The sequence below is a fragment of the Suncus etruscus genome, chromosome 13, assembly GCF_024139225.1.
Source record: "Suncus etruscus isolate mSunEtr1 chromosome 13, mSunEtr1.pri.cur, whole genome shotgun sequence".
Classification (NCBI taxonomy): Eukaryota; Metazoa; Chordata; class Mammalia; order Eulipotyphla; family Soricidae; genus Suncus; species Suncus etruscus.
In genome coordinates this window covers 43047909-43102279 of record NC_064860.1, presented here as the reverse complement: position 1 = coordinate 43102279, position 54371 = coordinate 43047909, and the positions used below count along the sequence as shown (strand labels likewise).

Genomic DNA, 54371 nt, shown 5'->3' with positions numbered 1-54371 from the left:
CCCTTATGTTTTGGTGGGCCTATGCAAACAAATGCCACTTTAATACCGTTTTTTACTATGTTCCCTTGACTCCAATCCTTAAGAAAAACAACCCACTAAAACTTTTGAGGTTAACTTAAACTAGTAAGCATGTGCATGGAACTAGATAGATGTACTTTGCCCTCAATGTTTAAGGAGTTACATAAGTCTAATGTCTTTAGATTATATTGTGTGCTGCTAAGAAATAGTATGTACTACAACTGGGGATTTGAGGGACAAAGTAATTGTATTGTACATGGGTTCAGTTTTGTTTTTCTTAATGTTCTTTGGCTGAAAGTTCAAGGCTGGGATATCATCGATGGGATTACCGAGAATTCTGTTTATGGGTGATTGGGCCTCCACTGTAACTTTACCCTGTCCTCTTTCTTTGCATCTTTGTTGTCATAATTAATAAAAAAAAAAAAAGAAAAGAAAGCCCTGGGGGCTGACTGGATCAAACCCAGGCCAGCTGTACACAAGGCAAGTGTCCTGCAGTTGTACTATCTCTGTGGCTCAATGTAAAAAAAATAATTTTTTGTGTGTTTTGGGGCCACACCTTGCCACACTTAGGGCTTACTCCAGGCTCTGCATTCAAGGATCATCCTGGCAGTGCTCAGGTGACCATATGGGATGCTGAAGCTCAAACCCAAGTCAACTGCTTGCAAAAACAAGTGCCCTGCTGTACTATCACTTCTGCCCCCAATAATATTTTTAAATGAGGCTTTACCTACCTTTGGGGCATAGAATCTCGCACATTGCTGGGTTCATAATCCCTTTCTTTTCTTTCTTTTTCACGCTTGTGGTTATTATTTGGTGATTTTTTTTTTTTTGGTTGCTGGCTGCTTTTTCTTATGGTAGTTACTGTTTTGTTGTTGTTTACTGTTGTTTGTTAGGGGGGTTGTTATATTTTTTGTCTTCTTCCAGCAGAACCACACAACTTGAATCATCTTGTTCTGCCTCATGAATTGAGGGGGAAAATAAAAATGAATGGTATCAGGACCAAACAGCCATATAAACATTGAGTGGAAATAAAAAATGATCAGACTTAAGCACCAAACCTAAAGTCAACAGCAACAGAATCGATACCCTATTTACAACAGGCTACACACAGAGTGAACAATTACACTAGCACTCCGGGGGGCAAAAGAGGGAGATATGGGACACATATGGGAAAAGGGGGTGGAGGGAGGACAGCCCTGGTAGTGGGAATGACCCTGAATCATTGTCATTATGTACCTTAAATATCACAGTGTTATTCACTTTTGGTCACAATAAAAACTATTAAAAAAAAGATGCCCAGCCCCCCAACCTCAAGGCACACATATACACATGCAGACCTGCATGCACATACACACATGTGTGCGGGTAGATACATATGTGCATCCATATAGACATGCATGCATATGAATGTGCAAGTAGAGTACACACCATGTATATAAGTATGTAACATGCACGTGTACATCATGTGTGTCATGTGACACCCATGTGCATGTGTGAATGTGTGCAGATACAGATGTACATCCATAGAGACACATGTATGCACACGTGCATCATAAAATGTGTGCGTGTGCGCATGTGCACCGTCACAGACATGCGCCTGTATGAATGAAAATACATACACATATGCACATAATGTACAGGGGCCAGAGCGATAGGACAGAAGGGAGGACGTTTGCCTTGCAAGCGGCTGACCTGGATTCCATTGCCAGCGTCCCATCTGGTCCCCCAAGCCTGCCAGGAGTGATTCCAGAGCGCAGAGCCAGGTGTGAGCCCTCTGGGTGTGGCCGAAAAACAAAACCGACCAACAAAAAAGGCATACACGCTCACGTGTATGGGGGAAGCTCGACAGGGGAGCGTGCCAGTCCTGCGACCTTGAGTTTGAACCTCGGTGCAGAGTGTCCCGGGGACACGGCGGAACAAGTCTCCCTGCACGCTGTCCACCCGGGTGTGGGATCTCCTCACAGGCGGCAAGCACCACGATCACGTCCATGCCACAGTCCGCCGGGTGTGCAAGCGCAGTTCTGGGGCAAGAGGCAGTGTGGGGCTTGGGGCAAGGTAAGGGGAAGAAGGCGTGACCTGGCTTCCTCTGCCTACCCCCACTTCCTGGGCTCCAGGCCGCCCCTTTCTCGGCATCCCCACGCCCACTCCCTGATGGGCCCCTCTCCCTGGGCGGGTTCCGGAGAGAGTCACCACATCACCACAGTCCTTTTTTTCTTTTTTGGTTTTGGGGCACACCCGGTGGCTCTCAGGGGTTACTCCTGGCTCTGCGCTCAGAAATCGCTCCTGGCAGGCTCAGGGGACCTTATGGGATGCCGGGGATCGAAACCGGGTCCGTCCTGGCAAATTCCTCCCCGCTGTGCTATCGCTCCAGCCCGTAAAGTCACAATCTTTTAGGAGCCTAAGAAATAGCAGAGGGGGGGGGGGGGGGGCGGAGAGATAGCATGGAGGTAAGGCATTTACCTTTCATGCAGAAGGTCATCGGTTCGAATCCCGGCGTCCCATATGGGGGGGCGGAGAGATAGCATGGAGGTAAGGCATTTACCTTTCATGCAGAAGGTCATCGGTTCGAATCCCGGCGTCCCATATGGTCCCCCGTGCATGCCAGGAGCAATTTCTGAGCACGGAGCCAGGAAAAACCCCTGAGCATTGCCGGGTGTGACCCAAAAAACCACAAAAGAAAAAAAAAAAAGAAAAAGAAAAAAGAAATAGCAGAGGGGGGTGCTTACCTCTCCTGCAGTCCATCTGGATTCACTCCCCTGCACCCTGTCTGCTCCTCCTGAGCACAGAGCTTAGGGAGGAGGCCCTGAGCACCAATGCGTGTGCGCGCCCCCCCCCCAAAAAAAAAAGCAAACCGAGGAAAGTCTCCTGCTTTCTAGCACAGCATGCTCCATGTCTGCAGGGCAGCTCCTCCTTGGAGGAGCAGTGCCTCCCTCCTTGGCTACCCCACCACCACCACACCACTTGATCAAGGAGGCAGCCATGTCTTGGCTCTCAGGCTGCATGCACCCTTGGGAAGATCTCCTGTCTTATCAGCAATCAATATTTGTTTCTGGGAAGTAAGTGGTGGTGCTGTTGGAGTTGTGGGGGTCGCCATCCCTTGGGGACCACATTAGTTTCACTCCTGGAGATCCCTCTACCCCGCTGCTGTCTCAGCTCCTGCAAAATCCCCTGGCTTTTCCCGTTGTCCTGTGCGTCCTGAGCAGACTGTCAGGGGCTAAGAAAGTAAACTTTGCCTTTGTGCGGTTAAGCGCCTTGACCACAGAAGCAGTCTTAGGCTTCCTCGGTTCAGGGTTCAGAGGACTTAACCGCGGGGAGAAAAGTGTCTTCACACATCAACCACACGGCAGAAAGTGGTAGGTGAGCCCAGGTAGCGACTGTCACCGAGACTAGAGCCCGGAGCGATGGTACAATGGAGAGATCGCTTGTCCTGCGCACAGCGCTTAAGTACCTGGGTTTGATCCCTGGCATCCCCTGGTCCCCCCTGAGCCTGCCAGGAGTAACTCCTGAGCATCACTGGGTGTGGTCCCAAAAGGAAAAGGAAAAAGGTGGTGGAGGACAGGTCACACGCAGGGGACAGATCATATGCCAGGTCACATGCAAGTGGCCGACTGGAGGAGGTGAGTGTGTAACAGCACCTACTTGCAGAAAACCGACTTCCTTTCAGGTTGGTTCTCCAGTCTCTTGGGCACTGGGACCTGGGCCAATGCACAGCCAGGACAATCTCAGTCTCATTTACATAAGTGATCTCGGGCCATTAACCCTTCCTTTATTTCCTAATCTGGGTTTTCCCCCCACTTTCCGTGGCACGATCAAATCCTGCCCTGGGCTGCATCACAAAGTTCAGGGGTTCAGGGATGCTAGAGCTTCCCCAGACCCTTCCTGTCACAAGAGCTCCCTGCCCTAAATAAAACATTTAGCCAGTTCACAGTGGCCTAGGTGTCCTCTCAGAGACGCCCTACACCACTGAAGAAAATCACTCCCCTCATTGTTGTTGATGTTGTTGTTGTTGTTGTTGTTTTAGGGTCATACCTGGAGATGCTCAGGCCTTCCCCTGGCTCTATACTCAGGGATCGATGCTGGCAGTGCTTGGGGATCCAGGAACTATATGAGATGCCCAGGATCAAACCCAGGTTGGCCACATGCAAGGCAAGCGTCCTCCTCGCTGTACTTTCGCTCCAGCCCTCCCCTCTTCTTCTTGACCCCAAAAGGGCAGATCTGAAGTCTAGACACTCCTGGCAAGGAGTATCCAATGATCAGGATCCTTTTCCAAGGATTTCCAGGCTTTTCTCTTACATGAGGGTGAGCTGGACCCCAGGGTCTGTAGGTCTTATCTCTTGCCTGAGTGGGTGGGGACAGGTCACAGACTGAGTGAATTTTTGTTTGTTTGGGGGTCACAATCGCCATGCTCGGGGTTGCTCCTGACTCTGCACTCAGGAATAACTCCTGACAGTGATCAGGGATCTCTGGGATGCAGGAAATCCAGCCTGGGTCAGCCTCATACAAAGCAAGCTCCCTGCCTGCTATGCTCTCTCTCCAGACCCAGAAGAGGCTGAATGTTATTCAGGGGCTTTGATTTGTCTGTATTTTGGGGTGGGGTGTTTGTTTTTGATTCATAGCTGGCATGAATTACTCCCAATTCTGTGTTTTCAGTTCTCTCTTGGGGATGTTGAAGAGACCATATGCAGTAGGAGATATGGAGCCCCAGAGCAGCCACATCCAAAACAAGCCCTGTAACCTGCTGTACTATCTCTCTGGTGCCAATATTTTGAGTCTGGGGGAGTTTTTTTGTTTGTTTTTGAGGAAGGACATCCAGCTGTGCTCAGGGCTTGCTCCTGACTGCTTTGAGAGCACTCTGAGACCATTTATAGTATCAGGGATCAAGTCTCAGGGAGCAAACTGGGTCAGTCACATGCAATGCAAGTGCACTACCCACTGTACTATTTCTATAGCCCTCACCAACCTGCTTATAAAGGGACAGTCACCTTCTCAGAACAAAGCAGGAGCAGATAGTTGGTAAAGAAAACCTAAGTTATCTGGAATAAACAAGCCCAGTTGACCTCACCAGACCAAAGATGCCACTCAAGGACCGTTGAGATGGTTCAAAGGGTTGAGCACTGACCTTGCATATGGGAGGCCTTTGATCAACCCCCTGTGCCTCCTAGTACCTGGAGTACCCCAGGAGCAACAAGTTAGATATTGGGGATCTAGGCCCCCAACCCACATCCAAAATAAGTCAACCAAGCAAGAAAACACTTGGGGCCAGAGTGGTAGTATAGTGTGGAGGGCACTTGCCTTGCACACAGCTAATGTGGGTTTGATCCCCAGCATCCCATATGGTTCCCTGAGCCTGCCAGGAATAATTTCTTTTTTTCTTGGGGGGGTGTATCATAGGCACTCAGAAATCATTCCTGGTGGTGCTCCTAGTGAATTCTGCTTCTAACTATGGTCCTCCCTTCACTGGATTTTTGCAAAGACTCATAGGGTTTGAGTCTGTGGTTTTCAGTTTACACAGAAGGTCTTAGACTAGAGCTTCAGTCTCCCCCATAAGAAAAGGTCTAGCAATGTCCTTTTTTGCAGGGGAGCCACTCTCCAAGAAATATTCAGAGGGTTGAGGCTGGAACAATAGTACAGCAGAGAAGACACTTGCTTTGCTCAAGAGAACTTGAGTTTGATCCTCAACATCCTATCTGGTGCTCTAAGCACTTCCAGGAGTGATTTCTGGGTGCAGAGCCAATATGAAGCTCACCACAAAGAGTGGTGAGTGCAGTTAGAGAAATAACTTCACTAACAACTATGACAATGTTAATGAGTGAGAGAAGTAGAATGCCTGTCTTGAACACAGGCAGCGAATGGAGGAGGAAGGAGATGGGGGCATTGGTTGTGGCAATGTTGCAATGGGGAAGAGGGGGTGTTCTTTTTATAACTGAAACCCAACTACAAACATGTTTGTAATCATGGTGCTTAACTTAGGATATTATTTAAGAAAAAAAAAAAAGAGTAAGCCCTGAACACTGCTGGATGTAACATAAAAACATACAAGAAAGAGAGAGGGGGAAGGAAGAAGGAAGGAAGGAAGGAAGGAAGGAAGGAAGGAAGGAAGGAAGGAAGGAAGGAAGGAAGGAAGGAAGGAAGGAAGGAAGGTAGGTAGGAAGGAAGGAAGGTAGGAGGGAAGGAAGGAAGGAAGGAAGGAAGGAAGGAAGGAAGGAAGGAAGGAAGGAAGGAAGGAAGGAAGGAAGGAAGGAAGGAAGGTAGGAGGGAAGGTAGGAAGGAAGGAAGGAGGAAGGAAGGAAGGAAGGAAGGAAGGAAGGAAGGAAGGAAGGAAGGAAGGAAGGAAGGTAGGAGGGAAGGTAGGAAGGAAGGAAGGAGGAAGGAAGGAAGGAAGGAAGAAAGGAAGGAAGGAAGGAAGGAAGGAAGAAAAAGAAAGAGAAAGAAAGAAAGAAAGAAAGAAAGAAAGAAAGAAAGAAAGAAAGAAAGAAAGAAAGAAAGAAAGAAAGAAAGAAAGAAAGAAAGAAAGAAAGAAAGAAAGAAAGAAAGAAAGAAAGAAAGAAGAGAGGTAGGGAGGGAAGGAGGGAGAGAGGGAGGGAAGGAAGAAGGAAGGAGAGAAGGAAAGGAAGAAGGAAGGAAGAAGGGGAAGGAAGGAGAGAAGGGAAGAAAGGAAAGAAGGAAGGGAGGGAGGGAGGAAAGAAGGGAGGACGGAAGGGAGGAAAGGAGGGAGGGAGGAAGGAGAGAAGGAATGGAGGGAGGGAGGAAGGGAGGAAGGATGGAGAGAAGGGAGGGAGGGAGGAAGGAGAGAAGGAAGGAGGGAAGGGAGGGAGGGAAGGAGAGAAGGGAGGGAAGAAGGAGAGAAGGGAGGGAAGAAGGAGAGAAGGGAGGGAGGTAGAAAGGAGAGAAGGGAGGGAGGGAGGAAGGAGAGAAGAAAGGGAGGAAGGGAGGGAGAGAAGGAGGAAAGAAGGAGAGAAGGGAGGGAGGGAGGAAGGAGAGAAGGGAGGGAGGGAGGAAGGAGAGAAGGGAGGGAGGGAGAGAGGATAGATGAAGAAAGGAAGGAAGGTAGGATAGAGGGATGCAGGTAATTCCAGATGATGTTCCAGCGGAGTGAGGTGATGAGTCTGCTGGGGTCACCCAGATGATGATGAAAGTGAGGGGGTCCGGAGAGATAGCACAGCGGTGTTTGCCTTGCAAGCAGCAGATCCAGGACCAAAGGTGGTTGGTTCGAATCCCGGTGTCCCATATGGTCCCCCGTGCCTGCCAGGAGCTATTTCTGAGCAGACAGCCAGGAGTAACCCCTGAGCAACGCCAGGTGTGCCCCCCCCCAAAAAAAAAAGAAAAAAAAAAGAAAGTGAGAGGCATGGGGTTTCCGGCATTGATGCAGCCCAGTCCTTTATACTGTCTCCCAGAAAATCAGTGTCTTCTCTCCACTGGAGGTAGCTCTGCGTCCCAGTCACACAGTTGAGGGAATGAAGGGGAGAGTCACTGACAGGTAAGAAACAACTTCTTACCCGGAAACAAGCTGCAGAGCAGAAACATTTCACAAAGTTGGGGTTTTGGAAAGGCGACACTGTGAAAGGGGAGTCGTTTAACCGTTTAACCTGGGCAGTGGGTGTGGGCTGACACCTGCCACCAGACTATTTATAATTCAGGGGGCCACGCAATGATTTCTCACGAAATGGAATGATGGACTGCGGCCAAGCTGCGTGTTGACTCAGCGCCGTTGAGAAAAGCCCTGGCAATGATCTGAGCTTGGGGATCAGAAGTTGCAGGGCGGAGAATAGACCTGGTTTAGATGTTTCCCCTGGCCCTGCTCCTGGTTCTGTGATTCCTAGTTTCCAAATTCCAGCTACACCCATCTAAAGTGTCATATAAGCACCTGTCAGGTCCATCTTTCTTCCTTCTTCTCCTCTCCCCTCCCCTGTCTTCTCTCCTCTCCTCTCCTCTCCTATCCTCTCATCTCCCTCCCCTTCTTTCTCCTCTCCTCTCTCCGTGCCCTCATCTCCGACATCACTACTGGCAGTGTTCAAGGGATCCTTCATTGCCCACAATCAAACCTAGGTCTCCTTCATTCAAAGCAACCTTTGAGCCATCTTCTGGATCCATGTTCTCTTTTTCTTATCTTGAACTTTAGCCCTGAGCAGAGCACTCAGTCCATGTAGACTGGCACTGCTGAAATGGGGGAAGGTGTGGAAAGAAAGGAAAGGAGAGGCTCTGCCTTTCTCCCACCACCCATGGGGACTGCAGTGGGTGAGAGGGGTCTGTGAGGAGAACAGGAGCCTGGGAGGATGTGGGAGTGTGTGCAGCTAACACAGCGCCCTTCTCACTGGATTGACAGCAGCGTCTAGGGCAGCCTGGGTTCAGACTCCAGAGTCCCATAGAGCTTGATAAACCAGACAAAGGCAGCCTGGGGTGGGGAGTGCAAGGTGTAGGAACGGTGGTGGGGTTACACCCAGGCTACTCAGCAACTACTCCATTCTCTATACATGGGGATCACTCTTGTCGGTGCCCAGATACCAGTCAGTGCTTGGGAACTATAGCATGTGCAAACCAAGTACTGTCTCGTAGGCCCCAGACAAGAGAGTTTTGGGTTTATTAACATGGTCAAAGAGTGGAACAGGAGCTCTAGTACCATGAGGAGGACGTTTGCCTTGCATGCGGCTGACCCAGCTTCAATCCCTAGTATTCCATATGGTTCCTTGAACACCACCAGGAGTGATTGCTGAGCACAGAGCCAGAAGTAACCCCTGAGCACTACTGGGTGTAGAAGCGGGGGTGGAGTCCATCAGTGGTGCCTGGTTCTGCCCTCAGGGACTACTCCTGATGGGCATTTGAGGACCTTATGTGGTGCCCCAGTTTATACCCTGATCAAACTCATGCAAGGCAAATACCTTACTCACTATCTCCCCAGCTCAGGAATTTTTTTTTTATAATGACTTTATTTAAGCACCTTGGTTACAAAATTGTTCGTGATTGTGTTTCAGTCATAGAATGTCCACCATCCTTCACCAGGGCACATTTCCCGACACCAATGTACCCAGTTTCCCTACCACCCACCCTCCCCACATACTTCTGGAGCAAGCATTTTACTTCTCTCTCTTTCTTTCTCTCGCTCTCTGTCTCATTTTTAAAAATAATTTTTAGCCACACCTGACAATGCTCAGGAGTTCATTACTCCTGGTTCTGCACTCAGGAATTACTCCTGGTAGTGCTTGGGGACCGTTGTGGAATGCTGGGAATCGAATCTGGGTAGGGCACATTCAAGGCAAGCACCTTGCCTGCTCTATATGGCTTCTCGGGAAAATTTGTTTTTGTTTTTGGTTTGTTTTTTTGGGCCACACCCGGTGATGCTCAGGGGTTACTCCTGGCTATGTGCTTAGAAATCGCTCCTGGCTTGGGGGGACCATATGGGACAACGGGGATAGAACCTCGGTTGGTCCTAGGCTAGTGCTTGCAAGGCCTTACCTCTAGCGCCACCGCTCCGGCCCTGGGAAATTCTTTTTTTAAAGATTCTATGTTTCTGCCTCTAATTTCAGTTCCCTGTTTTAGCAAAACTGCTCTCTGCAGACGAGAAAATTTTTTTTTTTTTTTTTTTTGTTTTTGATTTTTGGGCCACACCCGGCAGTGTTCAGGAGTTACTCCTGGCTATCTGCTCCGAAATAGCCCCTGGCAGGCACGGGGGACCATATGGAAGGCCGGGATTCAGACCATCCACCGTAGGTCCTGGATCAGCTGCTTGCAAGGCAAACACTGCTGTACTATCTCTCCAGCCCCAGATGAGATTTTTTATTTTTTGGTGTTTTTTTTTGGGGGGGGGGCCCACACCCGGCAGTGCTCAGGGGTTACTCCTGGCTGTCTGCTCTGAAATAGCTCCTGGCAGGCACGGGGGACCATATGGGACACCGGGATTCGAACCAACCACCTTAGGTCCTGGATCGGCTGCTTGCAAGGCAAACACCGCTGTGCTATCTCTCCGGGCCCAGACGAGAAGATTTTTTTTTTTTTTTTTTTTTGGTTTTTGGGCCACACCCGTTTGACGCTCAGGGGTTACTCCTGGCTATGTGCTCAGAAATCGCCCCTGGCTTGGGGGGACCATATGGGACGCCAGGGATCGAACCGCAGTCCGTTCCTTGGCTAGCGCTTGTAAGGCAGACACCTTACCTCTAGTGCCACCTTCCCGGCCCCGAGAAGATTTTTAAAGACAAACTTCTCTCTGGTTTCTTGTCAAAAGGGCTCCTTTTCTTTTTCCTCGTAGAGAATGACTAAATTACAGAAGCCTAAGAATGTGGTAACATCTAAATTTAGATGGTGGATCAGTGTCAGAACAATCAATCATGAAGCACAAACTCTCAGTAAATGTGGAGGAGTCTAAAGAGCTCTGCTCTGGGGCCAGAACGATGGGACAACAGAAAGGAGGACAGTATGGGGCCGGAAAGATAGCATGGAGGTTTGCCTTGCATGCGGAAGGACGATGGTTCGAATCCCGGCATCCCATATAGTCCTAGGACGAACTGCGGTTCAATTCCCCAGCATCCATATGGTCCGCCAAGCCAGGAGCAATTTCTAAGCGCATAATCAGGAGTAACCGATGAGCATCACCAGGTGTGGCCCAAAAAGCGAAAAGAAAATAATAAATTACTTCTGGCAAACTCTGGGGACCATTAGGGATGCCAGGGATCAAACCCAGATCCATTCTGGGTCAGCAAGACAAACAACCTACCACTGTGCTATCACTCCAACCCCTCCCTAACCTCTTCATTTGTAATAAAGAAAAAGTGTTGGCTAGAGAAGCAAAAGAGAAAGAGATATGGAGAAACAGGGAGGGGGGAGCAGCAAAAGAGACAGACAGAGCTCCTGAAAGACATGAGTTAGGCAAACATGGCACAGAGACTCATGGCAGAGAAAAGCCTTGAGGGAATAAAGCAAGCTGACTCCAGTGAAACTTTGACTGCTTGTGAATTATTTCTCCACTACTACTACCCTTCTTCATCAGACCCGTCTGCCTGAGGGGTTAGAAACACAGTGCCAGGTGTGGCCTCAACCAACATGTGGACAATATATATTGTATTTTAAATCAACAAGTGTTAATAAAATAAAAGTACATGTGATTATTAGGTAGAGACATATCAAATCAGCTACAACTCTGGCTTTGTTCTGTCTTATTTTTGTTTGGGGGACCACACTCAGCAGTGCTAGGATGACTTTTGGCTCTGTGCTTAGGGATCATGCTTCTAGGACTAGGGACACCATATGGGGCACCCGAGAATGAAACTGGGGAGAGACACATGCAAGAAAAAGTACCTTGGGCCCGGAGAGATAGCACAGCGGTGTTTGCCTTGCAAGCAGCCAATCCAAGACCAAAGGTGGTTGGTTCGAATCCCAGTGTCCCATATGGTCCCCCGTGCCTGCCAGGGGCTATTTCTGAGCAGACAGCCAGGAGTAATCCCTGAGCATCGCCGGGTGTGGCCCAAAAACCAAAAAAAAAAAAAAAAAATACCTTAACCCCACTGCTTATAAGATGCTTTGGATTGGACCAGGGTGAGCTGCATGCCAGGCAAGAGCTCAGGATCCCCATGTGCATTGTTCCAGCCCCTCTATTTTCTTTCTGACCCTACAATTTTCTCTGAAATGAGACAGAAACGCTGAAACAGTCCTTTGTCTGGAACAGAGGCAGTCTGGAAGCAAAACACACGTCTGCTGTGATTTCTCACTCAGATACCCACACCACTGAACAGAGGTGTTGCCTTTTTTTTTTGTTTGTGGCTGGGAACCCGAGCTCAGTCAGGACAACGAACAACTACGACGACTGCAGAAGCGCAGACTTATTTCCTGGAAGCAAATATTGATTTGAGGCAGAGGTTTTATCTGATACTTGGTGCCAGCCATTGTTTTCCACTGAGAGAGCATCATGTTACAAAAGAATATGAGTGTTGAAGAGTCCGAGAATGTGCTCAGCTGCCTTCCAGACTAGGAAACCCACAAAACCTAGATGCCCCAGTAGAATTCGGTAACTTCTCATGCAGTGGTGTATCCAAATGTATAACACAGTGACTGCTGGCTTGTCCTGGAAGCCTCAACTCTGCCAGGAAGCTTTGTGGGGAGAATGGGGGAGAAGGAATGTATACCTGGAAAGGATTGTTTGCAGAGAGAAAAGGACTTACTAAGAAACCTACTATTCCCCACAATCCCTTCTCTTTCACAGTACTCCTAATCCCTTGGGCTAATTTCCTGAGCAAAGTGCACTAGAAGGAGCAGTTGCAAGTCAGCCCCTGAAGAGGTTGACTGATGGAGGGATGGAGGATGAGGTCTTTCCCCTCCTGCCACCCTGTTCAGCCAGCGGTTCTGAGGTGAAGCGGGGGTGGGGGGGGGGGGTAAACAGCTCGCAGACAGTCAGGCTTGTGGAAATATTAGCTTTATTCGGTGGACAAGACTGAAATCCAAAACCTCAGCCAAAAAGCCTCTCGCCTTCCACAGACCCTTGTTTTTATCCCCCAGAATCAGGTACCACCAATGGTGGGATCAGAGACCACCCAATGGTGGAAGCAGAATCAGGTACCACCCTAGGGTGGGGGCAGAATGCCAGGTCACACCCTAGGGTAGGGCACAATCACTGATCAGGGTAGGGTCAGTAACATAATAATCCCATAAAATGTTTACATACACAACAGGAGCAATTTTTTTCTCCAAGATTTAGTCTTTGTACCTGGCTCCTGACTCAGTGCTCCTGAAACCCTTGCAAGTTCCTGGGTGAAATTTCTCAAATGTCTTTGGTTCTATCATGGGTTCATGGATGGGTTCTGGATGGGTTCATGGAGCAGAGCTATTCACCTGAAAGACTGGGCCGTGATCAGAAACTTGGCTTTTGGGGCGTTTGGGGGCCATAACTGGCAGTGCTTGGGGGATGAACCCCAGCAAGTCACTCTGGGCTCATTCAGAGAGATGTTCCAAAAACCACATGTTTTGGGGGGTTGTCGTGCATGCAACCAACCTGATTTTGATCCCCCTACAGAACAGGGTTTGGGGTTCACAGATTGCCAAACAGCCCACCCATCTTCCACAAGGCTCTGTGCTTAGTTTCCTCCTGTACCTCACCCTGTGCACCTCTTCTTATCTGGGAATTTCTTACAGCCCCTAATCAATGTGCTAAGGAAGGTCTGTGTATCACTGTGCAAATAATCACACCCAGGCAGGGGAGCCTTTCCCTCCCCCACAATGTCCCATGTGTAAACCAAAGGGATGGTCTGAGAAGTGCCAAATTTTGTTTTGTTTCGTATTTTTTTGTTTTTGTTTTGGGGCCACACTGGGCAGTGCTCAGGGGTTACTCCTGGCTCAGAAATTACTCCTGGCAAGCTGGGGTTGGGGGTGGCATATAGGTTGTGGGTATCTAACTCAGGTCTGCTACATATAAGGAAAATGCCCTACCAACTGTTCTATCACACTGGCCCTGATAATCTACAATAAGAAGCACCATGTGGGGTTGTGGGCTGGGGCCCAGCATTTCTCTTGGGCTATAGTCCACTCTGGGATACCGAGTGTTTTGCTGGCTGGGTGGAGCGATAGCACAACAAATAGGGTATTTGCCTTGCATGCAACTACCTGGGTTCAATCCCCCAGCCTGCCAGGAGTGATTCCTAATCAAAGAGCCAGTAGTGACCCTGAGCACTACAGGGTATGACCCAAAAACAATTTTTAAAATAACCAAAAATAAATAAATAAAAATAAATATGACATTGGCAGCAATATAGATGGACTTTAGAGCTTTATGCTGAGGTGAAGTCAGAGAAAAGGGCCAGAGCAATAGTACAGCGGGTACGGGGCTTGCTTTGCATGCAAGTTCCATCCCGGCACCACATATGGTCCTCTGAGCTCTGCACAACCAGGAGTAAGCTCTGAGCACTGCCAGGTAGGGGACCCCCCAAAACAACTCTGAGAAAAATAAGTGCCATGTAATCACAGATGTTGTCATGAGATCTTAAACAATAGGAGCCAGAGAGATATATCAGTAGTGGGGAGGGTGGTTATCTTGTAGAAGGTCAACCCAGGTTCAAGTCCCAGCATTTCATTCTTGTGCACCACCAGTAGTGATCCCTGGGTGCAGAGCCAGGAGTAAGCACGGAGTTCCATTGGGTGTGGCCAAAAAATAAAATAAACAATAAAACCCCATAAAAATAATAAAATGGAAAGGGAGTGGCTGGAAAGGTCAAAGGACAATACCTAGTGTGTTTTGAGCCCCAAGCTCTGTTCCCTGAGCACCACTAGGAATAGGGTGCCTAGCAAGGCAATCTGGGTGGGTTGGCTGCTCTGCACCCCAACACTGAACAAGAACTCCTGCTCAAGTTGGTCGGGTGTCAAGGTGCATGCTGTCATAGTGTCTGCCCACAAGTGCATTATTTCTTTACTCCATGGAGTTTCTTCCTTCTCTGTTTCCTCTCTGATGTTTCCGAAATGAAATTATTTTACTTCTTGGCAGGCTGTATCAATAACCAAGTGTATCAATAACCAAATTAAAATACATGTTTAGGGGATGGTACAGCAGGGAGGGTATTTGCCCTGTGTGCAGCTAGCTGACCCAGGTCCATTTTTGCCTATATGGTCTCTCAGAGCACTGCCAGAATTGATTCTTGAACATAGAACATAGAATATAGATTCCTGAACATAGAACCTGAGCACTGATGGGTGTGGGTCAATAAAAAATATTTAAATTAAAATGCATGTTTAGGGGCCAAATAGCATGGAGGTAAAGCATTTGTCTTGCATGCAGAAGGATGGTGGTTCGAATCCCAGCATCCCATATGGTCGGTCCCCTGAGCCTGCCAGGAGCGATTTCTGAACATAGAGCCAGGAGTAACCTCTGAGTGCTGCTGAGTGTGACCCAAAAACCAAATAAATAAATGAAATAAAATAAAATAAAATAAAATGCATGTTTATGGGGGGAAAAGCTAAAATGACTGTTTTGAAAGTAAGGGGAAATCACAAGCAAGTAAAGACAATATGCAAGACAGAGAGTTAGAAAAGCAAGTGTTGGGGGCCAGAGAGATAGTATGGAGGTAAGGCGTTTGCCTTTCATGCAGGAGGTCATCGGTTCGAATCCCGGCGCCCCATATGGTCCTCTGTGCCTGCCAGGAGCAATTTCTGAGCCTGGAGCCAGAAATAACCCCTGAGCACTGCCGGGTGTGACCCAAAAACCACAAAAAAAAAAAAAAAAAAAAAGAAAAGCAAGTGTTGGGATGATGCAGCCATAAAAGTGTGTACCTTGCATGGTGGAAGCCCTGGTTGATCCCTGAAATATGCACATGAATACACACATCAAGTTTTTTTTTAATTATTTTTTTATTATTTTAATTATGACAACAAAGATGCAAAGAAAGAGGACCGGGTAAAGTTACAGTGGAAGCCCAATCACCCATAAACAGAATTCTCGGTAGTCCCATCGATGATATCCCAGCCTTGAACTTTCAGCCAAAGAACACTAATAGAAACAAAACTGAACACCTGTACAATACAATTACTTTGTCCCTCAAATCCCCAGTTGTAGTACATACTATTTCTTAGCAGCACACAATATAATCTAAAGACATTAGACCTATGTAACTCCCTAAACATTGAGGGCAACGTACATTTCTCTAGTTCCATGCACATGCTAACTAGTTTAAGTTAACATCAAAAGTTTTAGTGGCTTGTTTTTCTTAAGAATTGGAATCAAGGGAACATAGTAAAAAATGGTATTAAAGTGGCGTTTGTTTGCATAGGCCCACCAAAACATAAGGGACATGGAAAGACAAATTATGGTCTAAATACAAGGAGACCTTACCCCTGAAGTTTCCTGGCACAGGACTGACTGCAGGCTCCAGGCAAATTAGTTTGTTCAATTCAAGTCATCGTCTGTAGTGGCAAAACACCTCCATTCCTCACATAGTCTCTGTTGTTGGTATCATGCTTCTGTATTAAAGATCCTGGAGTCTGCATCTCCCATATTGCAGTCAGGAAGGTGCAGAGCATCCTCTCGTTTCACCTCACACTTAAGGGGGACTAGAGAGAACCATGTCCTGTAGAGCAGGTCATTGTTGCTGTCAAGTCTTCTCAGTGTAAACAGAAGTCTCTTTTTAAGAGGTCGATGTCAGACCCTTGGCAGTGTCCTTCCTGGCAGAGGACTGCTTCCAGCTGTTGCTGTAAAAGACCTTGGATGTTTCGTAGTTAGCTTGCCTGGTTCTGGCGTGGATGGAGGATGCCCATTCTTCTGAGGCCTGTGCCAGTTCATTATATCAATGTTCAGGGTGTAAGGTACATTGTACTGAGATTTATTAGATAAGAACTTATCTGTATGTATGATGTTTTCCCATTTTAATGTGTCTATACAAACAAGAATCAATGCCATGGGGCGTTATTGGTGCATCTGGAGGCAATAGGAACAAGACCAGCAATTTCCATGACATAGTTCAATCATAGGCATCAAACTGGGGGACAGTTCCACCAACAATCCTTACTGAACAGCTTACAAAGAAAAGACAAGATGAAAAGTGAATAGAAACATCATGGTAGAAGAATATATAGAGAGTTACATCAGCTAAAGAAAATACCATTAAAATATTCAAAAGATATATGTGTTCAATTAATGTCCTTCTAAATAGTTCTGGGATTTGTTACATATACTGTCATATACTGTTTGTCTTAGGTGAGAGATTAGAACTATGTGTTACTGAAGTTAAGAAGGGTAAATCTGGGGTACTGATGGTTGGAAGGAGAAAGTGTTCGCGCGGGGGCACTAGCCCCCGCACGGTTTGCAAAATGTAGACTGGTATGAAATTACCAGTGACAGACTGAGTATAGCTAAGCAGCTATCTGCCTCCCACCAAATCAAACTCCACCCCCTAAGCCCCACCCTTGGCCAGTGTCCCAGCCCGGCCTGGGAGTGGGGAAAACCCCGGGTGCCCCATCAGCTCCTCCCAGGAACCCACCTGGAGATCCGGAGGAATGGGGGAGAGGGGGGTCGGGTGACCCAGATCCGAGCCCCCTACCCTAGGCTAGACCACGTGGCCGCTGGCACATGGGGGGGCCTGCCAGCTGCCTGTCCATGCCGGCTAAAAAATCCTGCTCTGGGAAGGGAGGGAGACCCTCCCAAGCCCGGAGCTCAGGGACCTGCTCCCCACCCTAGGCCAGGGACCCGGCCCGGCCCCCAAGTTTTTATTTGGTTTTGGGCCACACCTGGTGGCATTCAAGGGTTACCCTGGACTCTGCATCCAGAAATCACTCTGGCAGGCTCATGGGACTATATAGGATACCAGGGATCGAACCCAGGTCCATCTGGGTTGGCTACATGTAAGGGAAAGCCCTACCTTCTGTGCTATCATTCCAGCTCCCACGCCAATATTTTCAACTACTTGCATATGCAACAAAATTCACTTAGGGGATGGGCTGGAGTGAAAGCACAGTGGGCAAGGTTATTGCCTTGCAGGTGGCCTCGGGTTCAATCCCTGGTACTCCATATGGTCCCACAAACCGGCCAGGTTTAATTCCTGAGCTGCCAGGTGTGGCCCAGTCCTCCCTCCCCAAATAAAGAGATGCCAACAAGCTTGGCTTCAGACCCAGAGGAAAGGAACTGGCATGAATTTGGGATTGAGTCTGTGAATCAATCGGTCTTTCTAAGGTGAAGGTGCTTTGGAGTTTGGGAGACTCACAGGGGGTGACAGTCTGAACAAAGTGGGCATGCTCCTTTTTCAGTACTCAGCAAGGGGGGAGGATAATTGGCACAAACCGAGTAGCACATGAAGAGGAAGAACATTTACCCTGTACCATCTTGTACCATTTCTCTACCCAAGGGCAGAAAGAAAACCCCAGTTGAAGGCTTGAGCAGAAAAGAGTTGTGAGGGGTGGTTTCTTCTAGGGAGAACACTCTATCCCTGGGGTTTTACTGACACCCCACCACCCCCACCACCCCTGCCCTAGAAACTATAGAAAGGAAACCACAGGGTCATAGTGTGAGTAAAGACAGATACACATCTGAGCTTCTCCCGTGATTTCCTTACCTTGATTATAGAAGATATGCAGAGTGAGAGGGAGGCCAGTGGTTAATGTGTTCCCCTCGCACACAGCTGACCCAGGTTCCATCCCCAGGACCACACAGAAGCCCCCAAGGGGCTAGAGTGATACTATATATATGTATATATATATATAGTGTGTGTGTGTGTGTGTGTGTGTGTGTGTGTGCTTGCTTGCTTTGCACGTGGCCAACCCTAGTTCAATCTCCGGCTTCCCATATAGTCCCCTGAGCACTACTAAGAGTGATTCCTAAGTAGAGAGCTAGGAATAATGCCCGAGCACCCCCAGATGTGGCCCAAAATCAACCAACCAAACAAAATCACATAGGGTTCCCTGAGCAATGCCAATGGTGACCCCTGAGCACCAAGGTGTAAGCCCATAGAGCTGTGGTGTGCGTGTGCATGTGTGCATGTGTGTGTGTGTGTGTGTGTGTATGTGTGTTTTAAGGTACAAGAAAGAACTACTAACAAAATAAATAAGAGTCCAGGACCCCCACATCCCTACTACCTATCCTTAATGTTTTGTATACGTTCTTCGTTTTTAATGCATCACTTTTGCAAAAAAAGAAAAAAATTCTAGTTTACATCTTCCTAACCTTACTGAGCCTATACACATGTCTTTATGCCTTTGAATTTTTCTGGTGAGGGATATTGCTTTAAGAGGCCCCGAATTGGATCCACATCCACCACAAGACCACCCACACCCACACCCATCCCCGTTGCCCAGCACAACCTGGTCGCCTTGGAGACCCCCAAAACTGAGAAGTTTGTGACAATGCAGTACCCCTTGTTGGAAGCACCAATTGGGGAGCCCCCCGCCACCACCCCCAAATCTCACACCAAATACGATTTTAATGACCACGAGATCCTTCACCCATCAGCGACTGAAGCCAACTTCGAGAGCTCTGGGGAAAGAAAGGAAAGCAAGAAATTAAGGAAAAACTCCTTAGTTAAGATGTGCACTCCTGGGTGGCCAATCCGTGTCTCCTGCCAGCCAGCCCAGCAGTGTCCTGGATAACACCCCCGCACCCATGTTAATCCAGCCCACTCACCGGTTGTCACTCTCGCCTCTCTGGGGAGATCAGTTAAAATTCTTCTCCGAGGTCGTGGAAATGACTCACTGATTGTACCCTCCATCCGGCTAGGGTCGCCAGCCAGCAGCTTCCGAAAACTCCCGCTTAGGGCAACCTGGGCCCCACGCCCCGCCCCTCCGCATAGCCCCGCCCCGGGCTCATAAGCCCCGCCCGTCTTCCCACTAAGTCCCGCCTCCTCGTCGCTAATCTCCTCCCGTTCGTTCTTAGGCTCCTCTCTTTCAGCTCTAGACCCCGCCCGGTAGCCACGTAGCTCCGCCCCTTTATCATAGCCCCGCCCCGCCTCGCTGTCAATTCAGGAAGTTCCTTCCTCAGACATGTTCCCAGCCCAGGCCTGGGCCCAGCTTTGGCCTGAGGTTTGGGACTTTCCCACCGCATTCTCTGTGCTCACCAACCCCCAAACCCCCCTCTCCCCGCTTCTGCCCGCACTGAACCCCTTATAACCCGATTCGGGGAGTGGGCTGGAAAAATCACTGCTTGTCTTCTTGCAGAAGGCTGACCCAAAGGGTCAGGACCTGCCAGAAGTTAATTCTTTTTTTTTTTTTCCTACCCCATTGTGGGGTTTATTTTGGTTTGGAGGTTGGCCAATATTTTTCTGTTAGAGCTCAGTAATGGCAATGATATGATGAAACTATTTTCATGTTACTGCATTAGTGGAGCATCAACTGGTCCAAACATTTTGGAAAATATTTTATGATGTATATGAAAATGATTTAGATGTTTATGTTCTGTGAACCTGCAAGTTCACTGCTGGAGTTCACGGGGTCTAGCAGACAAGATTCTGACAAATATTAGTCTTATTTACTAGAAAATCCAGGGGCCGGGCCCGGAGAGATAGCACAGCGGCGTTTGCCTTGCAAGCAGCCGATCCAGGACCAAAGGTGGTTGGTTCGAATCCCGGTGTCCCATATGGTCCCCTGTGCCTGCCAGGAGCTATTTCTGAGCAGACAGCCAGGAGTAACCCCTGAGCAACGCCAGGTGTGACCCCCCCCCCCGAAAAAAAAGAAAGAAAATCCAGGGGCCCATGACAACCCCTTGGTGGGGGGGTGGAAAAGAGAGAGAGCAGGAGTGAATTTTGAGCTCAGAGCCTTGAGTTAACCCTAAGCACCACCACCGGGTGTGGCTCCACCCCCCAAAAAAGAAAAAATAAACAGAACACCCCCAAAAAGCCTAATTATTAAAAACAAAAAAGTGACCTCTGAGCACAGAGCAAGGAGTCTGCTGAGTCTGGTATCCCACCAAAAATGTCAACAAAAACTGTGTGCTAAATATATTTATAAACAGCTCCACTAGATCCATATGTATCTAGTGTCGATATATCTTTCTAAGTCACCCTTTCATTTCTAAGTACCCTTTCATTCAACAACAACAAAAAAAAGCTTAATTATAAAAGCCCAAGTGTCGGGCCCGGAGAGATAGCACAGCGGTATTTGCCTTGCAAGCAGCCAATCCAGGAAGGACCAAAGGTGGTTGGTTCGAATCCCGGTGTTCCCCTATGGTCCCCCGTGCCTGCCAGGAGCTATTTCTGAGCAGACAGCCAGGAGTCACCCCTGAGCACCGCCGGGTGTGGCCCCAAAACCAAAAAAAAAAAAAAAAAGCCCAGTGTCCCCCAGAGGCCTTTCTGAGCCCCAGCAGACAGGGAGTGATCCCTGCAACGTGGCTGGAGCTGGAGATAAGAGGCATGCAAGCACCAGCCCGACCTTGGGCCTTGGCCTCCGCGGGGGCCTTCCCTCCCAAAAAAGGGCCCCACCACCGGTCGGTCCCCCAACCGGAAGTCGGGGAGTAGCCCCCCGCCCCGGCCCAGGCACTCAGGGCCACCGTTCTTGCGAGAGCTGCGGGGGCTGAGAGAAGGCCAGCCAGCCGAGCTTCTAAGGAAAGTCCCAGCGAGGCGCGGCTGCAGCTAGCAACGCGGCGGGCGTGGCGTGAGGGGCGTGGTCACGTAATGTGGGCGTGGTCACGGGGGGGTCCGGCTGCCTATAAAAGCCGCTGCGGGTCCTCCCGCGGGAAGAGGCGGGCCACGGCCGCCTCGCCCGCGGCTCCGTGAGCGGCGCCGCATTCCCGGGAGCCCCGGGCCATGCCGCTATGGCGACTGCTACTGCTGCTGTTGCTCCGCGGCCTGGCGGCGGCAGCGCCCCCTACAGGTAAACAGCGGCCGCGCACCTTCCCCTGCCCCATCCCACCTGGCGCCGTGCCCGAGCGAGCCCGGGTGCGGGGCTGCGGGGCGTCCCGATCGCGTGTGGTGGGAGGTGGGTGGGGGTGTCCCGGGAGCCCCGGAGAGCGTGGAAGGCCGCACGGGGACGGGAGCGCGGGGGACGGTCTGCGGGCGTGCTTGCGTGCGTGCAGATCGCTTGCTGGGCGAGGCGAGGCGGGTGCGGTGCGGGGTGGAAGCTCGAAGTCCAGGCTTGGTGGCCCGGGGAACTCCGGGGTGATTTGATTAGAAAGGGGGGGCATGTTGACGTCCACGCGGCAGGGGGGAGGTTCTGGCTTCTGATCCCACCTCTGAACCGCTTCTCCCTGGACCCTCGGCCTCCTTCTTCCTTTCCTCTCTTCTCTCTCTCTTTCTCTCTTTGGGGGGGGGTGCAGTGGGCTGCCCACCTGGCAGTATTCAGGGCTTACTCCAGGCTCTGTGTTCAGGTTCACTCCTGGTGGGGCTCTGGGTGGGCGTATGGTACGCAGGGGTTGCTCCCCCCTCCTCCGTAAACTCTTGAGGTCTCAGTTATCTTGGTATCCCAAAAGTTATCTCAGTTATCTTAGGTACCCCTCAAAGCTTGCTGTGTGATACCTGAAGAATCAACTCGTTCTTTATGGCACACCAAAGCGCTACTTTTTTTCCCTCAAAAAAAAAATTTTTTTTTTTTTTTTTGGTTTTTGGGCCACACCCGGAGGTGCTCAGGGGTCACTCCTGGCAGGCACGGGGGACCATATGGGACACCGGGATTTGAACCAACCACCTTAGGTCCTGGGTCGGCTGCTTGCAAGGCAAACGCCGCTGTGCTGTCTCTCTGGGCCCCCCAAATTTTCTTTTAGTGAAAGTCTTTTTGGTTTGGTTTGGTTTGGTCTGGTTTTGGGGCCACACCTGGTGGCGCTCAGGGATTACTCAGAAATAACTCCTGGCAAGCTCAGGGGACCATATAGGATGCTGGGGATCCAACTTGAGTCTGTCCTGGGTAGACCGTGTGCTAGGCTTACCTTACCTTTGGGCTATTGCTCTGGCCCCTAATAAAGTTGTGTGTGTGTGTGTGTGTGTGTGTGTGTGTGTGTGTGTGTGTGTGTGCGCGCGCGCGCGTGTATACACACTTATTAGTTGTACCAAGCAAATCTGTCAAGGGGCAGACTTCAGGGAGGTTAGGAAACTGGTGACAGTGGTGGAGGGAATGTCACACTGGTGGTGAGATTGGAGGTGGGACATTGAATGGCCAGAAATAACTGTATTATAAGCAATTCTGTAAGTCACGGTGTTTACAATAAAAATATGTAATTTATAAAAAGAAAAAATAATATTGGCAAGGCTGGAGAGATAGTACATCAGGTAAGGCATTTGCCTTGAGTGCGATTGACCAGTGTTCAATCCCCAACAATTCGTCTGGTCCCCTGAGCACAACTCCGAGAGGTTTTTGAGTGCAGAGAGCTGGGAGTCAGCCCGAAGCTCAGTCAGCTGAGGCCAACACACCACCCTTAAGAATTGGGGCCGGAGAGATAGCATGGAGGTAAGGTGTTTTCCTTTCCTGCAGAAGGTCGATGGTTCGAATCCCGGCATCCCATATGGTCCCCTGTGCCTGCCTGGGGGGATTTCTGAGCTTAGAGCCAGGAATAACCCCTGAGCACTGCCAGGTGTGACCCAAAAACCAAAAAAAAAAAAAAAAGTTTCTTAAAAGTTATATTGCTGGGCGGGAAGGTGGCGCTAGAGGTAAAGTGTCTGCCTTGCAAGCGCTAGCGAAGGACGGACCGCAGTTCGATTCCCCCCGAGTCCCATATGGTCCCCCCATGCCAGGGGTGATTTCTGAGCGCATAGCCAGGAGTAACCCCTGAGCATCAAACGGGTGTGACCCAAAAACCAAAAACCAAAAAAAAAGAAAATAAAATAAAGAGTTATATTGGCTGTGGCCTTTTCAAAGGCTACCATTACTAATTTGAGGAAGTAATTTGCCATTATTAATTTTCCTTCCACTTTTATTTTATGGATGGTTTTGTTTGTTTACTGTTTGTTTGGTTTGGTTTCTGGGCCAGGCCCAGCAGCACTCAGGGATTACTCTTAGCTTTGCTCTCAAAAATTACTCCTGGCAGGCTTAAGGGCCATATGGGATGCTAGGGATCAAACTCAGGTCAGCTGTATCAAAGGCAAATGTTCTGTCTGCTGTGCTATATAGCTCTGGCCCCTGTGGAGGTTTATTTTTTTAATCATAAATGAATGTTGGATCTGTCAAAAGTTTATTCTGATTTTACTGATATGTACATATGAGGTTTTTGTTTTTGTTATTTTTGTTTTTCAGCCACACCTTCGATGCTCAGTGGTTACTCTTGGTTCTGCACTCAGAAATCGTTCACTTTTGGGGAATCATATGGGATACCAGGAATGGAACTTGGTCTGTCCCAGCCAGATGCAAGGCAAATGCCCAACCGCTGTTCTGTTACTCCAGCCCCTGTTTATATGAGTTTTATCTTTACTTTTACTCATGTGGTTTAGACAAAAAAAAAAAAAAAAGTTTAAGAAAAGAGTAGTCTCTGATTACCTTGAAAAATAGTTGCTTTTAAAATAACAACTAGATAGACAAATGATCGTAAAGGAATATCAAAATTTCTTTAAAAGCACAGCAAATTTGAGAACGACTAGTCTGGACTCCCTCTCCCCAGTCCAGTCCAGGAGTCCAGAGAATTCCTCAGAGAATTTACCTAAATAAAAGGCACCCCTTAGCCAACAACAATTTCAGGTAAAAATTTCTGAGTGTAGAGCCAGGAGTAACCATTGAGCGCTGCCGGGTGTGACCCAAAACCCCCCAAAATAAATAAATAAATAAAATCAAGACCTTTCATTGTTGTTAGCTCTGCAAGAGATTAAACCCAGGGGCCTGTGCCCCACCCCTGACCCACATCCTCAACCTATCCCAGGATGTCTTTAAGAGAAACTCTTCTTGAGCCAGAGTGGTAGTGCAAGAGGTAGGGCTTTTGCCTTGTATGTGTTGACCGACCTAAGGTGGACCGCAGTTAGATCCCAGGCATCCCATATGGTCCCTCAAGCCAGGAGCGATTTGGGAGTGCATACCCAGGAGTAACCCCTGAGTATCACCAGGTGTGGCCCAAAAACAAAACAAAAAAAGAGAGAGAAGCTCTTCTTGAATCCAAACTCCAAGTGCAACTATGAACACTGAGTCTGTAGTCTGTCTGGGCCAGAATGGAACTCTTCTTATAGCTTTAAAGAGCCCTTCAATAATCATGCAATTGCCTTGATGGCCCGAAGGGGCAGGAATGTAAACTTGGTGACTGTTGGGAGGGTACTAGCCTTGCACAGCCAATTTGGGTTTAATCCCTGGCATCCCATATAAACCCCTCACTTACTCCACCTTCAGCCCCGCTAAAAGTGACTTCTGAGCACAGTCAGGTGTGGCCCCAAAACAAAAAAAACACTAAAAGAAGGTAAGATTCGGGGCCACCGAGGTGGCGCTAGAGGTAAGGTGTCTGCCTTGCAAGCGCTAGCCAAGGAAGGACCTTGGTTCGATCCCCTGGCGTCCCATATGGTTCCCCCCAAGCCAGGGGCAATTTCTGAATGCTTAGCCAGGAGTAATCCCTGAGCATCAAGTGGGTGTGGCCCGAAAAACCAAAAAAAAAAAATAAAATTCATTATTCTCTACCATTTAAACTTGTTAAAACATGGAAGTCTGGGGCCCGGAGAGATAGCACAGCAGTGTTTGCCTTGCAAGCAGCCGATCCAGGACGAAAGGTGGTTGGTTCGAATCCCGGTGTCCCATATGGTCCCCCGTGCCTGCCAGGAGCTATTTCTGAGCAGACAGCCAGGAGTAACCCCTGAGCATCGCCGGGTGTGACCCAAACACCAAAAAAAAAAAGGAAGTCTGGGGAGAGACCAGTTTTATCGCAGTTCTGTAAGTGTTAGTCCTTGGTTTCAGATGGAAAACCAGTCAACACAGTTGTCCTGTGAGTCAGAGGAAGACCAGGGGTGAAGAAGTTAGGTTTCTTTGTTTCTGTCTGGCCAAGCTTCAATTTTTGCGTTATGTTGCATTCAGACTTGTGCTACAAAGTTGCATGTACTCTTATAATATCCAAAGCTCTATGGGCTTAGAGACCCCTGAGAAAGGATTCCAGAAAACAAAAAGGTGGTATATGAATGACATGAAGAAGCAGCTGTTGGTTCCGTTTGGGGTTCTTTTGTTTAGCTTTTTTTTTTTTGGTAGAGTTACTCTGGCAATACTGGGGACAGGGAGGAGTCTTGCTGCTGGGGATCACATGCCTAGCCTCAGGCAAAGCATGTAAATCTACCACTTCTGCTGCATCCCTGATGCTAAAATAAAACACTTAATCTTGACAACCAAAAGACCTTCAGGGACATTATTATGATGAGAACCATTGATACACACACACACCCACACACACACATTTGACAACCTGCATTGAGCAGAAGTTTAAAAAAAAGTTTCTGGGGCCAGAGAGATAGCATGGAGGTAAGGCGTTTGACTTTTATGCAGAAGGACGGTGGTTCCATTCCGGCATCCCATATGGTCCACTGTGCCTGCCAGTGGTGATTTCTGAGCATAGAGTTAGGAGCAACCCCTGAGCTGCCAGGTGTGACCCAAAAACCAAAAAAAAAAAAAAAAGGTTTCTAGGTCTGGGGTCTAAGTGCTGGTACATCAGGGCAGGCATTTCTAGGATGAATCCGCAGCATCCGATATGGTTCGCCAAGAACCTTCAGGAATGGGGTTGGCTCGATAGTGCAGCAGTAGGGCTTTTGCCTTGCAAGCAGCCGACATAGGACCAACGGTGGTTCAAATCCCTGTATCCCATATGGTCCCCTTGCCTGCCAGGAGCAATTTCTGAGCAGAGAGCCAGAAATTGAAATTGAGCACCACTAGATGTGGCCCAAAAACCAAAAACCAAAAAAAAAAAAAAAAAAAAAAGCCTCCAAGAGTAATTCCTGAGTGCAGAACCAGGAGTAAACCCAGAGCATCACTGGTTGTGGCCCAAAAACCAGGTAGAAATAGTTGCCCCAAGTTTTGATCTATACCCAGTAAATATTGAAGTCCAGCATGGGGTGTTCAGGAGAGAACATGCCTTGTATGTACTTGTATGTGAAGTTTTGGTTCCATGTAAACTGATTCCCAGCACCACACACGAACACACATGCACACACACCTTAAAGCAAGACCTGAGAGTTATTACAACAGTTAATGTGGATTTCTGGATACATCTGACCCAGGTTGGTCTTTGAACCATTGGGTCCTACCCAAACCTTGTTGGATACAGCCTTGGGGGACCCTGACTCTGCTTGGGTGGACTAGGGACCCCCTGACAAGGTGGGACCCCAAGCAGCATCCAATCCTCAGACCCTTGCACTAAACCAACAGCCCCATGGCCAAGAGTCACACCCCTGGAGGCCCACAGATGTCCCAAGCACCACCTGAGAAGCCTTCCCCAATTAATAACATAAAGGGGAAAAAACAGGGAAGCTTGTCTTGTCATTTCTAGACTTGGCCACATGGTCCAGCACCAACCTAATGTGTTCATAGTGTGATCAAGGGCCAGGGATCTGGCTCTGCGGGCAGAGCATTTGCCTCGGGTGCCTGATGTCTCGGGTTCTATCATCCTGCCCATCCTCCACCAGGAGTAGCCTCAAGATAAGAGTAATGAAAACAAAAATCAAACTCTTAGGTACATAACTAACTGATTCAGCTAACACTTTCAACACAACTGATGAGTAAATGTACAGGGAAGAGTTTGAGGTCCCCTGACCCAGGCTGCCCAGCAGGTCTGGGTGCTTCTCCCCATTTCTGGAACACTCTTCAGATACTGTAAGTGATGATGAGTCAGGGCTCAGGAATGTGGTCTGGGAAAGTGTTTCCGGGTGCAATCCCACAAGTTAATGAATAGCGGCCCCAGAGATGATGGAGAAGCATGGAGCAGAATGGTGTGCACCCTTCTATGGGTTGTGAGGTCTTTTTTTTGTTTGTTTTGTTTTTCTTTTTTTGTTTGTTTGTTTGTTTTTGAGTCACACCGGCAGTGCTCAGAGGTTATTCCCGGCTCTATGCTCAGAAATTATCCCCTGGCAGGCACGGGGGACCCTATGGGATGCCGGGATTCAAACCACCGTCCTTCTGCATGAAAGGCAAATGCCTTACCTTCATGCTATCTCTCCGGCCCCTGATTGTAAAGTCTTATCTTGTAGCACTTGGATGTCATCAAAGCCCTAAGTCTCCCACTGGGATTGTCTCTTAATTCTCTGTTGTAATAAATCTCCAGCAACCCAAATGTTCCCTTGTGGTCTGGCAGTGGGGGTGGGCGGGAGATGTGAGGGTCATGGTGGAAGGGCTGAAGGAAGAAGTGGGTGTCTCTGGCTGAGATCCTAGTGTTGGTCTGGTGTCATCTGGTCTCTTGGATTCAGATTGTCCCCTTGAACTCTGTCCAGGTCCTTCAGAGACTTGCAGTGACTTGACTTTGCTCCAGATTCCAGATCAATCCCGCATGAATTCCCTGGGTGTGGAGCTAGCCAGAGGACACAGACATTTGGTGGCAATCGGGTTTTTGTTTTTTCCTTTTTTCTTTTTTGATTTCGGGCACCTTCAGTGCTCAGGGGTTACTCCTGACTGCACTCATGAATCACTCCTGGCAGGCTTGGGGGGACTGTATGAGATGGTAGGGATGGAACCCAGGTTGCAAGGTGAGCACCCTCCTCACTGTACTGTCTCGGTTCCTTTGCCCACTGACTGTCAGTGGAGGAATCCCTGGGATGCTTGTGGAAAGTGCAGGTTTCTGTGCAGAACCCGGGAATCTGCATTTAACCCAGACCTTGGTGATGGTGAGGCTGAGCAGAGGGTGAGGGAGGACCCTCAAAAAACCATAGTACAAGGCTGGGGGAGGTGACCCCAGGGCTGAGCACAGGCTTTGCGTGCAAAGGAGGCTGGGCACCCTTCCCAGCAACCTCATGGTCCCACAGGGAGTGACCCACAAGCAGTTTGTAGCGTAACACTGAAAGCCACCTGGTGTTCCCCCTCCCTCCTCTGCCCCTGAAAAATAAACAGCAATTCTGAAGAATTCTGGGATGGAGCTCCATCTGGTGGGGAGGGGTGTGTGTGTGTGTGTGTGTGTGTGTGTGTGTGTGTGTGTGTGTGTGTGTGTGTGTGTGTGTGTAAATGTGGATGTAGGAGTGCATATGTGAGTGACTGAAGAGGTGATTGTGAGTGTGGATAAATGGGTTTGGGTGTCTATGAATGTGTTTGTGGTATTAATATGTATGCATGTTTGCATGCATGAACGTGTGCGAATGGGTGTGTCGATATGAATGGGTATGAGTGTCTTAATGTGTATGTCTGAATGTGTCTGTTCCTTCACTAACTTCCGGTGCTAAGTCTGAGCCCAGCTCCTGTCACATGGCCATTTTCACCTGTACTACAGTGCGTGGGGTATGCTCTTCATTAGGGTGCCATTCCATGGCCTCCCTCTGAGGTCTGTTCCCGAGAGTGTGTTGGGGGTTGCTCCCTGACCCCCCAGCTCTCACACTCACTGAAGCTGGAGCGTCCAAGTCCTGCCAGAATAGGGTGCCCAGGTTAGCCCCTGGAACCCACATGGCGGGGACAGCCCTACACCCATGTCTATGGTGCCAGGCCCAGGGAAGGGGTCTTGTGGGGGGGGGGCAAACAGATGTTGCCCTGCACTTTGCGGGGCTTCCTGTGGCCTGTGGCGTGAAATCCACGAAGTACTTGATCTGTGTGCACTAACCCTCTGTCTCCTCGTCCCCCTTCTTCTTCTTCTCCTCGTTACTTCTCAAGACTCTCCAGCCCAGCTGCCAGCACCCCAGAACCTGAAGATTCTCCTGTACAACACAGAGCAGGTTCTGAGCTGGGACCCCGTCTCGCCTCTCAATGATGCCAAGCCGGTGACCTACCAGGTGCAATTCAAATAGTAAGCAAGTGAACCCTAAACTCTTTTCTGCTGTCAACAAACAGTCCTCAGGAAGAATAGTGGAAAGGTTCTGGGCTCTGGGCACTGTGAAATTCTCCATCAGACCTTGATTGCTCCACCAACCTCTCTCACCCCCACTCATGCCCCCCTCAAACACAAGGCCTCTGAATTTGGCTCAAGTTTGTCCTTGGCCGGTTTCAGGAAGCTCTTTCTATCCCTCTAAGGCCTGGGGTGACTTTTCACTTTCTGCTTCTCTGTTTTGAGACACTGTCTTTGGGGGTGGCCAATGAAATAGTACAGAGAAAAGACGCCTGCCTTGCACTTGGCCTGACCCCAGTTTGATCCTTGGCTACCTATAGGCGACTCCCAGAGCCCCACTAGGACTGATCCTTGAGCATTATCAGGTGGGATCCCAAAGCAGGACAGAACAAGAGCAATGAAGCGTGTTTATGTATTGGTCAATGTCAGAGGGTGGCGGTGCAGCTTGGAATGCAGGAACCCCAGGTTTAATCCACAGTGCCATGGGGTTCCCCGAGCAATATCAAGTATGCATTCCCCTCCAGAAAAATAGGGGGTGGTAATGAGACAGGATTATTTACTCTTAGGAGCTAAATTGGACCTAATTGAAAACTTTCAATGGCTCGTGAACACCTCTGTTTCTAAGGGAATTTTCCATTGTTGTGTTGCTCTAATTGTTGGCTCCCCAAACCCTCATGTTCCCCCATCCCCCTTTTTTAAGCTTCTCCCTTGCCACCCCTTGATATTTCGAACAAAGGAAGAGGGAATTGAAAATTCAAGCCGCCTCTCTCCAGATGTTGCTTGCTGTTGGTTTAGTCTTTTAAACCAGTGTTTTGAATAGTGAGTGAGTGATTGGCCTCATGATTTCATGTCATACTATAAACAGTCTGTGAAGGGCCAGAGTGATAGCAGGGATAGCACAGTGGGTAGGGCATTTACCTTGCATGCAGCCAATGTGGGTTTGATCCTTGGCATCCCTCAAGCCTGCCAAGAGTGATTTCTGAGTTCGGAGTCAGGTGAAATTCCCGAGTGCTGCCAGATATGGCCCCCAAACAAAAAATAAATTAAATTAAAGAAGTAGCCTATGAGGAGAAGGCCCTGCTCAGGGCATCCCTGTCAGATGGGAACTGGGCAGGCCCTCTTGGGTCATGGAAATAAATGTCCCCATTTCCTGGACTCTGCCTTGCCTACCCCCATCTTTCTCAAGTCCAGGAAATTGGATGGGTTGGTGAAGATGAACCCAGAAATGTGTCTTCACCTGCAGGAAAATGGCTCATTGCCTGCGATTTGTTTGTGGGGCACCTTCAAGCAGCTTCCAGGAAAGGTGATCATAGGGAATGTCAGTTGGGAGGTGTGACCCTACCCTGTGCACAACAGGGTCAGCGAGGAGATTCAGAGTGGGGTTAGAGGGACAGGCTAGACTGTCTCTCTTACCTTCCTGCACTCGTGGGAACAAGGTTTGCTTAATAGAAAGAGCCTCAAACCGGGGTGGGTTTGGATTTGGGGGATCCATGGGCCATTTCCTCCCCCTCCCCTTCTCTCCATCACTGTGGTTGATGTCGCAGTGACTGAGGGTGTTGGAGTTGGGGTGCAGGGGTTTACACCTAGTCTTTCATGCTATGAGGTGGGGTGCTCGCCTGCATGGTGGCCGGGCAGCATATGTGGTTGTGGCTGGTGGGTCACTCACTTGGCTGCTGTGTAGCCCCAGTGAGGGGGATCACAGGGTGGCAGAGATGCTAGGAGAATGGCCCAGCTTAGGGGGGCACCAGGACTCCTCATGGGCTCATGACCAGATTCTTCCAGGACACACTCTAGGTCCTCAATGGCGAACCTATGGCATGCATGCCAGCTGTGGCACGCGAAGGCCTTGCAGCTGGCACACGGGAAGGGCTGCAATTAAGATATGCAGCACGGCGGGAGGTGTGTGTGCCAGTGTCTGCTTTGCAGCTCACCTGGCAACAGGGCTGGACTGGCCATTGGGAGGACCGGGCACTGTGCGGCAGTTTGTGCACTTGGGCTCAAAAAGGTTAGCTATCACTGCTAGGCCCTCCCCTTGACTCTTCACTCACCACACCCCCAAGGCCTTGAACCAAGAGGTTCAAGAATTTGCTCTGAATCACATTCAAACTGCCTAACAAACCTTAGCTGCAAAACAGATGTGGATTTCAGGGAAAGGGAAAAGGGGGCAGTTTCCAGGCAGTCCCTGCTAGAGAGAGTAGGACACACTGGGTCTGTCTGTCCCATAGATGCACAGGGCACCATGAAACCAGAGACATGTTTCTAGTATGCTAAGTAAGCCCTGGCTGCCCTAGTGACAGGTTCCCTGAGCTGTGAAGAGGCCAAATGCTAAGTGCCTTTGGGTATTAGGAAGAGATGTATATGGGCTTATTGATTGGCTTGTGGATTTTTTGTTTTGTTTACCTTTTTATTTTTGGTTTTTGGTCACACCGGCATCTCTCAGGTTACACCTGGTTCTGCGCTCAGAAATCGCCTCTGGCAGGCTCGGAATATGGAATGCCAGGAGTCAACCAGGGTTCATCCTGGTTGGCCACTTGTTTTTTTGTTTTTTTTGTTTTTTTAGTTTTTGGGTCACACCCAGCGGTGCTCAGGGGTTACTCCTGGCTGTCTGCTTAGAAATAGCTCCTGGCAGGCACTGGGGACCACATGGGACACTGGGATTCAAACCAACCACCTTTGGTCCTGGATCGGCTGCTTGCAAGGCAAACGCCTCTGTGCTATCTCCCCAGGCCCCTGGTTGGCCACTTGTAAGGCAAACACCCTACCGCTGTGCTCTGGCCCTCTTTTCTTTTTTCTTTTTTTTTTTTTTTTAAATACTTTTTTCATGGGGGTGGTAACCAGGGATCTTGGCACCATAGCGTGCCCTGGGCTGGCTGAGAACTGGCCAGGGTGGCTTCCCTACATGTTTCAATTTTGGACCATACCGAGCAAGTGCTCAGAGTTACTCCCTGCTCTCCACTCAGGTGTCATTCCTAGAGAGGCTTACACGCATTATCCGTGTACAGGGCAAGAACCTTTCCTGCTGTACTCTCACTCCAGCCCCATAATTTTTATGCTTGAGGGACCCCATGAGCACTGTTCAGGGCCTTGGGGAGGAGGGGTGCTCCTACTTACACTTAAGCCAACCCAGGCCTAATGGTCCTGACCGTCCAGTGCTTGGGCCCAGCTATGGTGATTGGGGGAGGGTCAGAGGCTTCACATGATGGGGGGACAGTACTTGGGTTCCTGCACTTGCAAGGGTTCTCACTGAGCCCCAAGGGACATGTTGAAGAGCCATGGGCAGTTCCCATCAAAATCCATTGGCTTCCCTTGTCCTGTTTTTGTTTTTTTGTTGTTTTTTTTTTTTTTTTTTTTTTTTTTGGTTTTTGGGACACACCTGGCGGTGCTCAGGGGCCACTCCTGGCTGTCTGCTCAGAAATAGCTCCTGGCAGGCACAGGGGACGATATGGGACACCAGGATTCGAACCAACCACCTTTGATCCTGAATCGGCTGCTTGCAAGGCAAACGCTGCTGTGCTATCTCTCCGGGCCCCCTTGTCCTGTTTTTGAATAGCACTTTGCAGGACTTGTCTCTCTCCTTCCTTTGTTTTGTTGGTTGGTTGTTTTGTAATTTTGTTTTTGTTTTTGGGTCACACCCTGCAGCACTCAGGGGTTACTCCTGACTCTACGCTTAGAAATTGATCCTGGCAGGACCATATGGGATGCCAGGATTCAAATCACCGTCCTGCATGCAAGGCAAATGCACTACCTCCATGCTATCTCTCCGGCCCCTGTTTTGTAATTCTTTTTCTTTTTTTTTTTTTTTTTGGACTTTGGGTCACACCTGGCAGTGCTCAGGGGTTGCTCCTGGCTCTACATTCAGAAATCGCTCCTGGCAGGCTAAGGGGAGCATATGGAATGCTGGGGATCTAACCTGAGTCTGTCCAGGTCTGTCGAGTGCAAAGCAAATGCCCTACCGCTATGCAATCTCTCCAGTCCCTGGCCTGCCTCTATGGTAGACATTTGCCTCTCCCTCTCTCTCTCCCAAACTCTTTTCCTCTCTCCCCTTCCCTTTTCCTCCCTCTCTATCCCTTATCTTGCTCTTACCTCTCTCTTTCCTCCTCTCTTCCTCTCTCCCTCCCTCTCTCCCTCCTCTACTTCCCTCCCTCTCCTTCCCTTCCCACCACCCCAGAGCAGCTTGATTGCACCAGTGGGGAGGGAGCCTGTCTAAGAGTTGGGGCAGGGGTGGGGGTGGGGTCACTGTAAACAGAAGTTTAGGCTTATTTGTGGTCACCCCAGAAACTGTCCCAGATTCCTGTGGGTCTAAGGAATGAAGAGGGTCTTGGCATCTTGCTTGGCATTTCTGGCACAAAGTGTTGATGTGGCTTTCATTCTGGTTTGACTTGGTGGCACTCTGGGCTTCCTCTCATGACATGACCCAAGCAAAAGACCAGGTTGGGACTGTTTAAAGGGGTATCAGGGGCTACTGTTGGTATCCCAGGCTGACTTTAGCCCTTAGCTGTTACTTTTGTTTTGTTTTGTTTTGTTTTTGGGCCACACCCGCTGATGCTCAGGGGTTACTCCTGGCTATGCACTCAAAAATCACTCCTGACTTGGGGGACCATATGGAACGCCGGGGGGGGAGGGGGGGGTGTGTGTCAAACCTAGGTCTGTCCTAGATTAGCGTGTGCAAGGCAAATGCGCTGTGCTATCGCTATGGCTCCTTTTGCTTATTTTTTTTTATCTTCTTCCCCAGTTCATGTCAGCATTAAAGCCATCCAGCAGGGGCTGGAGAGATAGCATGGAAGAAGAGCGTTTGCCTTGCATGCAGAAGGACAGTGGTTCGAATCCTGGCATCCCATATGGTCCCCTGAGCCTGCCAGAAGCATTTTCTTTTTTTTTTTTCTTTTTTTTTTTTTTGGTTTTTGAGTTATACCTGGCAGCGCTCAGGGGTTACTCCTGGCTCTACGCTCAGAAATCGCTCCTGGCAGGCTCAGGGGACCATATGGGACGCTGGGATTCGAACCGATGACCTTCTGCATGAAAGGCAAATGCCTTACCTCCATGCTATCTCTCCGGCCCTGCCAGAAGCATTTTCTGAGCATAGAGCCAGGAGTAACCCTTGAGTACCATGTGACCCAAAAACAAAAATGAAAACAAAAACAAGCAGTATGGGACCCAGGGAGAGAGAGCACTTGAAGCTGTGGGTTCAACCTCCCCCCACCCAGCACTAAAACTAAACCCAAATCAAAGCAAAAACACTTAAGAATTAGAAAATCATACTTTAAAATATATCTATGTCTTGGAGCCGAAGCCATAGTGCAGTGGTAGGGCATTTGCCTTGCCCACGGCTGACCCAGGATGGACCTGGTTTGATCCCTAGCGTCCCATATGGTCCACTGAGCCAGGAGCGATTTCTGAGCGCACTGACAGGCGCCACTGGGTGTGGCCCAAAAACCAATATATATATGGGACGCCGGGGGATCAAACCCAGGTCTGTCCTAGGTTAGCATGTGCAAGGCAAACGCACTATGCTATTGCTATGGCTCCTTTTGCTTATTTTTTATCTTCTTCCCCAGTTCATGTCAGCATATATATATATATATAAGGCCAAAGCAATGGCACAGGGTTAGGATGGTAGGGTGTTTGCCTTGCACACACCTGACCCAGGTTCAATCCCTGGCATTCCATATGGTACCCCCAGGAATGATTTGTGAGCACAGAGCTGGGAGTAATCCCTGAGTGTCACTGGGTGTAAAAAAAAAAATCTAATTTCTGAGTTTCAGGGCAAATGGGGGCTCCAACCACACACCTTAAAGGTGTGAGATCTTGAGTTCCATCTCAGATGTGGCCCCCACATGGGAAACATGGTCTTTGCAGCTCTGCTGCTGGGGTCCCCACTGCTGTGATGGACTGTACAGCCACACAGGGGTGTCTCCTGCAGCTGTGTGTGTGTGTGTGTGTGTGTGTGTGAGTGTGTGTGTGTGTAGTGTGTTTACCACTGCAAACCCAGGGTGGTCCCTATACCCAGAGGGGGATGTGAACACTGCATTAATGAGTACCACATACACATCATTGTCACAGAAGGAGCAACCAAGGGAAGGAAAGAGAAGGGGGCAATAAAGAAAAGAGAAACCCAATCTTGGGTCAGCCTGTGCCTTTGTGAAACTCACCTCACAGCCCAACTCAGACACTATTTGCTGCTTTCTGTTTGTTTGTGCCACATCCTGCCATGTTGGAGGGGTCAGGGGTACAACCAGCCCTGCTGGTGAGACAGGACCTCGGTGTGGAAGGGGGAGTCTTTGCTAGCCTTTAGAGCAGGAATGGGAAACAGTGAGGGGAAATATTGAAGAATGAGACATATGTCTCCTGTCAGGTTCTCTCTCTCACTCTCTTTCTTTCTCTCGCTCTCATTTCCAGCTACAAACTCCTCATTGAAACTGGGTTGTTCTATTCATAAAAATGAAACAACACAGGTTATTTCAAGCCCCATTCCCTTTTTCTTTTTTTGTCTCACATAGAGCAGTAGGTGAGTGTTTTTATTGGTTTGTTCATTTGACCACCTCTGATTCTGCTCAGGGCTGATTCCTGGCAGGCTCAAGAGACCATATGGGGTGCCAGGGATGGATCTCAGCACCCTCCACACTTGTCTGTCACTCTGGCCCCCTAGCTCAGTGTTCTTTCCCACTTGATTCTTTCGTGTAAATATTTAGACTCAATGCTGACCATAGGCCGGTTCCCGTCTCCCACCCAGGTGTGGCCAGCAATGTTGACCTCATCCGGAAACCAACTCTGGTTGGCGCTTCTCTGAAATTTCTTGAGACTGAACTTTGGAGTTCAGAGGAACAGATTCTTTTTTTTTTTTTTTTTTTGTGGTTTTTGAGTCACACCCGGCAGTGCTCAGGGGTTCCTCCTGGCTCCAGGCTCAGAAATTGCTCCTGGCAGGCACGGGGGACCATATGGGACGCCAGGATTCGAATCAATGACCTTCTGCATGAAAGGCAAATGCCTTACCTCCATGCTATTTCTCCAGCCCCCAGAGGGACAGATTCTAATACTTGATTTGGTTTAGGAGGACTTTAGGGCCACACCTGGTGGTACTTCTGGCTTACTTCTGGCTCTGCACTCAGGGTTCACTCCTGGCAGGGCTTGGGAGACATTTTGGGGTTCTGGGGATCAAACCAGGTCAGCTGCCTGCAAGACAAAAACCCTCCCACTGTTTTTCCTCTCTGGCCCTAGACATAGCACTTTTGGCCTTGACCTCACAGGAGCAGGAGCTAGTGTAGAGGGCTGGATGCATGGAGTGATGTCTGGTATAGCCTGGTGGCTCTGAGGAGGCCTCCATTTAGAAAACCCACAAACATCCTATATTTATCTTTTTTCCTCTGTGTGACACCAAATCCCTGCAAACAACATTTTGATATTTCTCCCAGTAATTGCATCATCTATATGAATAAAGAGCCTCAACTTTTTTTTTTCTTTTTTTTGGTTTTTGGGCCACACCCAGCGGTGCTCAGGGGTTACTCCTGGCTGTCTGCTCAGAAATAGCTCCTGGCAGGCACAGGAGACCATATGGGACACCGGGATTCGAACCAATCACCTTTGGTCCTGGATCGGCTGCTTGCAAGGCAAACACCGCTGTGCTATCTCTCCGGGCCCGAGCCTCAACTTTTTATTCATTTATCTACTTTAGGAATCACTCATCTATGTTATGTAGAAGATAAAAGAAAAATTATGGAAAATATCAACGAAGGATTATCCCCAGAGATAGGACTACAGACCTGAGTTCTAAGTTAGGGGTAAAAAGCTGTCAATGAGGGTCATGATGGATTTTGCCCCTTTTTTTTTGAGGGGACATGCCTAGAGGTACTCAGAAATCACTCCTGGCTCTCCAGGCAGACCATACAGAATGCCAGAGATTGAACCTGGGTCCTCCAAGTATGAGGCAAGTGTCCAACCCACTGTTCTATCTCTGTGGCCCCAAATGATTTATTTTGTATAGAAGTAGCATGGGGAAATATGGGGAAGGTCAGGAGCACATTGGATGTTCTAAGGGAAGTAACAGGGTGTACTGAGACCATAAATGTCAATTAATGGGGCCCAAGAAGGAGGGAATGAATATTGGGTTGGCTTGGACACTGGAATGGGGCGATAGCTTTGTGCATCAATACCAGAAACTCAGGACACTTAACACTGCTACATAAACTATGAGTTAAAAAAAATGTTAAAAATTTCAGAAACAAACAAAAAAGTGGTCTAGAAGAAGTGAAAACTCTAGAGGCCCAGTTTGTTGGACAAAGGTTTACGCACTTTTGTGGAACCCCTGATCCATATTGCACGGTCAGTATAGGTGGCTGATACTGACTTTTTTTTTTCTCATTTGACAGACAAGACTGAGGGATGAATAAGTGGGGCACAGGGGTGGCATTTGAACCTGGGGACACTGCTCTAAAGCCATGAGCTGGGCCACTGCATCTTACTCCCTCATGCATGAAGAGAGACCAAAGACATGAGACAGTGGGCAGGGCACTTCCTTGCACATGGCTCAGATTTCGTCCCCAGAAACCCTTATGGTCCCCCAATCCCTGTCAGAAGTGATCCCTGAGCACAGAGTCAGGAGTAACCTGTGAGTGCAGAGCCAGCAGTATGCCCTGTGCACTACTGGGTGTGTTTGACCCCCAACACACACATCCCCAGAATTTGATTTGATTAGGGTTAATGAAGGCCTGTGTGTTGCCTTGTGTGTGTGACCCCCAACACACATACACACACACACACACACACACACAGAATTTGATTTGATTAGGGTTCTGGAGGCCTGTGTTTGCTTTGTGTGAAGACCTGGGTTCTGTTCTGGTACAGTCTGGTGTGGTTGCAGGTGGCGCAGGCCTGAGCCTTGAACCCTGAGGCCAAGTAGCACTAATAGTGACCCCCTGTACCTGCTTGGGAAATATGTCATTCCCCCATACCTCTGTGAAAAAATAATCAATTTTTAGGCAGAAGCAAATTGCAGGGGTCAGCCACAGACTTTCTGTGGTGGGTCATGCTCTTGGATGCTCATTTTATTCATTATTATTAAATGATATTTATTATTACTTATAAACAACAAATCATATTTATTATTTACAAATAATGAATAATATGTATTATTATTTATAGGCACCCCTACTCTTCCATCCCCTCCACCCACAGGCACCTTATATTCAACCTCTGTACCCAGCTGGCAGGCAGCATTCTGAAACTGTTTCCTTCCTCACTTTTACTTCCCCAAACTGTTGTGCCTGTCCCATCCCCCTTCTCCATTTCAACTCTGAGGGGTTGATTGTTCCACCTTCCAGGCCTTATTTTTAGAGAAGCATTGGGGGGAAAAATTGGTTGTTCTGAGAAAAGGGAAGCTCAGAGGAGACAGGGGAAGAGATTGAAGAAGCATGATCAGTACCCAACTGCAACCCAGGAATAGGGGGCCTTCACCACTATCACCCAAATTCTGTAGCTGGGATCAGCTAGAGGAGGGTCAATATATCATATCCTTAAGTATCAGGCAATTTTGTAAAAAAGGTGCATCCTTCTTTGGAAAGGCCACCCAGGTCAGGTTCAAGCCCCCTTAGTGTCCGGAGGTTGGTAGGTGTAAGATCACACTGAGCTATTAATTCAAAAAAAAGGCATTCTTTCCCCCATCTTCCTCTCCCATAAAGCTCTTCCTTTAATACCCACCTGGATCATACTCTACCCTGCCCCCTAGTGGGATGGGTATTGGTTTAATAAAGAAAGAGGCAGTTCTGGCTTTGGGTTCAGGCAGAGACCAATAGGCGAAAAAAAAAAACCCACTGATTCCATGATTCTTCCCTGGCTGGCTTGGTCTATTAATTCTTCACCACTGCCCTGCTTTTTCAGACCTGCCTGCTTGAGGGTTAGAAATACGTTGCCTGAAAAACAAACAAACAAACAAACAAACAAACAAATACAAATTAAAAAAAAAAAGAAATACTGTACCTGGTGTGATCCCAGAACTCTGAGATTTTATTTTATAAGTGGGTGGTGTCACTTTGTACCAAATCTTCAGAAGTGGCTTCCTCCCCACCCACCCTCACACCTGAACAGGAACTCCACAGAGTCAGGAGTGTGCCGTGGTTAGGACTGCAAAACAGCCACCTCTCTGCTGTCTCCCCACCTGCCTTGCCAGACCTGAGCTGAATGATAATCTGGGGTTCAGCCTGTCCCAGTCTAGCCCTCAGCCTCCCACCGCAGCTTCTGTCAGCTTTGGGCCTGTCTCCAGAGACAAGGACAGAGACCAGAACTGGGGATCAGGGGCTAGATAGGTAACACTGCAGGGAGGGTGTTTGCCTTGCACACGGCCGACACAGGTTCAATACCCAGCATCCCTTAGCCTGCCAGGAGTGATTTCTGAAAGGAAAAGGTACAAGCTCCTGATTGGATGGAAGCTGCACACACAGTTCTTATTCCACTCCAGAGTGCGTGTGTGCGCGTGTGCAGTGTTCATGCGTGTGCATATGTGTTTCTGGAACTCAGGGCCTCACCTAAGTGAAGCTCATGTCCAACCACTAAGTCAAATCCTCTGCCCTTGTAACTGGCTTTTTCTTGTTCTTGGGCCTCCTCAGTGGTGCTCAGGTTGCTGACAGGGCCACTATGGGGCAGGGGCTGTTTATGCAAGGCAGAGGCACTGAGTGCTCCATGCAGTGCTCAGCCATGTGGAGAAGACCTGTGGTGTTGAGCTGCCTGTCTTGAGTTCTGAGCCCCTCTCAGGGATCTGGATGCTTTCTGAGGCTTGCACCCTTAAACAGCTCTCACTCTCACAGCTGCTCAGTTCTGAGATCCAAAACCCTGATAGGAAGGTGGGGGGGGTGGGCGCAAGCAGCCTGTGATTGATGCTCAGTGTCTTTAGTAGCCTGGGAGACCCCTGGAAATGCAGGATCTGAGCCATGGGGACATGTCACTGCCTTGGAACCCCCCAACAAGGACACATTGGCAAGGATGGTGAGAAGTGGCAGAGTACTGGGCAGGGGCCAAAGGTGACGCACTTTGGAGTTACCCCACACCCCAGCAGTTCATTCATAGTCAGGACCCAGGGAGCCACGGACATTGTCCTCGCAAACCTTGTGAGCATGTGATGGACTCCAAGGCTTTGCTACTCTGGAGGGGGCTTCGGGCCACCCCAGGCAGTACCAGAAGGAGATAGGGAACCATGAGGGACCAGGAATAGGATTCAGGGGCCCGCAAGCGTACAGAGTATGGATAGATGAGCAACCCCACCTTTTTGGGATTCACACCCTGCAGTGCTCAGGAATTACTCCTGAGATATGAGCTCAGAAATCACTCCTGGTAGGCTTGGGGGATCATATGGGATGTCGGGAATCGAACCACCTTCTGTCCTGGGTTGGCCACGTGCATGGCAAATGCTCTACCGCTGTGCTATCTCTACCACTGTGCTATTCTCCAGCTCCAAACTCCACCTTTTTTGTCACCTTTAAACATTTCTGACTCCTGTTTATTTTTTATTTGTTTTCTGGCTGCTTGTTTTGTTTGGGGGCTACATCCAGTGGGGCTCAGGGGTTACTTCTGGCTCTGCACTCAAGAATCACTCCTGATAATGCTTGGGGGACCATCAGGGATGCCAGGGATCAAGCCCAAGTCAGCTACATGCAAGGCAAGCACCCTTCCCACTAGACTATCACCTCATCCCTATATTTTTTGGTTTTGTTCTTGTTTGGGGGCTATCCCCGGCAGCACTCAGGAGTTATCCTGGCAGGCTTGGGGACCATATGGGATGCCAAAATTGAACCTGGGTTGTCTGTATGCAAGGCACATAAACACCTTATCTGCTATGTTATTGATCCAGCCCCAAACCAGCCCTATTTATTATGGAGAACCATAGCTGCGGTGCTCAGGACTTACTACAGTCTTTGTGCCTCAGGGACCCTCTGGGAGCACCCAGAATCAAACCAGAGTTGATCCACATGTGCAAGGTGAATTTCCACTCACTTGCTGTTCCCGTTTATGTGGCACAGGCTGTTTGGGCAGCCTTTGGTTTGGGGGGTATTGTGTGCATGGCGAGGACTCCTGTTGTCTCTAGGGGAGACTGCTGTGAGAGAGTCTAGACAAGGGACCCTAGTGACTTGGTGGGGGGAATCTTTGCTTCTTGCCTTAGCACCAGCAGCCAGTGGAGTGATGTGAAACGTGGCCATCCGCCCAATGTCGACTGCTCATTTATCATGGCTACCGTCTGCAACTTCACAGCTGGCAAAGGCTTCCCGTATTATTTCAACATCTCACTGAGGGTCCGCGCCCGGCAAGACTCTCATACCTCGGCCTGGACCTCAGTGCCCTGGTTCCAGCACTACCGAAATGGTAAGGAGCATGGAGCTGATGGGACAGTGGCACCCCGAGTCAGTCCTCCCACCCCAATGGTTTTGAGGCATAGACCCAGGTCATTTAATGGTGTTGCTGTGCCAGGTTCATCTGTTAGACAAAACTTATAATAAATGCAGGTGCCTTCAGCATCCTGGAAGAGGGTTTCTTTTTCCGCCACTTTTAAAACCAAAAAAATAAAAATTTTACTCCAGGGATTGGAGCAATAATAGCACAGCAGGGAGATTGTTTGCCTGTATGCAGCCAGCCCGGGTTTGATTCCTGGTATCTCATATGGTCCTCTGAGCCCACCAGGAGTGATTCCTGAGCACAGAGCCAGGAGTAACTCATGAGCACTACTGGGTGGGGACCCAAAACAAAAATGATTTCAGGCTGAGATGGGCTAAACTAGTACTAGGAAAGAGATATTCACTGTAGGCCTGGGGCTGATTTTATTAAAATTTGTAGGGCCAGAGTGATAGTACAGTGAATAGGGAGCTTGCTTATACATGGCCAGCCTGGGTTTAATCCTTGGCATCTCCGATAGTTCTCTAAGCACAGCCAGGAATAATTCCTGAGTGCGAAGCCAGGAGCCGCCTCTGAGCACTGCTGGGTGTGCCCTTCCCTACCACCCAAAATGTTTGCAAACCCTGGTATAGTTCCTCCAAGGCAAGTGCCTTAACCCCTGTGCTCTCTCCAGCCCCATGTTGTCTCTTCTTAAAGGGAGGGTCCCTATATTTTACAGAAACACTGAAATATTTAACAGCAGTAGGAGTCCTATCGTTGCCATCTGCCTCTTTTCAAAACAAGACAGGATTGGAGTGACAAGGCCTAGTGGGTGTACCCAGGGGCTCCCAGCAGACTTGGCATTGCTGTGGACATTGGACATAGTGTTGCCCCTATTCCCAGACAATCCATGTGGCAGCTGAGAGTGGTCAGGAAAAGCGTGAGAAGGAGACACAGGAGCAGTGCCCCACCCCTTGGGGCACAGGACATCTGTCCCTATATACCAACCTTCACTACCCAACCGAGAACTGGGATTGGGACAGAAGGCTAGAAAACAATGGTGGTGTGTGAGCACCTGTGCAGGGCTGAGTTAGGGAGCCATTCTCTGGCCCTTGCTGAGCTCACCTGCACCAGGAATAAGCCCCTGAACATAGCCAGATGTGGCCTGCAAACAAAGAAAAGAAAACATTATTTTTCAATAAACCTAGAAACAGATGAGTGCATTTTTGTGAATATACATGCACCTGCATATACTCAAATGAACGTGTGCAATAGCTTCATTTGCATATGCAAATATGCATTTGTAAATGTCCATCTACTCTTGTGCACGTGTGGTGGGCAAATGTGTGTGCATTTATAAGCGCATCATGTTTGTACGTGATTGTACATCAATTTGAGTGGCATAGACACTCAATGGGCTGGTACCTAAGATATCACATGACTCACGGGCCTGCACGTGCCCCTGTACCCTGCTTCGTCAATATCTTTCAGTTACCATCGGGCCTCCGAAAAACCTATCGGTGACATCCAGAAAAGGCGCCCTGTTCGTCACCTTCTCTGCACCCTTTAATAAAATTGACCACAACAGGGCTTCCTTCCAATATTTTGTGCAATATGGAGAAGAGGCAGGAACCCCAAAGGTAAGAGCATTTTCCTTCAGCCCCTTTTCTCTTTCACTCCCTCAGTATTTCTGATAGAGATGAGCGAGGAAACATGAAGGCTGAGAGAGCGGGACTGAGGGGCCTCCCAGAGCTGAATTACTCATTCCCACTTTATGAGCCTGAAGGCTGTTTTTTTGCATACTGCCCTCTGGCCCAGCATTAGGGGTTCTCAGCCACACTGGAGTTGGGGGCTGGTTCCGTGGGCTGTTTCTCCAATAAGGAGACCACTGTGACCTGCAAGATCCAGTCCCCTCCGTTCTGCCGGTCTGAGTGGTTTGCAAAGGGCCACATCCACAGGAAGTTTCTAAAAAAACAGGCCGGCAGCTCTGAGCTTGGCACAGCCGGGGGCACAGCAAACCAGAATGATGGCACAGCGAACCAGAATGATGATACAGCAGGAGGACACTGGTCTTGAATGGAGCCACATCTAATTCGATTCCCTGATACCCTATAGAGTTCCCCAAGCCTCTATAGGAGGGATCCCTGAGCACAGCCATGTGCAACCAAAACACCCCACAACTTGAGGGCTGTGTTTCTGCAGGACACACACATTCATTGCATTAAGATCTGGGCAGGCCAGGGCTGGAGAGATAGCATGGATGTAGTGCACTTGCCTTGCATGCAGAAGGACAGTGGTTTGAATCCCAGAATCACATATGGTCCCCTGAGCCTGCCAGGAGCAATTTCTTAGCGTAGAGCCAGGAGTAACTCCTGAGTGCTGCCGGGTGTGACCCAAAAACCAAAAGAAAGGAAGGAAGGAAGGAAGGAAGGAAGGAAGGAAGGAAGGAAGGAAGGAAGGAAGGAAGGAAGGAAGGAAGGAAGGAAGGAAGGAAGGAGGAAGGAAGGAAGGAAGGAAGGAAGGAAAGAAGGAAAGGAGAGAGAGAGGGAGGGGGAGGGAGGGAGGGAGGGAGAGAGAGGAGAGAGGGAGAGAAAGAGAGGAAGGGAGAGAAAGAAAGAAAGAGGAAGAGAGAGAGAGAGAGAGAGAGAGAGAGAGAGAGAAGAAAGAAAGAAAGAAAGAAAGAAAGAAGAAAGAAAGAAAGAAAGAAAGAAAGAAAGAGAGAGAAAGAAAGAGAAGAAAGAAAGAAAGAAGAAAAGAAAGAAGAAAGAAAGAAAGAAGAAGAAAGAAAGAAGAAAGAAAGAAAGAAAGAAAGAAAGAAAGAAAGAAAGAAAGAAAGAAGAAAGAAAGAAAGAAGAAGAGGGAGAGAGAGAGGAGGGAGGGAGGGGGGAGGGGGGAGGGAGGGAGAGAGAGAGAGAGAGAGAGAGAGAGAGAGAGAGAAAGAAGAAAGAAAGAGAAGAAAAAAGAAAGAAAGAAAGAAAAGAAAGAAGAAAGAAAGAAAAGAAAAGAAAGAAAGAGAGAAAAGAAAAAGAAAGAAAGAAGAAGAAGAAAGAAAAGAAAGAAAGAAAGAAGGAAGGAAGGAAGGAAGGAAGGAAGGAAGGAAGGAAGGAAGGAAGGAAGGAAGGAAGGAAGGAAGGAAGGAAGGAAGGAAGGAAGGAAGGAAGGAAGGAAGGAAGGAAGAAGAAAGAAAGAAAATAAAGATCTGAGCAATCTAGCCTTGGACACATAGATCTCCAGGCATCCCATAAGATCACCCAAGCACTCTCAGAAATGACCCCTGTGCTCAGAGCCAGAAGTAACCCCTGAGAACTGTCGGGTATAACCCCAAAACCAAAAAAATAAAATAAATAAAAATAAAAATCCCAAAGGGGCCTGAGAGTTAGCACAGCAGTAGGGTGTTTGCCTTGCACACAGCCGATTCAGGATGGAGGGTGGTTTGAATCCTGGCATTTCATATGGTCCCCCCCAAGCCTGCCAAAGCTATTTCTTTTATTTGTTTGTTTGTTTGTGAGCCAAATTTCACTCGGGTTATTCCTGGCAGGCTTGGGGGATCATATGGGATGCCAAGGAATCGAACCCAAGTTGGCCACATGCGAGGCAAATGCCCTACCCACTGTGCTATTGCTCCAGCCCCAAAATATTAACAGTATCCTCTTTTTTGTTTTGTTTTGTTTCGATTTTGGGCCAGACCCAGCAATGCACAAGGGTAACTCCTGGCTCTGTGCTCAGAAATCAATCCTTGCAGGCATGGGGGACCATATGGGATGCTAGGGATCGAACGCAGGTCTGTCCCAGGTCAGTACCATGCAAGGCAAGTGCCCTACCTGCTGAGCTATCACTCCACCCCTGCTGCCAGGAGCAATTTATGAGTACAGTGCCAGGAGTAACCCCTGAGTGCTGCCAGATGTGACCCAAAAACAAACAAAAATCCCAGAGAAGTACTAAAGTGATAGTCCTGGGGGGGGGGGGGCGGTGTCACCTTGCACGAACCTAGTTTCGATCCTTGGTGCCTCAGTTGGTCTCCTGAGCCCCACCTGAAGTGAGGCCTGAGCACATAGCCAGGTGTCAGCTATGAACACTGCCTGGTGTGGCCCAACATGAAAAAGAATTTTTTTTTTTTTTGGTTTTTTGGGTCACACCCGATGGTGCTCAGGGGTACTCCTGGCTGTCTGCTCAGAAATAGCTCCTGGCAGGCATGGGGGACCATATGGGACACCGGGATTTTAACCAACCACCTTTGGTCCTGGATCGGCTGCTTGCAAGGCAAACACAGCTGTGCTATCTCTCCGGGCCCAAAAAAGAAATTTCTAAAATGAGCTAAAAATATCCCTGAGAAAGTAAAATAATTAGACTGAGTACTGGAGGAAAGGGAAACCACCTTATCTCCCCAAAGTGAGGCTGGGTGCAGGTGTGGTTGGCTGGTGAGGAGAAGGCCTAGAAGAATCTAGAAAGAAGAGATGCCAACCTCCCTTTTCCATGGATAGTCTACTCTTGAAGTGGGCTTCTATGTGTTTTGAGGTTGTGTTTTTTTTGTTTTTGTTTTTTGGTGGGGGGCAAACCCAGCTATGCTCAAAGATCCCTGTCAAGGCTTAGAGGAAATTTATGGGTTCCTGGGAATCAAACCCAGATTGGCCACATGCAAAGCAAGTGTACTACATGCTGTTCTCTTTTACCAGCCCCTGTATTATTATTTTTTCCAAAAGAAAAACATCTTGGGGCCGGAGAGATAGCATGGAGGTAAAGCGTTTGCCTTTCATGCAGGAGGTCATCGGTTCGAATCCCGGCGTCCTATATGGTCCCCCGTGCCTGCCAGGAGCAATTTCTGAGCCTGGAGCCAGGAATAACCCCTGAGCACTGCCTGGTGTGACCCAAAAACCAAAAAAAAAAAAAAAAAAAAGAAAGAAAAAAAAAAAGGAAAAACATCTTATTGTGCCAGAGGATGAAGAGCATCCATTCTCCATCCCATGTGGGTGAAATACCACCGCCCCAGCACCTCCATGCAACATTGGTCACTCTGCTTCAGAAGAAGCAAATTAAAAATCAGCAGGGGTCTGGAGGATAGCATGCACTGCAGAGAGGGCACTTGTTTTGCACTTGGCCAACCTGAGTTCAGTCTCTGGCATTTCATAGGATTTCATATCCCCCTCCCCTCAATCCCTACCAGGCAAGCATAATCCCTGAGTGTAGAGCCAGGGGCATTACCAAGTGTGAGTGCAAAACAAATCAACAATGACAGGAGATAGGACACTGGCCTGGGTTTGATCCCTGGCACCACATAGGCTCCCCTGAACCCCACCAGAATGATCCCTGAGCAGTCAGGTGTGACCACCCCCCCCAAAAAAAAACAAATAATAGTGATGATGATGATGATGATGATGATGATGATGATGATGATGATGATGAGCAAGACGATTACAGTAGAACCGTCTCTTTGGCTGCCAGTACCCCTTCTGTGCTCAGAGGGGAACTTGTGAAGGACAGAGCTTGTGAAGGACAGAGCTTCCCAGGGTGGTTGGGCTGACCCCTGTCTGTTGCCCTATCTTGTCTAGGTCAAAGGCCCATTCAAGAGCAACTATATTAAGCTGACAGATGTGAGGCCTGAGCGTGTCTACTGTGTACGCGTCTGCGCCCAGCTGTACTCCGAACGATTGACACCGTCAGCCCAAGGCCTCTACAGCAACACCACCTGCACCCAGATCCTGCCAGATGGTAATGGGTGGGAGAGACCTCGGAACAGTTGGCCAGGTTGAGAACCACGAGCTGGAGCTGAGCTTTTAGAGCCACGGCTGCTGCCATTGTTGAGGGGATGGAAAGAAAGGACAGGGGCGCGCTTACCACAGGGTTAGTGTGGAGGCCAGGGAGGATCTCCCTGATTTGTGTGTCCTGCTCCAAAGGCCTCTGACCCATCTCCTCCTCCTCACAGACTCCTCACAGATGCAGCAAGTCATCTTTGTCATTGCTGTCACCTTCCTGGGGCTGATCTTTCTGTTGGGGATCTGTTTCTTCCTGATCCTGAGATACGGGGTCTACTTCAAGCGCTGGTTCCACACTCCGCCCAGCATCCCCCTGCAGATAGAAGAGGTATGTGTGTGCCCCAATGACCTCGCAGTGCCCAAGGTCACAGGCAGGAAAGGGGCAGAGTTGTCCGTGGGTCCAGGGGCACAGAAGTCAGAGGTTTGAGTGAAGCCAATGGTGCTAATTTGCAAGTCCCCACATGACAGAACGAAGGGAGCAGGGCTGAGAGATCAGGATTTGTCCTGGGCACAGTAGCTGGTCTCATCCCACCACCCCAATAAGTGCTACTGGATACAGCCCTGGTAGCCTCCAAGCATTCCCCCAAAAAGATGAAAACAACTCCTCAATGAATGAATTTTTTATAATTCATATTTTTGGTTTGGGGCCATACCCAGTGGCACTCAGGACTTACTCCTGGTTCTGCACTCAGAAATGACTCCTGGTGGGCTCAGGAGACAATATGGGGTGCTGGGGATTGAACCCAGGTTGGTGTGTGCAGGGCAAATGCCCTACCCACTATAGTTCTCTCTCCAGTTCCTTTGAATGGTAACATTCACCAATGAAGATTTACTCCCGTGTTTGGTTTTTTGTTTTTTGTTTTTGGGTTACACCCAGCAGCGGTCAGGGGTTACTCCTGGCTCTATGCTCAGAAATCGCTCCTGGCAGGCTCGGGACCATATGGGATGCCGGGATTCGAACCACCATCCTTTTGCATGCAAGGCAAATGACCTGCCTCCATGCTATCTCTGTGGGGCTGTGTTTGGTTTTTGGCTTTGGGCCATACTCAGTGATGCTCAGGACTTACTTCTAGCTCTACACTGTGGGCCCTGGTGGGCTGGGGAGAGATAAGAGAGAAAGAAAAGGAGGGGGGAGAGAGGGAGAGAGATAGTGAGAGAGAGAGGGAGGGAGGGTGGGAGAGAGGGAGGAGAGAAAGAGAAAGACTAAGTAGGTATCTTTTTATTCCCAGCCTGCAGTCTGAACTCTGCCTCTGCCCCAGGGTTTTCTGAGAAAGATAGATGTAATTCATAGACTAGAGCGGGCTGAGGGACTCCTGTACATCCAGGTTTGAGAGAGACTAGGATAGATTTGAGAGGATAGGGAGAGAGACAAGCAGGCAGCAAGCATCTCCTGATGCTTTATCTCCAGCCGCCTTTTGATTGGCAGGCTCTGCTCTGGACTCTAGGTGACCCCCAATCCAACAATCAAAGTTTTTCCTTAAATACCTACTATTACAGGAGGGGTGGCCAAAAAGTGTGTCCAGGTCAAATTCCAAGGGCTTGTCCAGTCCAACTGCCATTGGGGATGGTGTGCCCAATGGGCGAATCCCAGTTCAATTACCATTACATCAACACCAGGGATCAAACCTGGGTTGGCCACATGCAAGGCAAGGGCCTTCCCCACTGTGCTATCACTCTGCTTCTACTCAGCTCTAATAAGGAATGGAATTCTGACCTGGGCTACACCCTAGTAGGTGAACTGAATTGGTCACAAAAGAATCATTGCAGAATTGCAGCTGTGGAGGCATCAGGGAGAACCTGACCAAGCCGGGAAACAGGCGAGTTCCACAGGCTGAGACATGCTTTGCGGGGGGAGGGTCCTCCCCACCTTTCGATCACTGTCAGGGAGTGACCCCCCCCTCCCCCGCCCAGACATACACTTGCAATAACTACTGAGCACTGCTAGATGTGACCGCAAAATAAGCCAACAGGAAAATCAGCAGACAAGGTATTGATTGGCCTAGAATGCAGCTGAACTGGGTTTGAGCCCTGTCACCACATATGGTTCCCCACCCCCTCTGCCCCGTCAGTTGTGATCCCTGAATGCAGTGTCAGGAATAAGTCCTGACTGAGCACTGCCAGGTGAAGCAGAAAGTGATAATCATCAACATGAATGAAGCAGGGGCCAGAGAGATAGCACAGTGGTAGGGCATTTGCATGAGTCCAACCCAGGAGGGATCCATTGGCAATCCATATGGTCCCCCGAGCCTGCCAGGAGCGATTTCTGAGTGTAGAGCCAGCAGTAACCCCCTGAGCACCACTGGGTGTGCCCCCCCCCCAAATAAAATAAAATAAATGAAGCAGACACAAGAGCAGATGGACTTGTTAGGGGCAGGCAGTGCCTTATCTCAGAAGAACAGCTCTAGGGGCATTTTTCCTCACTCACTATCTCCACCTGTTCCCCAGGACCACTGTGGGTCCCCACGTGAGTGAATCTAACCTTTAGGTGTGACTGTAAACCTTAAGATCTTGTGGTTGTTTTTCCTGGGAAAGTGAAAAAAAAAAAAAAAAAAGTCATTTAAAGCCCTGAGACAGATGAGTCAAATTCAACCCGATTTCTGAGGTTTCAAGTAGTGCCTAGTTCCCCGAGTTCCTCTTTTGTGCTGGGCCCAAAACCCTGTGAGTGAGCACTGGCCAGTGGCATTTCCCAAAGCCCTTCATTGGCTTCTAGTGAATTCCCACTGGAGCAGGAGCAGAAGGCAAAGTGAGGTACCATCCAGCCGTCACTGCATCCTCTGGGACCTCTCACTTTTGCTATCACACACACATTCCCCCCAATATCCTCCAGGAAATTGTAGCTCTAGGAGAGGGCATTTGCCTTGTATGCAGCCCACTCAGGTTCAATCTCATTTGGTCCCTTAAGGCTACCAGAAGTTATTTCTGAGGGCAGAACCAGGAGTAGCCCCTGAGCATCATTGGGTGTGGCCCCAAAACAAAAAAGATAAAAAAAAAACTTCTATCCATTTCCTGCTCCTCATTGACACACACACCCCCATCACTGCCAGTAGGTTTTTTTTTTACTTTGAAAAAGCTAGACTTGAGGGCTCTCTCACAACCCCCTGAGTTCTGGGCCCATCTCCTTGAGCAGGAAGAGGGATTGGGTCAGCTCCTGGTGATTCATGAGACTTAGGGCACCGGAAGTCACTAGATGGAGAATTTGTTTTCTGGGTCTGCAGGACAAGCACTTGTCTCCCTTAGTCAAAAGAGAATGGCTCCTGGGATCACAGAGTGCATGGATGATGTCCTGGGTTTCATCCCCTGCTCCCCCAGATGGTTCCAACTAAAACTCTTTCATTTTTGTTTGGGGGTATTTAGGACCCACACCCAACTGTGCTCAGGGACCACAGCTGGCCCAGCTGCTGTGTGAGGTGGGAAATGAACCCTATGGGGTGGTGGGGGTACAGACCATGGTTGGCAGTGCACAAGGCAAGCGCCTGAATGCCTGTGTGTTATGTGCCAATCCGCCCAGCTCAGATTCATACCAACACACTAACCCCCTGTGGCTTCTCAACCCTCCAGTACCTCAAGGACCCTGCCCAGCCCTTCACTGAGACCTTGGACCAGGACAATTCCCAGAAGGAGGACTCCTGGGACCCCGTCTCCATCGTCTCCATGTCTCCATCGTCTCATGTCAACACAGACTGAAAAGCTCTTTTCCCAAAGCACTTTGCACAGAAGCCAGTTGGGGACTCACTGCTGACTTCCTGCCTGCCCACGCTCCTCCCTGACCCTGCTGCAGAAAGGCCCTGGGGGTAGGGCTGGAGTGACTACCGTACTCTCCTCTCCGGAAACTTTTCTCTTCTCTCTTCCTTTTTTTTTTTTTCAGGGTATTCTAAATCAGGCCCACTTCTTGTTTGCATCTGCAAGGACCTGGCCCCAAAGGCCTTTATCTTGCAAGTGGAAGTGGCTAAACCCACCTTGGATACCCAGCCCCAAGTTGGGTCCCCTGAGTATTGTCAGCTGTATCCTCCCCTACTCCTCCCACACCAAAATAAATAAAACAAGGTCTCTTAAACACTAAAAACTAAAGATCTGACACTGTATGTTGGATCAGCGCCAATTGGTTGTTGGCTGGGCCTACAGGCAGGAGACTGGACTTCTGGGTATGAGCTGGTACCCCCAGGGCACCCCCAGCTCCTCCCAGTTTGGAGTCTGATTCCTTTGGATTAGCAGGAACCTGATAGGCAGGTATTTTCTTAGTAATTTAAGTTTCTTTCTTTTTTTTGTTTTTTGTTTGTTTGTTTGTTTGTTTTTGGGCATACTCGGTGACACTTGGATTACTCCTTGCTAGGTGCTCAGAAATTGCTCCTGGCTTGGGGAACCGTATGGGACTCTGGGAAATCAAACCTTGGCCCGTCCTAGGCTAGATCAGGCAAGGCAAACGCCTTACCCCTTGTGCCACCGCTCCAGCCCATAAGTTTCTTTTTTTGATTCTTAAATAAAGGACGCTGTTATTCACTTTTCTGAAGTCTGGGTGCATCATTTTGCCTTATTTGCTTTGATTTTTACCCCCTGCCAAGTTTCACCTTTTAAATATTCCTGTACCTGGGGGCGGAGTGGTAGCACAGTGGGGAGGGTGTTAGTTTTGCATGAAGTCTATCCAGGTTCAATCCCCAGCATTCTATATGGTGCCTCAAGCCTGCCAGGAGTAAGCCCAGAGCACCACTGCCTTAAACCCCTGTTCTGTACTATCTCTCTGACCTTCAAGTTTTGTTTTTATAAAGAATTCCCAGGGCCCAGAGCAATCGCACAGCAGTAGGGCATTTGCCTTGCACACAACCTATCCAAGACAGACCCAGGTTCAATTCCCCGGCATATCTAAGCACAGAGCCAGGAGTAACCCCTGAGCACCACCGGTTGTGGCCCAAAAACCAAAAAAAGAAAAAAAGAAAAAAAAAAAAGAATCCCCAGTGGAACCCAAGGTACTCTGAGGGGCTCACCTTGGCCCTTTGCAAAGCTAGAAGAGGCTTCTTCAAGCTGAACACACCTTGCAGTGTGGGGGCGGCCTTGTGGGCTTAGAGACAAGAAAGATAAGGAGCTCTTGGACAACAGTGTCTGCTGTAAGGGGATGGTCCTCCAGCCAGGTCCTCCCTCCATGGGCTCTTTGGTTCAGAGAAAGTATTTCTCCACCCTCATCCCAAACACAAACACAAACACATCATTCAAAAAGATCTACACACACACAGTTCGAATCCCGGCGCCCCATATGGTCCCCCGTGCCTGCCAGGAGCAATTTCTGAGCCTGGAGCCAGGAATAACCCCTGAGCACTGCCGGGTGTGACCCAAAAACCACACACACAAAAAAAAAGACCTACATTCACAGCAGTGTTGAGTGCAGTTGCCAATGTGGAACCTGCTCAGAAATCCAAAGAGGATTTATCCAAACGGATAAAGAGACACAGATCTGAGTAGAGGGGGTGGGGGGCAGTCCGAGTAAGGAAAGAGGAAATGGCAGTTTGCTACTATGTGGATGGAGCTGGAAGGCATGTGTTCAGTGAAATGAATGGATGATCTCGTTTATAAATGGGACAGAGAAGCCAAAAATAAAATAATGGGGGCCAGAGAGATAGCATGGAGATAGGGCATTTGCCTTGCATGCAGAAGAATGGTGATTCAAATCCGGGCATCCCATATGGTTCCTCGAGCCTCCCAGAAACAATTTCTGAGTGTAAAGCCAGGAGTAACCCCTGTGCTTGCCATGTGTGACCCAAAAACCAAAACAAATAAACAAAATAAACAAAAACAAGTAAAATAATGGAACAAAGAAGGGCAAAACAAGGGACTAGAAAGGATTAAAAAAATGACAAGCAGTGAGGTGGCGCTTCTAGCGTCTTCTAGGTGTCTGTGTTGCAAGCACTAGCCAAGGAAAGGACAACGGTTTGATCCCCCAGCGTCCCATATGGTCCCCCCAAGCCAGGGGCAATTTCTGAGTGTGTATCCAGGAGTAACCCTTGAGCATCAAATGGGTGTGGCCCAAAAAACCGAAGAAAAAAAAAAATTACAAGCCTAGGGCCAAAGCAATAGCACAGTGGGAAGAGCTCTTGCTTTGCATGTGGCCAACCAGGTTTAATCCTTGGTATCCTATAGGGTCCGTCAAGCACCTGCAGAAGTGATCCCTGAGCTCAGAGCCAGGAGTAACCCCTGAACATTAGCGGTGTGGCCCTGGTCTTGGTTTACAACACTGTTTTAACAGTGTTACAGAGACAGGAGATCAGGGTTATTTCTTTTGGTGGGAGTGGGGGTGCAGTCACTGAATTAATTTCATAATCACTGCAGTATAATGCTTACTTCCTATTTTTTTTTTGTTTTTTGTTTTTTTGTTTTTGGGCCACACCCGGCGGTGCTCAGGGGTTACTCCTGGCTGTCTGCTCAGAAATAGCTCCTGGCAGGCACGGGGGACCATATGGGACACCGGGATTCGAACCAACCACCTTTGGTCCTGGATTGGCTGCTTGTAAGGCAAACGCCGCTATGCTATCTCTCCAGGCCCTTACTTTCTAATTTTATTTTTAAATATATATTAGGCCTGGGGAGTTGGTACAGCGGACAAGATGCCTGCTTTACATATGGTTAACTCAGGTTCAATCCCTGGCACCGTGTTATGGTCCCCCAAGCCCACCAGGTGTGACTCCTGAGCACTGAGCCTGGAGTAAAGCCTGTGTGCCTACCCGTCCCTCTCACAAAAGAGATGAGTTAAAAAAACCTATGTCCATGAGGGGACAGTAGGAGGGAGATAGAGGGCATTGGTGGTGGGAATGTTGCACTCATGAAGGGGGTGTTGCATTAAGCCCTTAGGATGGACTTGGATGGTGGATGGAGGCCTTTGTCCTTAGGCTCAGGACCACGTGGCTCCATCCTCCATTAACCGTCAGGTCATCATCTTCAGGTGGTCATGGCAGGAATCAGACTCACTCAGACAGGCATCAGGAAGTACTTTATTCATA

The 54371-nt window shown here is 49.0% G+C and overlaps 1 protein-coding gene across 1 annotated transcript; it reads left to right on the top strand.

Annotated features, from left to right (window-relative positions):
* The first annotated feature begins 21117 nt into the window (after positions 1-21117).
* IFNGR2 (interferon gamma receptor 2) lies at positions 21118-51200 on the top strand. The gene is made up of 7 exons (XM_049785792.1): positions 21118-21270; positions 29119-29251; positions 41433-41632; positions 43130-43278; positions 47185-47344; positions 47559-47716; positions 50947-51200. Exons 1-7 carry the CDS (start codon positions 21204-21206, stop codon positions 51070-51072), a joined length of 993 nt encoding a protein of 330 aa, XP_049641749.1. The 5' UTR covers positions 21118-21203; the 3' UTR covers positions 51073-51200.
* Positions 51201-54371: the final 3171 nt, after the last annotated feature.

Excerpts from the sequence above, each read along its gene's own strand:
- IFNGR2 (XM_049785792.1), top strand. The coding sequence starts at position 21,204 with ATGCCGCTATGGCGACTGCTACTGCTGCTGTTGCTCCGCGGCCTGGCG. Across the intron at positions 21,271-29,118 it reads GGCGGCAGCGCCCCCTACAG|ACTCTCCAGCCCAGCTGCCA; the intron begins GTAAACAGCGGC and ends TTACTTCTCAAG. Across the intron at positions 47,345-47,558 it reads CACCCAGATCCTGCCAGATG|ACTCCTCACAGATGCAGCAA; the intron begins GTAATGGGTGGG and ends TCCTCCTCACAG.